The sequence below is a fragment of the Rutilus rutilus genome, assembly GCF_951802725.1.
Source record: "Rutilus rutilus genome assembly, chromosome: 10".
In the NCBI taxonomy this organism is placed as follows: domain Eukaryota; kingdom Metazoa; phylum Chordata; class Actinopteri; order Cypriniformes; family Leuciscidae; genus Rutilus; species Rutilus rutilus.
Window position 1 is genome coordinate 37748338 of NC_140215.1, and position 72089 is coordinate 37820426.

Genomic DNA, 72089 nt, shown 5'->3' on the forward strand with positions numbered 1-72089 from the left:
GGTGGTGGCGCTAGAGGGAATGACTTAGACACACCAAAATTGGTGTATTTAATGTTGGGACTGTCCTCTATCAGAATGTCAAACCAAAACAACTTTCCCGCATTCGGTTCTATGGGCTGCCATAGACTCCCAGTTGGAAGAAGGAAGAATAATAATAAATATAGCTGCAAGCAGCAATTATCGGGGCCAAGCGCAAGCAGATGACAGGATATGCCAACATGGCTGAAGGTGTCAGACCAACTGCAACAATGAGCAATTAAAGACATTTAGAGAGGAGTTTAGGCGAAATGGCTGAAAAATCATATAAAAAGTCATTCAGAATATGATTTAATGGATTATCACTTTCGACCAATAGGTGGAGCAGTTACAAAAATGATGTGATGTGGTCAGAGTGAAGTGACAATGACACATACAAAGTTTGTTGTCAATATTTCAAGGGATTGCAGAGATAAAGCCTGAATAGTGCTTTTGGCATCATGCCTCAACTTTGCTGCTGCGCTATACGAAAACGGTTTCGTCTATCAACACGAAATCCATAACTTTTAGTTGGCACAGTCTGGAGATGATACGATTCGATTTTGGTGAAAATCGGACAAACAGTCTAGGAGGAGTTCGAAAAAGTAGGTTTGAATGTAAATCAAGATGGCGGACAGGAAGTTTGGCCAAATAAGGAAAACTTGGTTTCTATGTTCTCGGCTTGACCCAGGGAATCTATTAAGACCAGTGGTATTTCAATAGCCAGATTTATTCAAAAGTTATTAGCCTTTTTGGAAATTTTGTTATAACTTTTGACCACTAGGTGGCGCTGTCTCGAAATATTTTGGGTACCTTTAGGGAATGGTGCTGATGGCACATTTTGAGTTTCGTAATATTACACCAATGCATTTGTTTAGTATAGCATTTTATTTCACAAAACTGTATTGAAGTCAATGGGAATTTCATGTTTTGTTCTGTTATAGCGCCACCAAGAGGCTCAGTCACACCATTTTTTTAATGTGTTTTAAGAGTGAGCCCATGCATATTTGTGTCAATTTTGGTGAAAATATCTCAATTCGCTTCGGAGTTATAGACATTTATATGAAAAAACTGCTATCAAGTATTTTCTTTTAGTGGCAACTTATGTGATTTTATTGCAAATGTATTTAGCTTTATTGCAAGGATAAGATATTTCAAAAGACCTCAAACCAGAACAACAAAAAATTCTAAACTTTGTCAAAATGCTGATTTAATGTTTTTTAAAAATTTTAAATATATAATTCATAAAAAAGCTGTTATAAGTGCAATAAGTCACATCCAGAAAAATGAATGGATCTCTATGGGGTCTTTGTTGGAAGTATATGGTAATTACATTTTGTGGCTAAAAGTATATTATCTACAAAAAAATCATGTAACCACCAGATGGCAGAATTCTGCATCTAACATAATCATCAACATCCAGAAACAAGTCATATTTAAATTTGATCATCATGTGTTTTTTCATAAAAATGTTACATTTTATATGTATGCTAGTAGTTGAGGAATTTTGCAGTAAGTAGGTAAAAAAGTACTTTATATCCCCCAAAACATAGCATTGAAATATAGATGAGAAGTAAACGGAAAAAATGATATTGAATTTGTATTATTAAAATGTATGTTTTTTTGTAGAAAAGCTCATTTTTGGGGTCATATATAGCTAATGAAAATAGGCATATTTTTTGAAGGTTTTTCTTTTTTTTTATTAATCCGTAAAAGTTGTGTGGTGGATGACGTGTTGAATTTATATTGAACTTGTGATGATGTGTTATATTATATTATTCTTATTTATTTAAATTATTTACAAAGGCAGGGTGTCTTCAGTTACTGAATGATATAGTAATTTATTAATTGTGCTAAGGTTTTTTGGGGGTGCAGCATTTTGACAAAACACTAATAGGATTGAAAGTGGCCTTGAGGCCTCAAAAATGTATATAAAAGAATTACCAATTAAATCAATATTTTCATGAAGATTGATTATTTGTTAAAAATATGAAATATTTAATTTATAATAGTCGGTATTTTATTGTGAAAGTTAGTGTTGAATTATTGAGTCATTTCAAGTGTCATGATTTAATACTGTTTGTCAGCTTGTGAGCATAAGGCATAAGTTAAGACGAGAATGATTTAAATTATGAAGAATTATATAAAGACATCAGGACTTAAGTAACTCAGATAAATGAAGTTGCTTGGACGTTATGATGTTTTTGTTGTACCAGTTCGAATCCCGTAACGACGAGTATTTTTTAGACGTTTATTTATTAAATGTAGTGGTGCTGTTAAAAGTTATGAAAGCACGTATTTCTTTACTTTTTAACCATATTAGCATTACATTTTGAGAACGTGTAATTGTAACGTTTAGATGTACGTTGCTATATTGACGAATCTGTGGTTGATATTTTCACAGCTGGGGTATATGGGTCTTTATAAAGCACAATAATCCACCATTATAGATAGGCTACCAGTTATATCATAAGACCGTTTTCAGCTTTTATTTGTAGAGAGCATTTGAGTTAGTTTATCCATGTCTGTCATATAAGAGTGAGGAGTCGTTTTAATGTGTTCCAGGTTTTATGCCTTGTATTAAGATAGGTATAGCCTTGTCTATATTTTCTACGTGTCTCGTAGTCTGATGTTTAGTTTGCTGTGTGTGAGTTGTTGGTTTTGGAATTGCATGTACTGTTAACGGAATGAAAAATAAATGTTTTGATTTAGCCTAGATTTCCAGAAATTTTGGCATATAGTTTGAAGGTGCGTCGTTATTTTATCCACTAGGGGACGTGTGACATGTTCGAGCAGCGTCGTGGTTGTTGGATGCCATTTGGTAAAGCGTGACGTCTCTGGTAAGAAAGTTTTTTTGTTGTTGTCTGATTGATGTGAATAAATTGTATTTTTCGTTGGTTATTTATAAGATTTGTTGTGCAGTGTAAATATTTTCTTGTTAGGTGATGTTTGGAAAAAGTATGTTTTGTGGTGTATGGCAGTATGCATTTTGTTTCAGTAGTAAATCCATGAAGCTTAAAGAAGTTTAGTAAAAGTGATGGGAATTAGTTGATTAAAGTATGACGTTATTGCTTAATGTTTTATTTGGCGAACATTGCCATGTGAAAGATCGATTTCCTTTCTCAAAACGAACGCGGCTATGACATATGGAAATGCATATTTGGAATGTGTTCGGTGTAAATGCTGTAGGCTATTTCTTATGTTTTTTTACATGTTTAAATATTAGGTTATTGAATTGAGTAATAGCCTATGTGCGCTTTGAGATGCTGGGGTTGTGTGTTATGTACACGGACCGATGTGTAGTAATGTTTTTGCACTGGCAGCGCCGGCGACATTATCTTCATTGTTTGTTTGCACAGATATCTTGTAGTTGTAGTGTCATATAAGTGAGGTCTTGATTTAATGCGGGGCATTTTTTTATGTAGTTGAAGGAATAGTTTTTGATTGGTTATATTAATAAATAGTTTGTTATTATTTTTTTTTTTATGTTTAATATATTTGTCGTGTGTCTTATGTACGACTCTTGCTGACAGTGTAACGTTAGAGAAGTTTTTTGAAGTGCAGGAGGTATGAAAAATGAATCCAGTTAGTTGGGTTTTTTGATAGTATTGTTTTGTACTAGTTATAAGGAAATGTTCTTGTTATTATGTTTATTTTATTTGTAAAGTTATGGTGATTTATTTTACCACTAGGGGACGGGGGACGTGTGACGTGTTCGAAGGCAGCATCGTGGTCGGACGCCATTTTGTACAAAGCGACGGTAAGAGACAGTTCTTGTTGTGTAAAGAGTCTGAATAATTTATATTGGTTATTCATAAATTATCTAATGTGTGAAACGTTTGCATGTTAGATGTTAGTATGGGTATTTGTCGTTTGGTTTGGTGGAGTGTAATGGTTACGAAGTGTTAGTTACGTTGTTTTCGAAGATGTATGCAGCATCTAATAAAGCTGTTTTTTAAAATGATAGAAAATATTTTTATGAGTTGTTTTGTACTTAAACTGTCGTGTTGGGATTTTGTTTAGTTGATAGAGTAGCCTAATTTAGTATCTGAGATGTTCAAAAATTAGTTTATGCTTTAGTGTAAAGTTTAGTTATGATGGAATGTGTTTGTCGAAAAGTAATTCGCCAATTCCACGTCACTTTTGATTAACGTTATTTTAGCTTTTTTATAGTATGGGGTTATGGTCGTGTGTTTATAGATACTGGGTTTATGTATTTGTTGTAATGATGTACGTGGGTACGATGTCCAACGTTAGATGGCAAATGTGTGTTTTGTACGGGCGGCGCCTGCGCCTTCCTTGTTTCTTTGTTTTGTAGTGTAGAGAGGATTTCAATTCGTATAACGTTAGGCTACATATGTGCCGTATTGTTTTAATATGTAACGTAAGAGAAATTAGTTTTAATAATGGCTGGAGTTTTAAAATTTAAACTAGTTATTTGGGCTTTGATATGATCTGGTTTGGTTTCTAATAGTTAGGCTATAAGGAAATGTTTATTTTGTCATGTTAAATTTATTTGTAAGGAGTCATGTTTAATTATTTTACCATAGGGTACGTGTGGGCGTCTTTGAAGGGAGCATCGTGGTTGGACGCCATTTTGCACAAAGTGACGGTAAGAAATAGTTTTTGTGTGTGTTGTCTGAATCAGAATAATCTACAGGCCTATTGGTTAATGAATTCTCTGATGTTGGGTGAAATATTTGTATGTTATTCAATATTTGTATGGGAATGTGTCGTTAGTTTGGTGTTGTTTAATGGTAATAATGTTGAAGTTAATGTAGGTCTGGGCGATATGGCAAAAAAAAAAATCACGATAATTTATTTATATTAGTTGATATCGATAATTATCACGTTAAATGTAAAATCTTTATTTTTTTCAAGTTTAAAGGCAGATTGTTGTTCTTAGGAGAAAGTTGTAGAAACCATCAGAGTGGTTGTTGTGCTTTTAAAGTACTCTTTATTGGCAGAACATATCATGAAACATTTGTTAAACAGGTGAACATTTCACAAACCTGAGGTAGAATATTCAAACATTTGTCATTTTTACTTAATAAAATTTATATTTTTATTGGACAATAAAATTAACATTACTATATAGGCTAACGAACAACACGTGTATGCATCATATTAGATTTATATTTCCCATTAAAAAATTACCACTTTATTGATGTTAACTTAGTTCTCCATATAACATCATCAAAAAACCATAAGGACTATACATAACCTACTTATTTTATGTGAAAAACACATGCATCAACCATAAGACAATAAAAAAGTCATTCATAACAAATTTGCTTTTCCAACTTCATCCAAATAACAAATTGATTACCTAAATACCAATACTAAGTACAAACATGACAACAATAAAAAATTTGTTACTACATAACTATGTTAACATATAGCGATAAGAACAACTATTATATATATCCTACATCAAATCCTAATTGCATATAAATCCAAAATATCCATTTAATGTGTAAAGCACTTACAATATTTTTTTACAAAGTATACTTCCTCATCTACAACCAATTACACATTCAATCAATAATAAAACTCTTTAAAATTTGTACAATTTAAAATGTAAGTTTGGATATTCCACTAATATACATTTCTTGAAATAAAACAACTCCACAATGTACAATTTGCTTAAGTGTGGAAATATATTTGTTGTGGTTTATTAATGTACTTTTGTCTTTTGATTATTTAGAACAGTAATGAGCAATATGGCAAAGAGAGGGAAAGTTGAAGTTGAGGGATTTCTCCACGATGTTTCGGAGATGATCCAGAGTGGAGATCGCTACAAATATTTTACAGCTGTGTTGCAGGAGGCACAAAGAAACTGTAGAGTGGTCATATTTGACCATATGAAACACAATACATTTCGCAGTGCTGAAATAGACAGGTATGTATTACAGATTTATAATGGGTAATGTTTAATAGACGTGGGGGATGACTTTAAAATGTAATGGGGTCATTTATTGTTAATGTTGATATGTTATATCTTGGTAAGTGATATATTATTTTTATCCTAATGTTGGTGTGAATCAATTGGACATATGTGGCAACTGTTAACTTGCAGGTTAAATGCTGTTAGTAATCAGTAATTGGATTGTTATTAGGCAGGGTTTTTCCTGGCTCAAATTGAGGCGGAGGTGGTAAAATTGTAATAATATGATTAAATTTGTATTTTTTTTGTAGATCAGCATATAGCCTAATGTGTTTCCTATGTTATTTTTGTGGGTGGAGCTTGGTACCTCTAGGGGGGTCCGGGGGCATGCTCCTTCGGAAGAAAGTTTTGTACATTTAAAGATAAATTCATTAATCTGGTGCAGTTTAAGTCCATTGAATCCACTGTTAAAAATAAATAATCTATGTGCAAACTGCTCATATTGTTTGATTTGGATATCTGCATCTGATTATCACAGTACAATTACTCAAATTCTTAGTGTTAAGCATGATAATATGGTAACATATCACACTGAAGTAGGCTGATTTAAAATGAACATTTATTTAAAAATAAAAGTTCTTCTTTTGCCTAAACAGAAGCTGTAGTCCCTTCAAACTTAAATTGTCAGTGTTTCATTACATCACTGTTTGAAAACACAATTTTTTGTACTTTTTATAAAGGGCCTTTTTTTTCCTAATTTTATTAAATGTGCTCCATCTTTTATTTCAAATTCAATAATTTGATCAATATATTAAATTAAATAATAAGACACTAGGTTGTTACCAATCAAATTAAATAATTTACATAGAAAAATTATGACTGTATTAAATTAGATTATTTTAAATATTTTTGAATATACAAATAAGGAATGTTGAAAAGAATGATACTTTATGAAACTAAACCGCCAATAGGAGGTGGCAGGCGACCATGTTAATGAGCAAGTCATTCTTTGAAACAATTCGTTCAAATGGCTGATTTATTCAGAATGAGGCAGTTTATGAATGGGTTATTGAATGTTTGACTCAACCGATTCGTTCAAAGTGCTGAATTAATCAGTAATGCAACAAGTGTTGTTGTGAGATTTGCTATGGTTCTGCTGTGATCTTTGTTTGGAACTATTTTCGCTGTTGAAATGGAACAAAAAGAGATTGTGTCTAAAATATAAGTGATTTCATTTTAATTAGGCCTATTTGTTTAATGAACTGTTATGAAATCAGTCTCGGTTCCCTGACATGCGTTAGGTTACTTGAGCCCTGATATGGTTTCCTTGATGGGTTTTCCCTGGAGAGAATTACGTTGTTGAAAACGAAAGTAAAAGAGTCACACACGTTCATTGCGTTTTATCGTGATGAGAGTTCCGTGTCTTTATTAAACTCAACACATGATTATAATGATTTATTTGTCATCCACTCTCGATTAATTGGAATGGAATGTTTGTATTAGGCTACTTGGCCCGCCTGACCCACGGATTATCTGTGATCTGCGCAGTACTATACAGTTTGAGGATGGACACAAGCGGTAACAGCAACAGAACCGTTACGGTGGTATCTGACTATGTGACTGTTTGTCTGAGTTTTGTCGAGAGCCGGAGGCGGCAAGAAATTTGACGGAGGCGGCTGTGTCATAATTTTCTATGCAGGAAAAACCCTGTTACTAGGGTTGTAACGATATGGTCATGTCTTGATTTGATACACATCTTGATACTGAAGTGATGATTAGGGTGTTGCGACAACTGCAAAATTGTAAAACTGCGTTACCAAGAAGCCAACTGCAGAGGAATGCAAGCAAGTGTAGCAACCGTGATATTCGCATGTTTTTTTTTCATAAGGCTATAGCCTACCTTTCTTGTTTTGAACTTTGTGCATGTGTATTGAATGTTAAAGAAGTTAGTAATGACATGATTTTTTATTATGGTGTTTTGTACAGAGGCTTCATTGATTTGCACTTAACAGACAGTGAATGTGACCGATTGAGTGAGTGTGTGCAATTATTTGAGTCTGTCTTTGAAGTTAAGTTACATGCGTGAAAAGCTTTATGTGTCAAAGGAAAGTGAAATATTTGTAGTGTCATCCTCTTAATGTTTAAGGGGATTTACCAAGAATGCAATCAGTGTTGATCAGCATTCCACAGCACGAGGAAGCCGTGGGAATCAAAAAGCAGCGCGTAATGCATTGAATTAGGGATGTCAATTTGAACAAATTCCCATGATTGATCGTCATTAAATTAAAGATTGATTAATTGTTAGCCGTAACACTGCTTTGAGTCTGCTGTAGTCGCATATGGCCAACAGCATGACAGGGTGTGCAATTTAAATAATGTGTCACCAACGCCTCAAATGTTTGCTTGGAATATGTGACACTTGTGGACGTGCTCTTCCTGGAATAATGCGCTGTAAATGCCAACTAACCCAATAAAATCACAATGATCTAATAAAACAGTGTCTCATGTTATGTAATATGACAGTTGTAATCCTAGTTATTATTAATCGTGATTGCTGTTTGAGCTGCGCGCTGAATTAATACCGTTAAACTGGAGCACTTTGCTAGTGTGTTATTTAACTCAAAGAAACGCATCCTAAATGAGATTAATGAGATAAACATATTATAAATGATACCTGCACAAAATGATGCGAATGCACAAGTGAATTTGAACTAAGTTACGTGCCATTCAGAATGACTCGTGTTGTGGATGCATTTCTGGAGCAATGCGACTATGGCAACTAAACCCGAATAATTCTCAATATTTTATAAAAATATTGTTCGCTTTATAATGTTATGTAATATGACAGTCCAATAGTCATTATTAGTCGTGCATTGCCGTTTGAGCTGCGTGCGCTGAAACTGAAGTGGATCACCATAAGTTTTACTACATTAATTCTTAACCAAATGTATCCTATATGAGAGAAATCGGATATAGATAGGCATACATAAAATATCATTACAATTATATTTGCACAAAACAAAAGGCAAAATGTAAATTTATAGTCATGATGAAGGTGTAAAATGGTCCCAAATATAAGTCCGGCGCGCTCGCTATTCATTTTTAGCGGTTGAGCAGCACGTATGCACATGAACCTGCTTAACCGATGATCAAAGTTTTATCAATTAAATGTAGTATCGACAATTAATTGATTGTCGATTAATTGTTAACATCCCTACACTGAAGCAATGCTATTTAAGCGTTAGTTTCAGTGTTACCCATGCGACGCATTGTTGGCCAGTTCAGTCTTGAAAAATGGTGTTTAACAAGTTGTTTCATTACTATCTTTTAAAGAATCAGCATTTTTGAATGTGTTTGTTGAATGAATGGTTTAATGATTCTCTCAAAGACAGTCCATTTCTGTAACAATGTATTGCGTGCTGATTGACATCTTTTCAGTGCATGTTTAGTTTTGGTTTGATTGGTTACTGAAAATGTTTTCTACTCGGTTTTGTGCATGTTGACCACATGGTAAAACCTATTCATATAGCAACAAATAAATAGAAATATATCTCAATAAATTAATGGTGATAATATTGCATAATGTGCTATTGAGTCACTCAAAATTACTGCAAGGGAAATTCATTCACTGCGACAGACCTAGTGATGATACATTATTATTGTAATACTCCAAGACATATAATAAAAAATTAACAAACAATGACCTGTTGTTTAAAATGCTAAATTTGATATTACATTATGTGTGTAAATGAATAGTGTTTTGGACTTGGTGCTGAAATGCAAAGTACAGGACAATAGTTTAATTAGAATAATAATATTAGTTTTTTAGACGAATATGCTTTCGCTTTGTTATTGACTGGATATATTTAAAGTGTAGGCCACTTTTTCCTGGTAATATCAGTCTTTTGGCATTATCAGAACACACAAATGTTCCTTATTTTATTATAATACATTATATTTACCATTATATTTAGTAGTTTATTGTAGTATTTACATTAAAATTAGTCATTTTCCTTACAGTAATTTTTATTTTGGGTGAATCATCAACGATACATATAATCACTATTTATGATACATATTGATGCATTTTTTTTTATTGCAATATATTGTAAGTATTTTAAATTTCAAAAAGGCAAATGGAAAAGACTTTTATATGTAATGTATGTTAGAAATTATTGCCTAAATGAAAGTTTAATGGTTGGTGTATTTAAGGGGACTGGAACATAAGATTGGAGTTTATTAAAGAAAAAAAATTTTGTTAACCATGTATAACCTATGCGATATAGGTCTTAATGTGATGCATGTTTTATATCAATGGTAAAAGTTTAGTATTTTCTTTATTTGGTCTATTTTTGTGTATAGTCATTTTTGTGATAGACTTGTATCTGAGTTGTGTATGGCAATTTTTATTGGCGTAAACAATATTTTATACAAGAAAATGTATAGGCCTAGATGTAGTGTAGAAATGTAATGTTTTGTAGGTGAACCATTTGTTAGGTTTATATGGTAAAATTTAGTGTAAAAATGTCCTGTAATGTTGTTGTTTTTTCTTCAGAACTCCAGTTAAGCTGTGTGATGTTGCATTTTCTCCTTCACGGCAAAAAAAAGGTGAGTGTGTGTAGGAGTTCAGGGCTGCAGATTGGAGTGCAATGTTACCAAGCAATGAATGGGAAAGAAAATGAAAGCGTTATGAAACTGTTAGTCGTTTGTTGTTCATGGACTGTTTATTATTTTGGTTCATTATTAGATAGGGCAGCACCATGAGCTACTTGTCAGATGCGGAGTGATCTTGATTATGTGACATTACTACGTATGCCAGGTAATTCAGTGAAGAATTCTATGGAATTTACCAGAGAATTAATAATAGTGCTGTATTATCTAGTGAGAAATGTTAATTTTTGATCCAGAGCTGTGTTATAAACTATAGATATCAGATTGAACGGTGTTGGCTTTGAAAACAAGGGAAAACATGTTGTTGTAAATGGACAAGTTATAGAAAGATTCAAGTACACAAATGTCCAACACTGATAATGGATTTAATGCAGTAACATTAACCGTAAGTACAATTTTTTTTTTCTAAAAGTTCAAAATAATTACTTAAAAAGGATTAAATTTATCACAATTACGTAAGTATGTGGAAATTTGCAGCGGGGCGTGGGCTTTGATAACCTCTGTTTTTTGACCATACATGTGTTTGCATCCCTGCTGGTGCTATGGCATTTCTGCACTGTGTCGGAGATGTTAGCGCGTCTCTAATTAGATCAGTCACAAACATGATCCTTGCACGATCAATCTATAGTGTCTTAAGTCACTGTCATCCACTGTCTGCAACACATTTCTTCTCCCTCTTCGTCTTTCTGCTATTTTCTCCTCTGCTAAAGAAACTCTTAAGCCTCTTAAAAGTCCATGTCCATGGTCTTAATAATTTTGACCTTAAGACCTCTTCTAAGGGTTAAGATGCTTTCTGAATAACTTTTTTTTTTTTCTATTTTTTTTTTACAAGGGGTTTTTCTTTAATTTTAAGAGTAAACGGCCACATTTCTAAGAATTTTCTTAGAATTTTGTAACTAGGAAACTAGGAACTCTTTACATTAAGATTGTTTATGAATACGAGCCGTGAAGTTTGTATAGTTTACAGCAGTGGTTCCGAATTGTAGTCCTCGTGACCCACTGCTCTGCACATTTTGTATGTCTCACTTATTTAACACACCTGAACCAGATCATCTGCTTGTTAGGAGAGACTCCATGAACTGAACTGAGTGTGTCAGATAAGAGAGACCTACAAAATGTGCAGAGCAGTGGGTCACTAGGACTGGAATTGGGAACCACTGGTTTACAGTATATGTAAGTAAGATGTATTAAAAGAAGTTGTCTGCTTGTGATGAAAAACACCTATCATTATAGAGATTGTATATTGTTGACGAAGATGTGGGTGAATATTAATTTTGAATATTAAAACTTGATGTTTAGTTATGTAGGTACAGGTCATTTCATATAAAAAAAAAGGTTTTAAAATGATTGTCAATGAATGTATTTGTTATTATGAGACTATTGATGATTATTTAATATAGCTGATTAATTTGATTATGCAGGTGTATTGTTAATCAAAAATGGGGATAAGTAATTAAAAAATCATGTTATGTAGTAGGGCTGTACAATAAGTTGTAAAATCTCATTTGCAATTTTTAATTAAAGACTAACTAGACTAAAAATATAAATTTATTGTTTAGATTTTGTATTCCTGTTGTACTGAATTGTCTTCAAAACGGAGTTTTGTATTGGATTGTTAGTTTTGTGTATTGTCACATCAATAGTTAATATATAATTTGGATGTGAAAGTACGAAACATAGAGAAGCTGAAGGTGTGTATTAAATTTAAGTTCCAATTGTTTTGCTTATGATTAAACGTAGCAGATAAATGCTGTTTGATTTAATGGTTGTATAAACCAATGACATGGTAATGACACAGTAGAGTCCATTGAGTTTAGGGCTTGACAAGGGAATATTTATTAAATTAGTTGTGAGTGATTGGTAGTGATTATTGCTATGAAAGTCTTCTGTATCAAATTATTGCATTGTTCCTTAATTATGTGAATGGTTTCCATTTACCAAGTACTACAAGTAAATTAATGTAGCCTCTAAAAATATAGTATAGTAAAAGTGTGGTAGAGGAACGAATGTATACAATAATGTATGAATATTTTATAAAAGTTTAAAGGCACAACATTTTTTAAAGAAATGTATATAAATAAATAATTTTATGAATTGATATAATATATTTTTAAATAATTACAACATAGTAATCATTTTAAAAGTTTGTTTGTATTGTTCAGAGAATGGAGATTGTTTTAATTTTCATGCACAATGTGTTTTATACATTAAATATATTTAATGTTATTTTTAATTAATATTAGATAGAATTGGTAATTGTATGTGATTTTATGTATTTGTTTTATTGTATCAGTCAATAATAATTTTATTGTGAAAAATTGAAATGTTAAATACAAAGTGAAATTAGGTGTAATGTGAAATATTTGTTCATGTAGAAATGTAATATATTGTTTGTTGCTTATTATTAGGAGAGATGGACATTATGGTGAATTCATCTTCCTCGATAAGGTGTGTTCGACAGTTGGAGTTTGTCTTCGATGAGACGCTGCATGAAGTTGTCGAAGATGTGAAAGTTGATTCCATTTTGAAGGATCCACGGGAATATCAAAGGGTAAGATATTTATGTTTGGATAACATAAATAGTGTTAAATGCACTGGCAAAAGTTATGTTTTGTGTTATTAGCGTGTTATTAGGTACCTGGCCAAATTTGAATGATAAAAAAAGCCGGCAAGTACATAAAATAAGCTATTAAAATCTTGAAAAAATGAGCAGTAGTCTCTGCTCTCAAACGCTGGGGGCGTGTCCGCTGGCTGCGCTGAACCACGCCCACTCGCGGGAAAGCTCACTGCTGTTGCCACACTCAACTGTCACCGCTACAGCTGGAATGGATGCTCCTAGCATCTTAATTTGTTTTACAAAGCCATACATATTTGAGCCTGGACTAACTACTATAATTATGACATAAGCACACCAGGCAACTTACACTCATTGGTGGGCTCGCAGTGCTCACGATGACATCAGTTGTTGGCGTGATGGGACGATGAAGGACGAGGCGGGAGATAGTCGGTTTGACCCCTTCACCAGTAACAGCGGATTATCAGTGAATCACAGTTGTGTTTGACGAAAGTTTATAAAACTATCCCGTGTAAAATTATCACTACAGAGGTGGGTTTTGGTGGTGATACTCAGCTCTCCATCAAGGTGGCTCTGCACAAAATTATTCTACCTCTTGTTGATATGATAGTTTTTCGGAAATTTAAATATCAATTTGTTTTATACGTGATTGCATCCAGGCAATACGCATTTTCGTGATGAAGGTATAGCTAGCTAGCAAACTGTAGGATGTAGTAACTAATAGTACTGACGGAAACTCGCGATTGAGTTGCAAACTGATGTGAATGGGCTTCAGTGCGTCATCAAGTAGGGGCGTGTCCAGGAGCTCAGGGGCTTCAGTGTGTCATCGAGCCCCCGTTTTAGCCCCGCCCAAAAAATCCAGATCACATCAATGGTGAAAAACTGTTTAACGATCTAACTCCACAATTCAGTACTTCACAGTTCACAGTCTTTGTAATATGATTTAGCAATACATTTCTAACATTTATAATGTGTTTAGAATTTTTTTTTTTTTTAATTGCATTTACAGGGACTTTAAAAAGTAACTGACTTAATGAACATGCAAAATCCTTGACAAAAGACAACTGCTCTGGGGACTGTAAATTTGTTGTACGTTATTGCGTTGTTATATCATTGATATCACGAATTTTTTTTTTTTTTTTTTACGTAACATGCGTGTTATTGCTGATAGTATGATATGGTACATACTTAGTGAATAGCATTGTTTGCTACATTTGTAAGAAATGTCATGGTGTGTATAAAATATTACAACAGACGGCAAAGGTTAATGTATTAATACCACTTAAACAATTTTTTCATAGTGCGTTTGATTATTGTTTAGGTTGACAAACAGAACTGCATTTTATCGAGGTATTTATGTATTATAGGGATTTTTTTACTCCAAATTGAAAATTTGCCCATAATGTACTCTGTTCTGTCAGCCTATATGAATATGACTATCTTGTTTTAGATGAATACAATGAGTTATTTTAAAAAATGTCCTGACTCTTCCAAACTTGAAAATGGTAGTGAATAACTTGTTTCTGTTGTGAAGTCAATAAGTGCATCTAACCAGCATAAAAGTGCTGCATATAAACCTATGAATAGTGATTAGTTTTTTTGTTTAATATCCATATTTAAAACTATAAAGTAAAATAACTAGGTTTTGTCCACAGAAACAGATGGACTCCACTTTAGTCTTAGTGCAATTTATGCGTGTAATGTATTGCTGATAGTATGCTACGCTATGATGCATTATGGTACTCTTGACATTGTGGTGTGCAATATTCAGGGTTTCCGCGGAGTCATAAAAAGTCATAAAATGTCTTAAATTTAATAATTAGAATTTTAGGCCATAAAAAGTCATAAAAATGTCCGGATTTTCCATACAAGGTAGGCTAATAAATTTAATTTAGCCACATCTTAAATTGATATGCTCGTTCATTCGTTGGTTCTACCATTGCCTTTTCCCCCTGAAAATGCGCTGGCGGCATAATGTTAAATGCGCCAAAAGCGGAACGCTCATTTGAACCGCACGCCACACAGGCTATTTATCCGCTCGGCTCCAAGTCCAAACGGCAGCGCAGCGCGAGCTCAGTAGAACTGTTGCGTTTACTGTGACCGGTGTTGGTCGCAAGGTCCAGTGAGAAGTGCCTGAATTCACCGAAGAATACACTGTCTCAGTGATTTAAACCAGTTTAAAGGCAGATTAAACAGCGCTGACCAACAGGAGAAACTCTGCTCAACGATACAGTCAGAAGGCTTTTCCGTCTACAATCTCCCATCATTTACCATGGATTTACTGTAACATTAGCCTAGTAATATTAACTGCACCATGTGGGATATACATATTGAATTTTATTATATTATTAGTGCTGATAATGTATTAAAGGACTGATGGAATAATTACAGTATTTAATAATGTATTTAGGTTACTGTTTTTCATACATTTCTTGAAGATACGTGCCATCAAAGTTAGGCAACACAAACCTGTTTCAAGACTTGACCCCTATTAGCACATGCTGGAACTAAGTAATAATTTTCCCAATAAAGATATTTATTTTGTTAAGGACAAATGACAAATATTTGAATGTTCTACCTTAGATTTGTGAAATGTTTACCTGTTTTAGCAAGTGTTTGTCATTATATTTTCTGACAATAAAGAGTAAAGTTCACGCTCTGGTTTCTAAAACATTTTTACTTACAACAGTCTGCCTTTAAAGTCTGGTGTGTTTAATAGTTGGCTCAAGCCTGTTGCAAATAATCAGTATCATGAATATTGTTGTCTATTAATATATTCAAAGCTGTCTTTAGGCATTTAAATAATACATCTTGTTACTTTCAATGAAAGTCAATTAAAAAAAAAAACTTTTGAAAGGAATTTGAATGAATTTTTCGTAATTCGTGTAGGTCATAAATTTCAATCATAATGGTCTTAAAAAGTCTTAAATTTGACTGACCAAACCGTGTAGAAACCCTGAATATTACGATTTTTGATTGTGGATAATTAAAATGTCTGTATGATTTACAGTGTTTCCCACAGATTATAAATCAATTTGTTGTGGTGGGGGGGTGTTAATAATATCTGTTAATAATCTGTTAAACAGAACTTTATTATATTAAATATTAATCAAAAATGATTCACACTTTCACAAAATTCAAATATTTAGTGTAAGAGTAAAAAATGACCTAACATTATTTATAGTAAGTTTATTTTATTCACATGTTATTTAGACTTTTGATCGCGATAACCCAACTGCATTTACCGCAAACAGTCTAAACTAAAAGATTGTTTTGGTTGAATTGGTTCAAAGGAGTCGTTAGTTGACGAATCGGATGTGTTATAAGTGGACTTGTATGCGTTGTGTGATTATTCCGGTAGTTAGGACATTGCACAAAATATGTCAACACAGGAAACATTTCATCATAGTTTTGTCTTTTTTATGGAAAGTGTTTTTCATGTCAGCTGAATGGGCGGAATGCTTTTCAGAGAAGATAAGGCAACGTAATTTTTTTTTTTTAGCACAACTCCCAGCAGTAGCCTAATTCAGGGAAAAAAATATCCGAATGCTGCACGTGAAACTTTGGTTTTCCGATCTTTTAACATAGTGTCAATTTTCAATTGATTTTGATTAATATGTGCAAGGGAGCAAGAGAGAGCAAGACAATTTGAAGATGGTGAGGGCGCGTGCGTGCGACTGGGCCTCTCTCTATTGTTCATTTGGTAATATGCGCCCTATTCCAAGTGCAGCAGTGATCTAACTTGCTTTACTCACTGATCAATTAAGGCTTTGGCGCTTATTAAAAATCGCTTGTGAGAGAGACGGCGAGAGAGCAAGGAAAGGAAATGCAGCTGAATGAATACGCTGCGTGTTTTAAATAGTATAAAAAAAATAAAAAAAAAATTATAACGAAACGCAATTTGTGGTGGTTGGTGTTGATTCTGTGGTTCATCGTCACAAATTAGTCTATGTGTGGGAAACAGTGATGTACTTTTGAATAAATATCGTATCATGTTACAGTGCGTTATCAGTTCAGTGCTGTTGTCTCTTAACATACTACTATATTTTTGAAAAAATAATCAATATGGTATTTTGACTAATTAAAGTAAAATAATTTATTGATTTATGGACAAAATAATTGTTAAATTTAAACTATTTTAAATGGATATATGTAGTAAATGTATTTTCTTTTTGTAGTTCTTGTTTTGTTTGAAAAGGTTATATTGTGGAAAAACTAAAAATATTACATTTGTTTATAAGTTGATACAGGTTTTTAAATATTATTGTATAGAGGGACAAGATTTTAATTAAAGTTTGTAACTGATTAAAACATACTTTAAGTCTATTTTTATTCCCCAGAAAATGAGTAGGTAGTACTTAAAATCTGGCAATAGATATAGAACTGATATGTATTAAGAAATATATAGTTCTTACTTTTCTGACAGTTAATTGTGATATGTAAACACAAAAAAAATCAAAAATGACATTGTTTACAAATAGCTAGTAATTAAGTAAATATAATTATATATATCATAAAGTAGGTTGTCTATGTCCTATACAAATTAATGACTAGTTTTTTACAAAATGAGTTATGGTATTTTGCTTTTGCTTGTTAGTAAAAATGTATTTTATGTTTGAGTGTGTTGTCATATGGAATTAAGTATTTTGTTGTTTGTTTTGGAATATTTAGGTTAATGTCTCGGTGAAGATTATTGAACTAACTGAAGACCAAATGTGTGTGACAAGATCACATCAAAAGATGAAAAAAAGAACCTATGATGTGGCAGATGAAACGCATGGGATCGGTTTGTGTGTGTGGGGCGGTGACATTTTGCAAACTGGAAACTGCTACAATTTGACAAATGTGTCTGTCAGACAGTTTGGTGGAGAAACCTCCATTTCGACCACAGCACAGTCAAAAATCAGTCTGCTACATGTTGATATGGAAGTACATGACATCGTAAGTAATCTGAAGGTCTATGAAGGACAACTCGTCACCGCAGAAGTGAAAGTTGAGTACATGTGTCCTAAGCGACATGTTTTGGCAAATATCAATCATGACACTGCTATAACAAGATGTCAACAGTGTGCTGCATTCTGCAAAACTGCAGCTGTTGTTGGAGTTTTGCGTGCCAAAGTGACCATTGAAGATTTAACTGGCAAAATGACTGAGTTTCTTATTGATGACTATGTGCTGCGCCAGCTTTTAAATGTTGGATCTGAAAGGTTCTTCGACACGGATGTTCTTGTTTCCAAGCTGCTTATGGAGGACAGTATCCAGTTAAAAGGCAGAGGAAACCACATCACTGCTGCAGCGTTTTTGCGTCCATGTAACACGTCTACTAACGAGATGGATCAAGCAACAGAGTCAGGTCCGACTGCAAGTTGCAGCAGTGCAGCCTTGCCTCCATGTTCTCAGTCTACTAATGTGATGGATGAAGCAACTGATTCAAGCCCGACTGCCAGTTGCAGCATCGCAGGTTTGCCTCCATGTTCTCAGTCTACTAATGTGATGGATCAATCAACAGATTCATGCCTGACTGGACGTCGTAGCACCCCTCAGGAGTGTGTAGAGGATCTCATGCTTGAGGAGTTTTTCAAAAGTGAAACTGTTGAACAATTGGCTAATGTGAATGAAAAGGTCACCGAGAAGTTTGAAGCGGATGGAAAGGGTAATAAGAGTGATTGTAAGAGAACAGAAGAATCTGTTGAAGAAACCGTGGAAAAAGTGGTGGAAGCATCAACCCGTCGAAAGAACGCCAAATGTGACCGAAGTTTGAAATTTCCAGGGAAGATTGGGAAGAAGTGATAAATTGTGTAAAAATGACAATTACAATATTAACCACATAATTTTCCTTTTTTATACGTTATTTGTTGTTTAAAGTTTGTAATGGTAGTAAATATTTAAGAAAATTGAGATTTAGGAAAATGTTATTTAGTGACAGTGTTGTACAAAAATAAAGTTAAAGTTTGTTAAAGATGGGTAGTAGTTTAGGGTTAAAAATAGTCTAAAAGTTTAATATGTAGGAACTTGTGGAAGTTTTATATAATGTGATGTTAACTTAAGTTTTTATAATTAATCGTATTAGATAAAAATTATTGCAGTTAATTGTGAACTTTTTGTTGTTTTTGTTTTACTGTTTAAATGGTTGTTAATTTATAATTGGTACATTTAAGGATCGTCAATAGTTTGATTTGATATTTAAATATATTATTTACATATAAATATGTATAATTTTTTGTTTGGTTTCTGTGTATTTTAAATTTGCAAAGTATTGATCGTTATTTTTGAAAATAAAAGTTTCAACTTTTGCTGTTTTGTGTTTTGTCCAAATGACTGTAAGTTAAGCTACTAGTTGTAGTATTTGTATATTAAACAATAATGCAACATTAAAGATTAAGTGGATAGTAGAAGGGGAAAGTTTGGCCTTTATTTGTATTTTAGGGTAGTTGAAATAATGAATTAAATAATTGATGACAAAAATAACTATAGGATTTAATTTAAAATGTATGAGTTTTTAATTTGCATATAACAAGTCATAATCATCATATTTGACTAATTGTACACCTTTGTACAGCAGCAATTCTGCATGTTAAAAAGGCTATACAAATTTTAACTCAATATAAAATAATTTTTCATAAGTGCATAAATTAAATGTATCAGTATTTATTGGTATAGGGTTTTGTTGTTGGATTATTAATGGTTTAATCAAATATGGTATAAGTATGAAGTTTATATGTAATTGTAGGTTCAGCTTTTTAAATGGCTATGGTCAACTAACTATGTGGTTGATAAAATGTATTATGAAATCACATTTAAGTCTTTTAAAATTTAATAGATCTAATTTTTTTTCAAATTATGTTAAACAATATGTATTTTGACATTTTATTTATATAAAATTAGCATTTTAGATGCAGCAGTACTGTTATGTAGTTGGTGTGAAGTTAGTAGTTGTGTAAAAGTCCACTATAATATTGACATTGACATGTTTTGTGTTTTACCATGGAGCAATAAAAATAAGAAATATAGGTTTTGTTTTTGTATGTAAATTTATAGTAGTAAAATATACAATAACCATTGATTTGCGGTTGTAATAGTATAAGTATAGGAAGTGTCCTGGTGAATAAATGGTCAGTTATGTTAATCTAATAAAGTAAAAGTTATGCTATATATGCAAGGAGGGTAAATGTTTATTCATTCCCAACCACTGGGGGAGCTGCGACTGTTGTCAGACAGCACATTTCCGGTTGGTAGGAAGGCATTTTGTTCCCATTTCTCTAACGGTAAGAACGTGCGATCTTGTTTCGTCTATATAATCTTATTAATCTGTACTTTATTTCTGCTTATTCATAATATATCTAATATAGTTTGAAGTATTTGTATATTAGTTGACGTGTATATGTTTATTTTTAAGAAATAAGTGTTAGGTGATGTTTTAATGTAATGATAATGTAGGCCTGCTCACCGTGGTGTTGTAAAGCTAACCTTAACAAAATAGCATGCAAAAGTATTTTAAAATAATCATATATGATGTGTGTTGTATAGATTAGGTTTTTTGAAGGTATATGATTCATTTGAAAATATGTTATTCTCGAATTCTGTGGTCGTTGAAGAGAGCATTAACGTTAATTCAGTACGTGTAGGAAATGTGAGTATTTGTACCATTTTCAGATATCATGATTCATAAAAAACAACACGAAATGCGACAGAGTAAAGTGCATATTCTTCTGTGAGGTAAATGTCATTTGTCGTGGGATCACGTTTAGCGTTCATGTAAACAATATATTCAAAGACATAAATCGGAATTAATTCAGATTGTACGAGTTTTGTTCGTAGATGATTAAAATACATTCACGATGTACTTTTGAAGAAATGCACACATTTTATCAGTTCACTTCTGGCGCCTTCGTCTTAATATACTTTACAACGTGACGTGCATTGACATCATAATGTTAATGTAGAGGTAAGTTAGAGTTACACTCACGAGACATTGCAATTCACTAAAGTGCATTATTTGTATTTGCACAGTTAAATATTTCATTCGCGTGCTGATGCGCTTTTGTAACATGCGTGTTTCTGAGTGCATTAAACCCGAAGCGTATGTTAGGCAATTAAAGGCTGTTAAACAGCGCCTTGGTTAATGGACTAAGTTATCTTTGTGTCTTATTAAGCCAGTAGTTGGCAATAAAAGATTTACGTAAACACAGTTGGTTTATGACTAAAGTGAAAGCAAGCAAACATTTAAGAGAAAATTGGTTACGACTTGAATCATGCGTGTATATTAGACGCGTCGCGTGCAGGTCTTAAAGTGACAGACCAGCCTTATATATAAACATAAAACATTACATATAAACATTAAATAAACATGTTTCGGCTTATCATTAAAATAACACTTTCAAAGATATTTTGAATCTATGTGTCTATCCATAAAGTTGCTGACCTCCATTGAATTGCATAGTAGGGAAAAGTATACTAAGGAAGTCAATGGGGACTAGGGGAAAATAACTCTTTGCTGTTGATTGAGAACTTTAATAGTAGCTTTAATACGAATCAATCTATAAATACAGTAAAGTCAATTTAGTGTTTTATTTTTATATATATATTTTAATGTTACACACCTACTGTAGGTGAAAAGTAAGAATAATATGTAAAGCATTGTTTATTTGAATATTTTGTTGTGTATATGTAATGTGTATCTTTGTTTGTAATTTTTATTAACAAAGAAAATATTGACAAAGATTTTTATGTTTGCCACTTTGGCCTAAATGCCTGCAATTATTTTTTTTTGTTACATTTTGTTACCTTGTAATGTTTTGTTTTCAAAATAGGGAGATTAGTTTGGCTGTAATGCTCAGTCACTTGCAAAATGGTAAAACCAACAAAAAAAAGAACTTTGATAAAATCGTTAATTGTGATTTTTTTTTTTTTTTTTTATGTTTTTATAATCGTTATATGATATTTTTGCTACATTGGCCACTTTTACGAGTATGTATGTATTGTATACTGTTTTGTTATTTTTTTTAATTTATGTGTTCATTAGGATCCTGACATTTATATTGATGTGTTTTGTTTCATTACTGCAAGGAAACAGCTTGTTTACAGAATATTATTTGTAATTATTTCTCTACTTCGTTCTACAATTAATTCTACACACACTATATAGTGTAACAGATACATATGTGTTAGCGCTGAACAATTAATTGCATTTGCGCTATGATGAAATGCAATTTTTTTTAAGTGCAAAGCTGCAATTACAGTCTGGTCCCGTGATGTGCGAGAGTAAACCAGTTTGTATTGCAGATGAAGCATCAGCTTGGCAAGCTACGCATATAGACCTTATGCACCAGAGAAACAAGGGCGCTGCCATCTTTGGAATATTGTCTTTTAAGTTCCGTTTTGCGGTCGCTCTGTATATTTATATGGCATTTCTGTCCTGGAGTAATTAGCTTTTTAAGTGGATTTACTTAATGTAAAGTTAACGAATGTTATCATGAGGACTGTAATGTTTAAAGCAGATGACTTAACAAATGTAAATCGACCGGGAAGATTTTAAAACGAGCCGTTCATTAATAAACACGCAAAACGATGTGAAAATACAGACCGGAAGTCAAAAGACAATGAGCGCAGCGCTGAAAAGGGGCGGAGCTACATAAGGTCTATAGCAAATAACAGTTTGTTTAATTTATGTGATATTGTGTTATCGATTTTTCTACTGCGATTCTGTCTTTATTAAGATAATTTCAGATTTATGTCTGAGCTTAGTTTTAAACAGATACATGATGATGTGTGTGCTTTACAAACAACCATATTTTGCTTATTTCTAATTCCTCTCTCTCACACACAAACACACGACACCACTCGATCCTTACGAGAAATAATCTTTAATGAAGTTTGACGGTCTGCATGATGGCATGCGTAGAAACACGTCTGTGCAAATAAAAGTGTATATGCATAGTGTTGCCTCTGTGCTACTTTACGTATTCTAATTATGTAGGCCAGCACTCTTAAATATTATAAATATATGCATTGAGTATCCATTCTGCTCCTATCCTCAATTAAATAAATATTTAAAATTTACTCCATTGGTTTCACATCCAAGGCTTAAGCTAGTCCAAGGGTAAAATGCATGTTTGAGTAATTTTAGACATATCTTAGAATATATATAATTTAATATCATTGTTTTGTCTCAAGATGCACACTAGTAATGTTTTTTTTTAGGGCATGTTTATAAAACTTAATTAAATATCATAATTTAACTAAGGCCTAATCCTGGTTTAGGTTAAATCCTGTCTTTGAAATGATGCCACTGAGATTAATTTGCTTCTAATTTGGAGAATAACTGTGAAATGATTACAATATAAAATCATTAAAAGGTGAAATATTTTTAATAGTGATTATTTGGTAAATATGTAATGTAGTAGGCTACTTTTTTAATAGATTGAGAAGACTAAGTATATCATTTTTTTAAATGAATTTTATGAGTTTTTCTTTTTAATGAAACAAATACTGATAATCATTGAAACTGATTATTATAATTAGTGACTAATTGTCTATTATTGTTGTGTGAACTGAATTTGAGCTTTTTCCTTGTGTTTCAGAAGACTTTCAGAAGTCATCTAAGGTAAGGCCTGGTAAACTCTTTTTTTATCTATGTGAAAATATTGGTAATACAAGGCATTGTGTAGAAGTTAAATACATGCTTTATTTTACAGTTTGTAAGTTAATTGAAAGCATATCAATTGGTAGTTGGTAATTTAGTTATCATTAAAAACTATTTTTGTATCCGTGTATTTTTGTGAATGTAAACACATTTGTAATGTGTTCAGGAGAACGTTTTTGTCAAAAAGGGATGTACAAATTAAGGGCACAAATAAATATTTATTTTTATAATGTTTTGCTTATGAAATTATGATGAATGTTGTGTATTAAACATTTTAGGCTAGTGTATACTGTGTACTAAACTTGTTTCTGTCTGTGTGTTTTCATGTAATTGCAGATGCCACGTGGAAAGGGTTTCCGTCGGTCCCGGGCGGCAAAGAGGAGGAATGCTGAGCGCGTTCTGCTCACTTCCTCCATGGACTCGGCTGAGGTTATGCCTCCTCTTGAGAAAAAGGCATCGTCCTCTGGTTCTACTGTCGAGAGCCTGGATTTCCAAAACTTTCCGGCAATTGCCAAAAACTTCCAAATACCTTCCAAAAACCTTCCAATGACTTCCAATAACCTTTCAATGGCTTCCAATAATTTTTCAATGGTTTACAATAACCCTTCAATGGCTTGCAATAACCCCTCAATGGCTTACAATAACCCCTCAATGGATTCCAATAACCTTCCAATGTGTTCATCTCTTGATGTCGATAACTCTGATTATTTTCCACAGAGAGTCTTACAGGGTTCCTTCCATCAGGGTGATTCCAGATTTGGTTTCAACCGTGGCAGACAGTGTGCAGCAAACAGCATCACAGCAGTCTTGATGAGTGTGCTGAAGGATGTGCTGACGTGGACAAGAGATGACCTGGATGCTGTTCTGTTGCATGGAGATGACCTGTATACATCCATGGACTTGCAGGGGAAGATCAATGATTCAGCATGGCGTGGTTATGTTGCTGTTCCAGAATTGCCAACTGTGCATACACTCTTCAACACAACATTCTCAATAAAGATGTCAGATTCTCTGAGTGGTGTTTTTGGTAATGATGTGTATGATGGAGCATTGAGAGGTGTGTGCATGTCTATAGAAGATGCACTTCAGAGGGCCTTGTTTCAGTCTGATGCATGTTTGTTGAACATTTATGGCTACATTTGTGCAGTTATAAAGGTGGGCTCAACATTTGCTGTGGTCGATTCTCATTCACGTGATAATAAAGGTATGGTTAAATCTAATGCAGGCACAAGCGTAGTAGTTTATTGTGACGACATTTACATGTTGTTTTATCATGTTGATAACCTTGCCACATCATTGAAAGGTCAGGGAGAATCATTCGAAGTTACAGGTGTAACAGCAACAGTAATCGGTAAGGCCACAAGTGCTGAGACAAGTTCATGTAGGTCTGGTCAACAAGGCAACGTCACAGAAGTTTCACCTACGAGAGCAGCAGAGCAGAGTAAGCGTGTCGGAGACCGTGGTAAACAAACACGTGCAGAGAAATCAGGAAATATGTGTAAATCTGTTAAGACGTGTGTGGATTCAAGTAAGAAAGATAAACGTGTGCAAACCAAGGCGAAAGTTTCACATGTAAGCAAGTTGCATAATGTATTAATGGATGATGTCATTGTTGGACCTATTAATGCCGAGTTCAGTTCCAAACCTTTAACTGCTAGTTCAAATAAGTCTGTTAAAGAAAGCGTCACACAAGTTTCATTTACGAGAGTAACAAAGCAGAGTAAGTGTGTTGCAGACCCTGGTAAACAAACATGTGTAGACAAACCAGCAATGTGCAAATTGGTTGAGACAAGCAGTGTGGATTCAAGTATGAAAAATAGACGTGTACAGACCAAGTCAAAAATTTCACATATGAGCAAGTTACATGATGATTTATTAATGGATGATGATGTCATTATTGGCCCTACAGTAAATACTGAGTTCAGTTTCAAACCTTTAAGGTATGCAGACCAGAATTCTTTGTGTGCACACTTACAGCTGGTTAATGAAAGCGCTGTTGTTCAAGCCACTAATGTGTGTTCTTTAGGAGTACCATGCAAAACAAAAAGCATTAAAGGAGACGGTAACTGCTTGTTTAGATCAATAGCACATGCAGTTTGCGGCAATCAAGAGAAACACCTGAAAATCAGGCGTGCAGTTGTTAAACATCTGGAAAATAACAGTTCTAAATTTGTGAGATACTTAAGAGAAGAGGACAGATCAATGAAAGATTATTTGGCACAGTCTAAAATGAACTTTTCAGGAACGTGGGGAAGTCATGTGGAATTATTTGGTCTAGCTGACTTTTTTCAAATAAATATAATGACCTTTAACGATGACAGATGGAATGCACACGCCCCTACCGAACAGTCATTTACAGATAATGCAATCTATTTGAAACATTGCAATGGAAATCACTATGAACTTGTTACATGTGTTAAACATAGAAATCAAGAAAATGTTTGTGCACAAGTTTGTAACATTGAAGTGGATGATCAGAGCATAAATCCCTGTTTGCGAAAAAGGAAATTGAATGACACAGATGAGAATTCTAAACGCAAAAGAGCACGTGAGCGATACCACAGCAACGCCGAATTCAGGCAGAAAAAGATTGACAGTGTTAAAAAAAAGTACCATGAAGACAAATATTATAAGCAGAAAAAGATTGATAACTGTAAAAAGAAATACTGTAAAGACAGTAATTATAAGGAGAAGAAACTTGAACATCTTCGAAATAAATATAAGAACAATATTAATGTACAGCAGTCAAAACGTGAAAATTCAAAGATTAAGTATTCCAGAAATATTCGTTTTCAAAAATTTGTTCGGTATTATTCTCAGAACAAGTATAAAGGCAATAAAGCCTTTAGAAAAAGTGTGTCTGAATATTCAAAGAATAAATATCGTAAAAACACTGCATTTAAAGCAGGTGTATGTGAATACTCAAAGAGAAAATATCTCAGAAACCTCGCATTTAAAACAAGTGTTTGTGAATACTCAAAGAGAAAATATCGCAGAAACCTCGCATTTAAAGCAAGTGTTTGTGAATACTCTAAAAAGAAATACCATGATGATGAAAACTTTCGTATGCGTAAAAAACAAAAAAGAGTTGAAATTTCTGCTAAACAGAGGGAGAGACAGAAAGACATTGATTTCACTATTAATCAGTTTAATCAAGAAGTCAGTTCAGGTCCAGAATTTGTTTGCTCTGTTTGTCATCGTTTATTGTTCAGAAAACAGGTCATTGAATGTAAAAGAGATTGCTATGAAACCAGAGGGCAACAAATTAATGATTTGGCTGAAAGATGCATCACACTGAAGTATTTACATGAATGCAATACTGAATGTGAGAATACATGCCATTTATCAGCTAATCCGGCTTGTAAATTGTGGATTTGCTATACATGCCATCGTAAAATCCTTGGTGGGAAACTTCCTGAAGAGAGTGTTGCCAACAACATGCATTTGGTGGACGTTCCAAAAGAACTAAAAGGTCTGAACTCGTTGGAAGAACATCTTATTGCACGCAATATTCCTTTTATGAAGTTGCTTTGTCTTCCCCGTGGAAAACAGAATGGCTGTCATGGACCTGTAGTGTGTGTTCCCGTTAATACCACAGATGTCTCAAATATTCTCCCACGTAATGAATGTGATGACCACATGATAAGAATAAAACTGAAACGGAAATTAACATATAAAGGCCATTATGAATACAAATATGTTAACACTGATCGTGTCAGACATGCACTGTCTTATTTGATGAGACATAATAAGTGTTATAATGATGTTGAGTTTAATGAGCAGTGGGTAAACTCTTTGAATGAAACTGATGAATCAGACAAGGATGCTGATGATTTTGAAATGGAAGAACAAAATGTTACAGATAAAAATGAAGATAATAATGGAGTTGGAGATGATCCAGAGGAAGATATAACATATATTAAAGAACAAAATGGTCTTTTGTCAGACACATCACTACAACCTGTTGATTTGGGTTCAGAAATAATTGATCAACATTTTCATGATGTACTAAATGTGGCTCCAGGTGAAGGTAACAGTCCTGTTAGGCTGCTAACTGATAAAGACAATGAGGCAAAGTGTTTCCCTGTTCTCTATCCTACTGGTGCTCCAACATTTCATGACGAAAAACAGGAAAAAATCACATTGTCACGATACCTAAATGCAAGAATACTAAATGCAGATGGACGTTTTGCACACAGCACAGACTTCATTTTTTATGCACAGTATATATCAGAAGTTGATCAAATTGTGTCTAATGTATCAATTGCACTAAGAAAAGGCTCTGAAAAAAATTGCTTAAAGGTAACACAAGATATGCTAACGAACTCTGATTCATTGCAAAGAATACTAAATTATGATGAAGGATATAAGTTCTTAAGACCTGTAAGAGGAACTCCTCCGTATTGGATGTCTACGCAAAAAGATATATTTGCCCTGATAAGACAACTAGGCATACCGACTTTCTTTGCATCTTTTAGTTCTGCTGACCTGAGATGGCCTGAAATGATGAACACTATTCTTAAGCAAGAGGGGAAACAAATAAATGTTGATGAGCTTGACTGGTCTGAAAAATGCGGACTCATAAGACGAAATCCTGTCACTGCAGCAAGAATGTTTGATCACAGATGGCATTGTTTTCTGAAAAATGTCATAATGTCACCAGCACAGCCTATTGGCAAGATAAAAGACTACTTTTATCGTGTTGAATTTCAACAGCGTGGTTCTCCTCATGTTCACTGCCTGTTTTGGGTGGAAGATGCTCCGAAGCTCAATGATAATGACGCAGACAATGATCCTCTGGTTGCTGAGTTCATTGACACTTACATCACATGTGAGATACCACCAGAAAATGATACTGTACTTTACGAAACAGTGAACAGTGTTCAGAAGCACAGTACAAGACATTCAAAAACATGTCGGAAGAAAAATACAGTTTGTAGATTTAATTTTCCACGACCACCATCCAGTCGTACATTTATTACAAGACCAAGTAATGCAGATGAGTTGAAAGGTAAAGATGGCGATGACACAGCAAGTGCAATTATAAAGAAAGTCAAAACTGCTTTAAATTCTGATGTCAACTTTGATTCGGTTGATGCCTTTTTTTCATCTATTGGGATTAATCAAACTATGTTTGAAAAAGCATACAACAGGTGTACTAAAAAGAAAAGTGTTGTCTTGAAAAGAAATCCAAAAGACGTTTGGGTAAATCAGTATAACAGAGATTTACTGCGTGCGTGGCAAGGGAATATGGATATTCAGTATGTCACAGATGCTTTTTCTGTAGTGGTCTATATAATCAGTTACATCACAAAAGCAGAACAAGAGATGGGTCTGTTGCTTCAGCGTACTCAGAGCGAAGCTATGAACGGAAATCTTGATGCTAAAGAGTCATTAAAACAGTTGGGAAGTGTCTATCTGCACAATAGAGAAATCTCTGCTCAAGAGGCTGTGTACAGACTAACAGGAATGCATTTGAAGGAATGTTCTCGTAAAGTACAATTTATACCAGTAGGACAAAATCCTGTAAAGATGAGTTTGCCTTTGAATATGCTCCGAAACAAAGTGGAAAATGACCAGTCTGATGATGAAAGCAGTTTTTGGATGAAAAGTCTCACTGACAGGTACAAAAACAGACCAGAGAAAGAGCCACTAGAAAATATATGTCTTGCCAGTTTTTGTTCTGAGTACAGAGTTCTGACAAAATCAGAGGTTTCTTCACATAACAAAACAGCTCAAAATGAAATAATTCAACTCAATAATAACAACGGCCATGTCAAACGAAGGACACGAACTGAACCTGCAGTAGTGAGGTATCCAAGGTTTTCACCCACTAAAGATCCAGAGAAATATTATCATTCATTGCTGCAGCTTTTCTTACCATATTACGATGACTGTGATCTGAAACCGAGCAACTATAACACATATGAGGAGTTCTACAACACTGGTGTCATAAAAAGTGGTTGTGATGTGAAACAAGTGAAATCCATTGTTGATGGCAACAGAGAATTGTTTGAAAAGGAAAGTGACAAAATAGACCGAGCTAAACAGCTTTTAGAGCAAGATATGGATTTAGAAGATGCTTGGGCCCAGATATGTCCTGAAACAGAAAAACAGCGTGATGAATGCATAGACCTGATGAAGGATAAACTATTGCCTGATGAAAATGACACTCAAGAACTTATTCCAGATCTTACAGGAAATCCTCAAACTGAGTGTACAATTGAGACAAACCACACTACAATGCCAAGAGATGATGCACTGCATTTACTGAGGTCACTAAATGAGGAACAATCTGCTGTCTTCTACAAAGTGCAAAAGTGGTGTCTACAGAAAATACTTGGACAAAACCCTGAACCATTTCGATTATTTCTTACTGGTGGAGCAGGCACAGGAAAAAGTCATCTTATTAAGGCAATACAGTATGAGTCTTCCAGACTGTTATCTCAGCTGTCTGAGAATCCTGATGACGTTACTGTACTTTTGAGCGCATCTACAGGAGTCGCCGCATATAGCATCGGAGCTTCCACTTTACATCATACATTTGCAATTGGTGCAAACGTCAGACTGCCATATCAGCCTCTTGGTGATGACAAAATAAACTCTTTACGGACAAAATTGGGTAGTTTGCAAATTTTGATTATAGATGAAGTGTCTATGGTTGACCATCGTCTTTTGTCATATATTCACGGAAGGTTGCGACAAATCAAACAAACTGGTGACTACTCTCTCTTTGGAAAAGTGAGCATTCTTGCAGTAGGAGATTATTTTCAGCTTCCGCCTGTTAAAGGAACTGCTCTCTATGCTGATGCAAAAGGAGTGAACCTATGGGAGAATAACTTTGAACTTGCTGAATTAACTAAAGTTGTTCGACAACAAGATTCAAGTTTTGCTGAAATGTTAAATCGACTCAGAGTACATAAAAAAAATGAACCTCTTGACAGTACTGATATTGCTATGTTGAAAACCTGTGAAACAGGGGAGAATTGTAATGATCTTCACATATTCGCTACAAATGCCGAAGTTGATAAATACAACATTGAAAGACTTCATGAATGTTGTCCAGAGGCAATCAGTATACATGCTCAAGATTATGTGAAAAATTCAAAAACTGGACGAATGGAACGTAAAGTTGGATTTCATACGAAAATTTACAATTCATGTTTGTCTGCATGCGTTTCCCTGGGTATCGGAGCAAAAGTCATGTTAAAAAAAAATATTGATGTTGCAGACGGTCTCGTCAATGGAGCTTTTGGTACAGTGGTTCACATCAGTGAAAGTCGAAACAGTGATGATGATTTCCCATCAGCTATTCATGTGGAGTTTAATAATCCAAATGTTGGTAAAATTCAGAGATCTAAAACGCGCCAGAGATTTTCACAAAATTCAACAGTAATTGAAGTACAAGAAGACCAAGTCACAAATGATGGTGGTATAAGGCGTCAGTTTCCTCTCAGATTAGCATGGGCATGTACAGTTCACAAAGTGCAAGGACTCACAGTAGATAAAGCTGTTGTATCACTAAAGAAAATCTTTACAGCAGGGCAAGCATATGTTGCATTGAGCCGTGTAAGATCTCTCAGTGGGCTAATAATTGAGGACTTTAAAGAGTCGGCTATATTTTGTAATGACAAAATTGAGTTGGCCATGAAAGATATGCCAAAATTCCCATTGGAAGACAACAGTTACACTAAATCACTTGGTACATTCAGAATAGCGCTGATTAATGTACAAAGTCTGAAAGCTCACTTTCAGGATGTTCTTGCACATAAAGCTCTAATGAATGCTGATTGTATTTGTTTGACAGAAACGTGGCTAAATGCTGAGGACAAAGGAAAAGAACCACAAATACCAGAATTTGTGTTCAAGCACAACCCAAGAGCTAAGTGTTATGACAACAGCACTGCAGTTTTTACTGATCTAAAACATCAGAGAGGCGGTGGAGTTGGAATATATTGTTCTGACAAAATTGAGTGTAACATCTTTACTCCTGAGAACTGGAACTTAGAATGGTTATACTTTACAGTTCCACATGTCAATTTGACTGCTGCGCTTTTGTATAGGCCCAGTTCATATAAAACTGACATGTTTCGACAAAAGGTATTACAGGTTATTGAAGAGACAGAAAGGCATCCAGGAAAGAAAGTAATCATGGGAGACTTTAATGAAGACATCTTTACTTCATCTTTCGTTGTGAAATTAATGGAAACTCATGGATACAGTCAACAGGTACACAATCCAACCACAGAAAAAGGTACATTAATAGATCACGTTTATACGAAAGATATGGAAGGTATAAGTGTTGAGGTTGTGCAAACGTACTATAGTTTTCATCAGGCAATACTCATTTCACTGCTATGATCAAATTTGTGGTAAACATTCCGCCTGCAATTGGGGGAGGGGGTGGGTAGGGAGGCAATAGACAAGGCGGCTCCCTAGGGGAGGGAAAAATGGAGACCGGGTTGGCTGGCACAGGGGTTGATTGGCATAGGGTTTATTTTTAAATCTTTTTAAAATTGCATCAAACTATTGAATGTCTTTTTAATTATGAGTATACCAAACTGGTTTATTTTATTACTTTCTCTTTCAGCCACCAATGGATCATTTGTGCACCTTTTTCGATAGATACAAAATAGCCATTTCTCACCCTTCTCCAAAATAGAAATCATGATTCACCCTTACCATGGTCATCATGGTGTGTAAATTACCACTCAAAGTTTATAGGGCAGACATTTGAAAATGTCATTGCCACTGTTGAGGACGTTGTTGACTTGAGGTTATCTAATTCACCAATGCATTTGGACCAAGGAGTGAGGCACGAGATCACTCCAAAATTGTTTAAGTTATATTATTTTTTATATATTGTTTTATAGTTTAAAATTGTACCAATCAACCCCATTGTGCATAGTGGATTTTAAGTAGGGTATGCTAAAGGAATTGGGAGATAAAATCATGTTAGTAACAACAAATTATGTTTATTTATAGACATACATATACACTCTAAAACTTAAAAACACTGATCAAAACTGCATAACAGCTGTATTAAAATGCTAATGACTTATTGTCCATGTAACAATTTTTATTTCATTGAGACATTTTTTTTGCAAAATCAGTACAATGGGTAATTTTTATATTTTATATATATTTCTTTAAAAAAAATATATAAAATTGTGTCAGCCAACCCAGTTTTTCTCTTTTTTTTTCTGCTCACTACATTTTTATTAAGCTTGAATCAGCAACTTTGGGCTATTATGCAAAACCACACCCATTAGAGTTGTCAGTTTATAGCATGGTTTTTAGTTTGATATTTGGACTATGGAGCCAGACTGTCATATTAGGTAGGCCTATTCAGGTTTCTAGGATTCAAATGACATATTTACTTGACATTGTTAAATAACAGGCATGAAAATATTTTGTGCATCAGTTTTGAACAGAGATTCACAATGACTTCTTCACAAGCTATGTCCATGGTGTAAAGTAGTTGCATTTGATAAATATTTTGTCAGTTTGTAAGTAGAACAAATAATTTTCAGTTTAGCAAGTGGTCATTTTCTAAAATGTTTTAAAATAAACTGGCATGTTAGATACATTTACATAAAAATCAAATACATCAGGGACATATAATGTGATTTTCCTGAACTAGCTAAGATGTTTTTCATCAATATCGTCATTATACAGCAAATTTTATGCTAAATTGAAGCTATGTAGTTCTACTTACAGCACTGTTTTCATTCCTTATGATGTACTCTTATACATTTTGTATACAGGGAAATTTATTTATTCATTTAAGTAAATTATGATTTTTTATTTATTTTAATTTATTTATTTATTTTTATGTAAGATGGCAACAAATTTTGTTTTACTTTCACATTCCCAAGCAGAAATCTTTCTCAAACAATAGACAATCTGGAGCTTATGGACAACTGTAGTTTTCAATCTGTGCTCAAATATTTTAACATCCCATTCTTCATCTGAAGAAAACAAGTGATCTCCTGTTAAAAAAGGACATTTCATCTCTTACCATCTACAACAACACAGGCAATAAAAAAAAGATAAGCAGGCTTTCTTGTTGAACAAAGCATCATCTTCACAGAGATGTGAGTATATTTATTATTCATACATTTTGATATGTTACATAAAACTACTGTACATTAAACAACACCATTTTGTTTTACTATTTTGTAGGACTATGAGGACACTACAAGTCATCCGTCACCTTCTAGTTCAAAACAACTGACTAATATTTTCAATATTAATATTTCTCTGTGTTTACTACCTGTTTTCTGAGTTGCTTATGTTTGTAGTGTGTTCTTATTTGTTTCCTTGGTTACCCATTATTCTTACTTGTGTCTATTTTAGTTCATGATTATCTCTTATGTATTCAAAGCTTTCTGTTTATTCAGTTTATTGCAAGAGATTTTCTCAGTTTGTTAAGCTGTTTGATTTTGATCTCTGTTGCCTTGGCTCCACCTTGGCTTCTTACTCCATTGGCTCTACTATGGCCTATTGTCCCTCTGCTTCAATGGGATCCCTCATCAATCAGACTCTGACCTGCTTTGTGATCCTACTGGTTCCACAACAGACTTCCAGGCCTACCGCTATACCTGCACTGTCCAATTCAGCTTCACCAGGGACCTTCAATTCCTCCAGCTTCACCAGCCAGCTTCACCTTGACCTGCACATCTTCCATCTCTACTTGGTTGTGGAAAAACATCTTTAAAATGAATTTAATGTGAGTATATTTAATATCTAGAATTGGTGTTTTGCATATATTTGTCACTTGCATACTATTTGTTAATCTACTTAACATTGTATAAACTGCAATAAACAACCACAAAATGTTTATTGTGTTGTAGGACTATGTGGACACTGCACAGCATCTGTAACATTCTAGTTAAAACAACCGACTCTGCCTGAATCACTCCAAAACACTGTAGTCCATCCTCCAGCTCCACCACCTTCTTCCACCAGCTGTACCTCAATCTGCAGATCTTCTACCTCCACCTTGGCCCTCCAGTGCAGTGGTATCACCCTGGTTCTCCAGCCTTCCACACTTCGCCTTGGTCTTCCATCTGATCTGCATTGGTCTGCACCATCTCCACAATGAGCCTCCATTCCTTCAACTTCATCAAAGCATCCCACTATGCCATTTCTGCCATGGTAAGCTCCATTGATTTTACTTTGGTTTCTTTCTCCACTGCACACCCATTGGCTCTTCCTCCACTGAGTGTCTTCCTCACTCTGCTCCACCTTAGTGTTTGTGCCCACCATCACAGGGACTGTTGTGATATTGTATTTAGGCATGAAGAGCTGCCTTTCGGAACTGCAGGAAGTGTCATGCTTTGTTTCTGTTCTGGGACTGGTGTTATAATTAAAAATAATTCAATTGTTTCTGAGATTATACTTATGTTTATTTCCTGTTTTCTGAGATGCCTATATTTCTTGTGTGTTCTCATTTGTTCAGACTCATCATTCAGAATCTGCGATGGTCTGTGATTCGCCTGGTTCTACAGAAGACTTCCAGGCCTACTGCTATGTCTGCACTCTCCAATAATTCAGCTTCACCAGGAACCTTCAATCCCTCCAGCTTCACCATCATCCTCATTCCCACTGGCTTCACCTTGACCTGCACATTTTCCATCTCCACTTGGTCGTCTGGTCCACTGGTATCAAAGTGATTCTCCAACTCTCTGAGTGCATCAACACATTCCATTCAGTCTTTCTTACTGAACAAAAACATCTTTAAAATGAATTTAATGTGAGTATATTCAATATTTTTTATATTTAATATTGATTTTCTGCATATATTTGTCAATTGCATACTATTTGTTAATCTGCTTAACAATGTATAAAACTGCAATAAACAACAACATTTTGTTGTATTGTGTTGTAGGACTATGTGGACACTGTACATCATCTGTCACCTCCTAGTTAAAACAACTAACTCTGCCTGCACCCTCCAAAACACTGTAGTCCATTCTTCCAGCTCCACCACTTTTGTTACTTCCACCAGCTGTTCCTCAATCTGCAGATCTTCTACCTCCACCTTGGCCCTCCAGTGCAGTGGTATCACCCTGGTTCTCCAGCCTTCCACAATTCGCCTTGGTCTTCCAAGGCATCCCAGTATGCCATTTCTGCCATGGAAATCTCCACTGATTTTACTTTGGTCTCTTTGTCCACTGGGTGTCTTCCTCGCTCTGCTCCACCTTAGTCTTTCAGCCCACCACCACAGTGGCTGTTGTGATGTTGTATTTAGGCATGAAGAGCTGCCTTTCAGAACTGCAGGAAGTGTCATGCGTCATTTTTGTTCTAGTACTGGTGTTTTGATTAAATATAATTCAATAGTTTCTGAGTTTATTTTTATGTTTATTTCTTGTTTTCTGAGGTGCCTATGTTTCTAGAGTGTTCAAATTTTTTTCATCATTTGCCCAGTATGCTCACCTGTGTATGGATACAACAGTTTTGTATTTGAAATAGTTTATTATTAAATGATTTTACTTTAAAACATAAATTGGCGGTCTAGTTACAATTTGCATATTTAAAAATGTACAAAAATAGTTATAAAGTTTTTAGAGACGCATTGTACTTAAAAATGTAATGCCTCTTCAGATTGACAATAGATATGTATGTATTTTCATTATCATATTGATTTAATTAATTAAATACAAAAATGCTAATACATACTAAAAATTCTGTCATTATTTTTAGTATAATTTATGAAAAGTTTGTTTTCCCTTTGAACTTTTTGTAATCTTGAATGTTTTGTACGAATGCAGACGTGAATCCAGTGACTATCTAAAAATGTGTGTTTGCCTGTGCTTCTATAAAGGCAACACATTAAATTAGAACATCAATTAAACTGAGGGTACCTACATTAAATGAAGTTTTATTTAACAAAGTTCGGGAGGAGCATGTTCAGGTAATCATCCAATCAGCACAAGAAGAAGCCAGTATAAATAAAGGCCCTTACCTCCTGTCTCATGACAAATTTCTCAGCATCCCACCACCACCCCATCACCTCACTATCAGATGGGTCTGCTCATAGATACCATGGTCTATACATTCATAGGGGAGTACTCTGGTGATGGGTCGAATTTCGAGCTCGGAGCTCTCCCCCCGGACAGCAAGCCAAATACGCATTATAATATTACATCAGATTTCATTAACATGTGAACTCGTGAAACTGTTTAAAACATGCATTGCTATTTGCATCAAATCATTATCGTCTCCACATGTAATCTAGACTATGTTCTTGCCATTCATTTATTTTTACTACACCTTATGACATTACAGTTTTTCTCGATTGCTTAAACGCTATAACCAGGCTTTTGAACTAAAATTTCAAAACCATAATGCCATTTATCAAAAAGCACACCCATTTCACTAAACTATAAACACTATTCCCTGTTTAGACACATGAGTCAGACTTGTTGAACTGTCACTGCAAAACTCTACACACAAATCCCTTAATTTCTCATTGCCTAGACCATGTTGTCATTTAGAAAGCACTAGCATTCAATATTGTTCACTCAAGTCAGCACAGCTTCAGCTCTGTTAGCACACAATTACCCAGGTGGAAACACTAAGAGTCAAAATTGAACACACATCAATCATATTCTTCAATATATAGATAAAAGGGCCCAAATCAGTTTATTGAGTTTTGGAACAATGGATCCAGAAAGACATGAAGGAAGAGATCAAGGAGGAGGAGGAAGGGCAAGAAGACAAGCAGTCTCAGATGAAATTCAAGCCACTCTAGTTGCCCATGTCTTTATCAATGGTATGACTATGAGGGAGGCTGGGCTACGAGTAAGGCCAAATTTGAGTCACTTCACCGTCGCCTTGAGAACCTTCAGGGAGGAGTGGTGGCAAACAAAATTCTATCACTGAATAAAAGACAAACATTTCCAATAGTCTTTGATAAGGTGTATTTTCTTGCAAGAAAAGGCCAGCAGTCGTACAGTCACACAGAGAGGCACAGAGTGTGACAGTGAAGGGAGGGAATCCTTTCTCCTGTATAGTCTTGACTCCCAGAATTTTATCTCTCTAGACAAATGATGGTATTTCAACCATATGTGGAACATTCTTAGACGTGTGCATCATATTGTCTCCATGAGTGGAGGCCCTCCTGTCACATTCCAACACTCTTTACCATTCCAATACAATTCCATTTTAGAATAAGGTTTGTGTGTGCTCAAGCAACCACAAGCAACATAACTATGAAGGTAAAATAGTAGCAAAATTCGAGAGCACGTAAATGTGAATTTGAGAAGTTGTACAATAAATATGCGTACTTGTACATGAACATTTACACTCACAGCTCCAATGTGAAAACCTGTAAAATAAAAATCTGAAGTTGAATGTTGAAATTTGCACTCGCATAAAATAGTCACAAACCTGTATTCTGAATCTGAAGCTGCAGACAAGTAGACACAAATGTTTAAAACGCCATTCACAAAAATACAACGACAGACACAGACTTGTAATATATATTTTGCGTTTAATCTTACGTTCACATTTGCAGTACAGCCTCAAATTGGCACTTGCAACTTCTCAAATCTGTCACTGCAATTTCAAATTTTGCGCCTTGACTTTTGCTACTCTTTTCGCGATATATCAGGTGCAAAACTAACTTGTGCACATGAAACTCAGAGGCGGCGAGAGAGAAAGGGGGACGGGAGTGGGGGGTTCAAAGGAGCCGTTTTATTGGTTGGCAGCTAGCTATGTTAGCGTTTCAGTGCATGCGGGTTTCGTGACATCATCAAAGTCCTATTTCATTAGCTAGCTGCCAACCAATAAAATGGCTCCTTTGAACCCCCCCTCCCGCCCCCCTTTCTCTCTCGCCGCCTCTGAGTTTCAAGTGCACAAGTTAGTTTTGCACCTGATATATCGCGAAAAGAGTTGAAAAACCAAACTTTGCCCTCAGCCAAAACACACAATCCCACAAAATCACACACACTACAACATAGTCTAACACACTGGTCCAATAAATTCAAAACAACATTTCCAAAACTGGTAAGTTATGTATGAAGGTAAAATAGTAGCAAAACTCGAGAGCACGTAAATGTGAATTTGAGAACTTGTACAATAAATATTCGTACTTGTACATGAACATTTACACTCACAGCTCCAATGTGAAAACCGGCTCGACTCGGCTGAGGGCAGAGTGAATGGTTTTGAGTGTAGAGCTTCATTTTGACCTAAAAATAGGATGTTTGGGAAATTGGGTGAGACGTTATGGATTTGTGTTTACTGTTTTGAGAATATGAGGCATAGTTTCAAGAAATGTGTTTAAGCAATCGATAAAAACTGTAACACCAACTATGTATTTCTAACAGGCAAAATGACATAATATATGACATCCAATCAAATTTAGTTTCCAAAATTTAGTTTGTTTTAGAATCCACAACCACGTACGCAAGCAGTACAGTATTGAACCATTTTGTAACATAAAAAGTTTCAATGAAAGCCACAGCAGGACTGCAGTCAAATCAGTGTTTCCTGACCGTATATACAGCTTTGATCAAATACTGGAGTTAATGATTTAATAAACAATTCATACATACAGGCATTTGCTTCATAAGCTTAGTAAATTAATGACTGACTCAATCATAAAGACAGTGATTTACGGCTCCCTACTGTTTCAAATTTAATACTTAAATCATACATTGCATATTTCTCTACTGAACAGTCGGCATGAAATCAGAATTGACCCTATTTACTTTGTTAGCGCATATTACTAGTCTTGTGGTGAACAATTAATCCGTGCAAGTTAAAACACTGAAACATTTTTTTTGGCTTCATAATCTTGAATCCAAATCTGAAAATGCCCCTCCCCTCTGCCTTGGAGGACCTTCTCTGATGAACTAGGTTTGACAGCTTGGTTTTGGGGATGGATCATTACCTAACCCTGCTAAAAAATAATCTATTGGTGGTATAACACTCTAAAACTATTGGAACCACTGGACTATGGTATAAACAAAGTAAAATAAAATCCGTACAAACTATAATTCTGAGAGTTATAACAATCAACTCCTCTTACACTCATGTCCTCACCACCATGACGTACCCTTCTTTTTGATAATATTTTAATTGTAACATAGTCGTAAAAGTCTTTAATATGAACAATCAGTAGGCTAAATTGCAGGGATACATGGGTGATATGTGAACGGGGCCAAGCAGAATAAGACGACAAGTCATGCCAACATTGCTGAAAGTGTCAGATCAACTGCAACAATCAGCAATTAAAGACATTTAAAGAAGATTTTAGGCGAAATGCCTGAAAAATCATATAAACAGTAATTAAAAATATGATTTAATGGATTATCACTTTTGACCAATAGGTGGCGCAGTCAGAAAACTGATGTGATGTGGTCAAAGTGAAGTGACAATAAGACATTCAATATTGCTGTCAATATGTCAAGGCATTGCAGAGATAAAGCCTGAATAGTCCTTTTGGCATCATGCCTCATATTTTCTGCTGCGGTATACAAAAACAAATTCGTCAATCGACACGAAATCCATAACTTTTAGTCGGCACAGTCTGGAGATGATACGATTCGATTTTGGTGAAAATCGGACAAACGGTCTAGGAGGAGTTCGAAAAAGTAGGTTTTGAATGATAATCAAGATGCCAGACAGGAAGTTCGGCCAAATAAGGTAAATTTGGTATCTATGTTCTCGGTTTGACCCAAGGAATCTATTAGTTGTATTATACAATACCAGTTGTATTACAATAAGCCAATTTATTCAAAAGTTATTATTAGTTTTGTAAATTTTGTTATAACTTTTGACCAATAGGTGGCGCTGTCTCGAAATATTTTGAGTACTTTCAGGGGATGGTGCTGATGGCACCTTCTGAGTTTCGTAATATTACACTAATGCATTTGTTTAGTATAGCATTTTATTACACAAAACTGTATTGAAGTCAATGGGAATTTCATGTTTTGTTCTATTATAGCGCCACCAAGAGGCTCAGTCCCACCATTTTTTTTACGTGTCCTCAGAGTGAGCCCATACATATGTGTGTCGATTTTGGTGAAAATACCTCAATTCGCTTCGGAGTTATAGACATTTATATGAAAAAACACGTAAAAAATGACTGACACATGACTTTGATTGGAATTTACTACCCCTAAACATCAATATTTTCGCATTTGGGCATTGGCGTATAGCTATCGACCTATGTTTCCAAACTTCTGACGGTGGTTTCATCTCGATTGGACAAGCGGTTTCGAAGATATAGCCAAATGTTTTTTAAGCGCTAAATCACAACGCTACACAAACCGTAAAACGAAACCTAGCATATTTGGTATCGTAGGACTCTGCAAGGTTTCAGGAGTCAAATTTGATGAGTCTCGTGAAAATAAGTCGACCACACCCAAAGTTATAAGCATTTGGAAAAAAAAATTAACCACTAGGTGGCGCTGTTCCGAAACTTCTCAGGCTCCTTCAGGACATCGTGCTGATGACCCATACCAAGTTTCATAAGAATCCGTTCATGCGTTCTTAAAATACAGCATTTTAGCACAAAATTCAAAATGGCCGACAGCCAAAATGGCCGATATGGTAAAATTGGATATCAGTCGACTCAGCATGTTGCCCTGAATCTAACAAGACCAATTTTATGATTTTGGGACAAACTGTTCAGAAGTTATAAGCAAAAATAGCCATTTTTCATATCTCCGGACCAGTAGGTGGCGCTGCGCCGAAACGCAGCATGTAGCCTCAGGTCATGCTTGTGATGACATATACCAATTTTGGTCTGAATCCGATAAAGCGTTGCAGAGATACAGCCCTACGACTGTTTTCGCAAGCTCTACGTAAAATTTGTTCGAGCGTTATTCGAAAACGGTTTGACGAATCAATTTGAATTCCATAACTTTTTGTCAACCCTACCTGAAGATGATCTGGTTCAATTTTCGTGCAAATCGGACAAACCGTCTAGGACGAGTTCGAAAAAGTAGCTTTTTCAGCACATTCAAAATGGCGGCCATATTTATATGCTGGAAAATGACGCCATATGGTGCAATCGAATCGGCATGAGCTCAGGAATCAGAGAAAAAAAGATTTTTGTTGATTGGCCTTACGCTTCAAAAGTTATTAGCAAAATAAAAGTGAAAGTTTGGACAGGTGGTGGCGCTAGAGGGAATGACTTAGAAACACCAAAATTGGTGTATTTAATGGTGGGACTGTCCTCTATCAGAATGTCAAACCAAAACAACTTTCCCGCAATCGGTTCTATGGGCTGCCATAGACTCCCAGTTGGAAGAAGGAAGAATAATAATAAATATAGCTGCAAGCAGCAATTATCGGGGCCAAGCGCAAGCAGATGACAGGATATGCCAACATGGCTGAAGGTGTCAGACCAACTGGAACAATGAGCAGTTAAATACATTTAAAGAGGATTTTAGATGAAATGGCTGAAAAATCATATAAAAAGTCATTTAAAATATGATTTAATGGATTATCACTTTCGACCAATAGGTGGCGCAGTTACAAAAGTGATGTGATGTGGTCAGAGTGAAGTGACAATGACACATACAAAGTTTGGTGTCAATATGTCAAGGCATTGCAGAGATAAAGCCTGAATAGTGCTTTTAGCATCATGCCTCAACTTTGCTGCTACGCTATACGAAAACGGTTTCGTCTATTGACACGAAATCCATAACTTTTATTCAGCATAGTCTGGAGATGATACGATTCGATTTTGGTGAAAATTGGACAAACGGTCTAGGAGGAGTTCGAAAAAGTAGGTTTTGACTGAAAATCAAGATGGCGGACAGGAAGTTTGGCCAAATAAGGAAAACTTGGTATCTATGTTCTCGGCTTGACCGAAGGAATCTATTAAGACCAGTGGCATTTCAAAAGCCAGATTTATTCAAAATTTATTAGCCTTTTTGGAAATTTTGTCATAACATTTGATCACTAGGTGGCGCTCTCTCGAAATATTTTGGGTACCTTCAGGGGATGGTGCTGATGGCACATTCTGAATTTAATAATATTACACCAATGCATTTGTTTACTATAGCATTTTAATTCACAAAACTGTATTGAAGTCAAAGGGAATTTCATGTTTTGTTCTGTTATAGCGCCACCAAGAGGCTCAGTCGCACCATTTTTTTTGTGTGTCCTCAGAGTGAGCCCATACATATGTGTGTCAATTTTGGTGAAGATATCTCAATTCGCTTCGGAGTTATAGACATTTATATGAAAAAACACGTAAAAAATGACTGACACATGACTTTGATTGGAATTTACTACCCCTAAACATCAATATTTTTGCATTTGGGCATTGGTGTATAGCTATCGACCTATGTTTCCAAACTTCTGACGGTGGTTTCGTCTCGATCGGACTAGCGGTTTCGAAGATATAGCCAAATGTTTTTTAAGCGCTAAATCACAACGCTACACAAACCGTAAGACGAAACCTAGAATGTTTGGTATCGTGGGACTCGGCAACGATTCAGGACTCTAATGAGATGAGTCTCGTGAAAATAAGTCGACCACACCCAAAGTTATAAGCATTTGGGAAAAAAAATTCACCACTAGGTGGCGCTGTTTCGAAACTTCTCAGGTTCCTTCAGGACATCGTGATGATGACCAATACCAAGTTTCGTAACAATTCGTTCATGCGTTCATAAAATACAGCATTTTAGCACAAAATTCAAAATGGCTGACAGTCAAAATGGCCGATATGGTCAAATTGGATATCAGTCGAATCGGCATGTTGCCCTGAATCTAACGAGACCAATTTTATGATTTTTGGACAAACTGTTCAAAAGCTATAAGCAAAAATAGCCATTTTCCATATCTCCGGACCAGTAGGTGGCGCTATGCCGAAACACAGCATGTAGCCTCAGGTCATGCCTGTGATGACATGTACCAAGTTTGGTCTGAATACGATAAACTGTTGCGGAGATAGAGCCCTACGACTGTTTTTGCAGGCGCTACGTAAAATTAGTTTGAGTGTTTTTCGAAAACGGTTTAACGAATCAATTTGAATTCCATAACTTTTGGTCAGCACTGCCTGAAGATGATCTGGTTCAATTTTCGTGCAAATCGGACAAACCATCTAGGACGAGTTCGAAAAAGTAGCTTTTAAGGACAATTCAAAATGGCGGCCATATTGTAATGACGAAAATGACGTCATAGGGTGCAATCGAATTGGCATGAGCTCAGGAATAAGAGAAAAAAAGAATTTTGTTGATTGGACTTACGGTTCAAAAGTTATTAGCAAAATAAAAGTGAAACTTTGGACAGGTGGTGGCGCTAGAGGGAATGACTTAGACACACCAAAATTGGTGTATTTAATGTTGGGACTGTCCTCTATCAGAATGTCAAACCATTACAACTTTCCCGCAATCGGTTCTATGGGCTGCCATAGACTCCCAGTCGGAAGAAACGGAAGAATAATAATAATAATAGGAACGGGAACAGATACAATAGGTGCCTACGCACCTTCGGTGCTTGGCCCCTAATAATAATAATAATAAATATAGCTGCAAGCAGCAATTATCGGGGCCAAGCGCAAGCAGATGACAGGATATGCCAACATGGCTGAAGGTGTCAGACCATCTGCAACAATGAGCAATTAAATACATTTAAAGAGGATTTTAGGCGAAATGGCTGAAAAATCATATAAAAAGTCATTCAAAATATGATTTGATGGATTATCACTTTCGACCAATAGGTGGCGCAGTTACAAATGTGATGTGATGTGGTCAGAGTGAAGTGACAATGACACATACAAAGATTGGTGTCAATATATCAAGGCATTGCAGAGATAAAGCCTTAATTATTGCTATTAGCATCATGCCTCAACTTTGCTGCTGCGCTATACGAAAATGGTTTCGTCTATCGACACGAAATCCATAACTTTTAGTCGGCACGGTCTGGAGATGATACGATTCGATTTTGGTGAAAATCGGACAAACGGTCTAGGAGGAGTTCGAAAAAGTAGGTTTTGACTGAAAATCAAGATGGTGGACAGGAAGTTTGGCCAAATAAGGAAAACTTGGTATCTATGTTCTCGGCTTGACCCAGGGAATCTATTAAGACCAGTGGCATTTCAATAGCCAGATTTATTCAAAAGTTATTAGCCTTTTTGGAAATTTTGTTATAACTTTTGACCACTAGGTGGCGCTGTCTCTAAATATTTTGGGTACCTTCAGGGGATGGAACTGATGGCACATTCTGAGTTTCGTAATATTACACCAATGCATTTGTTTAGTATAGCATTTTATTTCACAAAACTGTATTGAAGTCAATGGGAATTTCATGTTTTGTTCTGTTATAGCGCCACCAAGAGGCTCAGTCACACCATTTTTTTTATGTGCCCTCAGAGTGAGCCCATACATATGTGTGTCAATTTTGGTGAAGATATCTCAATTCGCTTCGGAGTTATAGACATTCATATGAAAAAACACGTAAAAAATGACTGACACATGACTTTGATTGGAATTTACTACCCCTAAACATCAATATTTTTGCATTTGGGCATTGGCGTATAGCTATCGACCTATGTTTCCAAACTTCTGACGGTGGTTTCGTCTCGATCGGACTAGCGGTTTCGAAGATATAGCCAAATGTTTTTTAAGCGCTAAATCACAACGCTACACAAACCGTAAGACGAAACCTAGCATGTTTGGTATCGTGGGACTCGGCAACGATTCAGGACTCTAATGAGATGAGTCTCGTGAAAATAAGTCGACCACACCCAAAGTTATAAGCATTTGGGAAAAAAAATTCACCACTAGGTGGCGCTGTTTCGAAACTTCTCAGGTTCCTTCAGGACATCGTGATGATGACCAATACCAAGTTTCGTAACAATTCGTTCATGCGTTCATAAAATACAGCATTTTAGCACAAAATTCAAAATGGCTGACAGTCAAAATGGCCGATATGGTCAAATTGGATATCAGTCGAATCGGCATGTTGCCCTGAATCTAACGAGACCAATTTTATGATTTTTGGACAAACTGTTCAAAAGCTATAAGCAAAAATAGCCATTTTCCATATCTCCGGACCAGTAGGTGGCGCTACGCCGAAACACAGCATGTAGCCTCAGGTCATGCCTGTGATGACATGTACCAAGTTTGGTCTGAATACGATAAACTGTTGCGGAGATAGAGCCCTACGACTGTTTTTGCAGGCGCTACGTAAAATTAGTTTGAGTGTTTTTCGAAAACGGTTTAACGAATCAATTTGAATTCCATAACTTTTGGTCAGCACTGCCTGAAGATGATCTGGTTCAATTTTCGTGCAAATCGGACAAACCATCTAGGACGAGTTCGAAAAAGTAGCTTTTAAGGACAATTCAAAATGGCGGCCATATTGTAATGAGGAAAATGACGTCATAGGGTGCAATCGAATTGGCATGAGCTCAGGAATAAGAGAAAAAAAGAATTTTGTTGATTGGACTTACGGTTCAAAAGTTATTAGCAAAATAAAAGTGAAACTTTGGACAGGTGGTGGCGCTAGAGGGAATGACTTAGACACACCAAAATTGGTGTATTTAATGTTGGGACTGTCCTCTATCAGAATGTCAAACCATTACAACTTTCCCGCAATCGGTTCTATGGGCTGCCATAGACTCCCAGTCGGAAGAAACGGAAGAATAATAATAATAATAGGAACGGGAACAGATACAATAGGTGCCTACGCACCTTCGGTGCTTGGCCCCTAATAATAGGAACGGGAACGGATACAATAGGTGCCTACGCACCTTCGGTGCTTGGCCCCTAATAATAATAATAATAAGAACGCGAACGAAAACAATAGGTGCCTCCGCACCTTCGGTGCTTGGCCCCTAAATATAGCTGCAAGCAGCAATTATCGGGGCCAAGCGCAAGCAGATGACAGGATATGCCAACATGGCTGAAGGTGTCAGACCAACTGGAACAATGAGCAATTAAATACATTTAAAGAGGATTTTAGATGAAATGGCTGAAAAATCATATAAAAAGTCATTTAAAATATGATTTAATGGATTATCACTTTCGACCAATAGGTGGCGCAGTTACAAAAGTAATGTGATGTGGTCAGAGTGAAGTGACAATGACACATACAAAGTTTGGTGTCAATATGTCAAGGCATTGCAGAGATAAAGCCTGAATTGTGCTTTTAGCATCATGCCTCAACTTTGCTGCTACGCTATATGAAAACGGTTTCGTCTATTGACACGAAATCCATAACTTTTATACAGCATAGTCTGGAGATGATACGATTCGATTTTGGTGAAAATCGGACAAACGGTCTAGGAGGAGTTCGAAAAAGTAGGTTTTGACTGAAAATCAAGATGGCGGACAGGAAGCTAGGCCAAATAAGGAAAACTTGGTATCTATGTTCTCGGCTTGACCCAATGAATCTATTAAGACCAGTTGCATTACAATAGGCCAACTTATTCAAAAGTTATTAGCAGTTTTGTAAATTTTGTTAGAACTTTTGACCACTAGGTGGCACTGTCTCGAAATATTTTGGATACCTTCAGGGGATGGTGCTGATGGCACATTATGAGTTTCCTAATATTACACCAATGCATTTGTTTAGTATAGCATTTTATTTCACAAAACTGTATTGAAGTCAATGGGAATTTCATGTTTTGTTCTATTATAGCGCCACCAAGAGGCTGAGTCCCACCATTTTTTTTACATGTCCTCAGAGTGAGCTCATACATATGTTTGTCGATTTTGGTGAAAATATCTCAATTCGCTTCGGAGTTATAGACATTTATATGAAAAAACACGTAAAAAATGACTGACACATGACTTTGATTGGAATTTACTACCCCTAAACATCAATATTTTCGCATTTGGGCATTGGCGTATAGCTATCGACCTATGTTTCCAAACTTCTGGCGGTGGTTTCGTCTCGATCGGACTAGCGGTTTCGAAGATATAGCCAAATGTTTTTTAAGCGCTAAATCACAACGCTACACAAACCGTAAGGCGAAACCTAGCATGTTTGGTATCGTGGGACTCGGCAACGATTCAGGACTCTAATGAGATGAGTCTCGTGAAAATAAGTCAACCACACCCAAAGTTATAAGCATTTGGAAGCATTTGGGAAAAAAAATTCACCACTAGGTGGCACTGTTTCGAAACTTCTCAGGCTCCTTCAGGGCATCGTGCTGATGATCCATTCCGAGTTTTGTAACGATACGTTCACGCGTTCATAAAATACAGCATTTTAGCACATAATTCAAAATGGCCGACAGCCAAAATGGCTGATCGGGGAAAATTGGATATCAGTCGACTCAGCATGATGCCCTGAATCTAACGAGACCACTTTTATGATTTTTGGACAAACCATTCAGAAGTTATAAGCAAAAATAGCCATTTTTCATATCTCCGGACCAGTAGGTGGCACTGTGCCGAAACGCAGCATGTTGCCTCAGGTCATGCTTGTGATGAGATATACCAAGTTTGGTCTTAATATGATAAAGTGTTGAGGAGATACTGGCTTGTGTCTGTTTTCGCAAGCGCTACGTAAAATTTGTTTGCGCGGTATTCGAGAACGGTTTGATGAATCAACACGAATTCCATAACTTTTTGTCGGCATGGTCTGAAGATGATCTGATTAAATTTTCGTGGAAATTGGAGCAACGGCCTAGGAGGAGTTTGAAAAAGTAGGTTTTTCGGAAAATTCAAAATGGCGGAAAAATTATTATGACGAAAAATGACGTCATAGGGTGCAATCGAATCGCCCTGAGCTCAGAAATCAGAGGAAAAAAGAATTTTGTTTCTAGCCCTTGTGGTTCAAAAGTTATTAGCATAAACATGAGTGAAACTTTGGACAGTTGGTGGCGCTAGAGGGAATGACTTAGACACACCAAAATTGGTGTATTTAATGTTGGGACTGTCCTCTATCAGAATGTCAAACCATTACAACTTTCCCACGATCGGTTCTATGGGCTGCCATAGACTCCCAGTCGGAAGAAGGAAGAATAATAATAATAATAAATATAGCTGCAAGCAGCAATTACCGGGGCCAAGCAGAATAAGACGACAAGACATTTCGACATGTTTGAAAGTGTCAGACCAACTGCAACAATGAGCAATTAAAGACATTTAAAGAGGATTTTAGGCAAAATGGCTGAAAAATCATAGAAACAATAATTAAAAATAATTTGTAATGGATTATCACTTTCAACCAATAGGTGGTGCAGTTTCAAAACTGATGTGATGTGGTCAGAGTGAAGTGACAATGACACATGCAAAGTTTGGTGTCAATATGTCAAGGCATTGCAGACATAAAGCCTGAATAATGCTTTTAGCATCATGCCTCAAATTTGCTGCTGCGCTATACGAAAACGGTTTCGTCAATTGACACGAAATCCATAACTTTTAGTCGGCACAGTCTGGAGATGATACAATTCGATTTTGGTGAAAATCGGACAAACGGTGTGGGAGGAGTTCGAAAAAGTAGATTTTGAATGAAAATAGCATTTTATATCACAAAACTGTATTGAAGTCAATGGGAATTTCATGTTTTGTTCTATTATAGCGCCACCAAGAGGCTCAGTCCCACAATTTTTTTTACGTGTCCTCAGAGTGAGCCCATACATATGTGTGTCAGTTTTGGTGAAAATATCTCAATTTGCTTTAGAGTTATAGACATTTATATGAAAAAACACGTAAAAAATGACTGACACAAGACTTTGTTTGAATTTTACTACCCCTAAACATCAATATTTTCGCATTTGGGCATTGGCGTATAGCTATCGACCTATGTTTCCAAACTTCTGACGGAGGTTTCGTCTCGATCGGACAATCGGTTTCGAAGATATAGCCAAATGTTTTTTAAGCGCTAAATCACAACGCTACACAAACCGTAAGGCGAAACCTAGCATGTTTGGTATCGTAGGACTCGGCAAGGTTTCAGGATACTAATTAGATGAGTCTCGTGAAAATAAGTCGACCACACCCAAAGTTATAAGCGTTTGAAAAAAAAAATTCACCACTAGGTGGCGCTGTTTCGAAACTTCTCAGGCTCATTCAGGGCATTGTGCTGATGACCCATACCACGTTTCGTAACAATCTGTTCATGCGTTCATAAAATACAGAATTTTAGCACAAAATTCAAAATGGCCGACAGCCAAAATGACCGATATGGTCAAATTGGATATCAGTCGACTCGGCATGTTGCCCTGAATCTAACGAGACCAATTGTATGATTTTTGGACAAACTGTTCAGAAGTTATAAGCAAAAATAGCCATTTTTCATAACTCCGGACCAGTAGGTGGCGCTGCGCCGAAACACAGCATGTAGCCTCAGGTCATGCTTGTGAGTACAAGTACCAAGTTTGGTCTGAATACGATAAACCGTTGCGGAGATACGGCCTTACGACTGTTTTTGCTAGCGCTACGTAAAATGTATTTGTGCGTTTATTGAAAACGGTTTGACGAATCCATTTGAATTCCATAACTTTTTGTCAGCACTACCTGAAGATGATCTGGTTCAATTTTCGTGCAAATCGGACAAACCGTCTAGGACGAGTTCGAAAAAGTAGCTTTTTTTGAAAATTCAAGATGGCGGCCATATTTTTATGACGTCAAATGACGTCATAGGGTGCAATCGAATCGCCATGAGCTCAGGAATCAGAGGAAAAAAGAATTTCGCTGATTGGCCTTACGGTTCAAAAGTTATTAGCAAAATAAAAGTGAAACTTTGGACAGGTGGTGGCGCTAGAGGGAATGACTTAGAAACACCAAAATTGGTGTATTTAATGTTGAGACGGTCCTCTATCAGAATGTCAAACCAAAACAACTTTCCCGCAATCGGTTCTATGGGCTGCCATAGACTCCCATGGCGGAAGAATAATAATAATAAATATAGCTGCAAGCAGCAATTATCGGGGCCAAGCGCAAGCAGACGACAGGATATGCCAACATGGCTGAAGGTGTCAGACCAACTGCGACAATGAGCAATTAAATACATTTAAAGAGGATTTTAGGCGAAATGGCTGAAAAATCATATAAAAAGTCATTCAAAATATGATTTAATGTATTATCACTTTCAACCAATAGGTGGAGCAGTTACAAAACTGATGTGATGTGGTCAGAGTGAAGTGACAATGACACATACAAAGTTTGGTGTCAATATGTCAAGGCATTGCAGAGATAAAGCCTGAATAATGCTTTTAGCATCATGCCTCAAATTTGCTGCTGCGCTATACGAAAACGGTTTCGTCAATCGACACGAAATCCATAACTTTCAGTCGGCACAGTCTGGAGATGATATGATTCGATTTTGGTGAAAATCGGACAAACGGTGTAGGAGGAGTTAGAAAAAGTAGGTTTTGAATGAAAATAGCATTTTATTTCACAAAACTGTATTGAAGTCAATGGGAATTTCATGTTTTGTTCTATTATAGCGCCACCAAGAGGCTGAGTCCCACCATTTTTTTTACGTGTCCTCAGAGTGAGCCCATACATATGTGTGTCAGTTTTGGTGAAAATATCTCAATTCGCTTCAGAGTTATAGGCATTTATATGAAAAAACACGTAAAAAATGACTGACACATGACTTTGTTTGGAATTTACTACCCCTAAACATCAATATTTTCACATTTGGGCATTGGCGTATAGCTATCGACCTATGTTTCCAAACTTCTGACGGTGGTTTCGTCTCGATCGGACTAGCGGTTTCGAAGATATAGCCAAATGTTTTTTAAGCGCTAAATCACAACGCTACACAAACCGTAAGGCGAAACCTAGCATGTTTGGTATCATAGGACTCGGCAACGATTCAGGAGTCTAAAAAGATGAGTTTCGTGAAAATAAGTCGACCACACCCAAAGTTATAAGCATTTGAAAAAAAAAATTCACCACTAGGTGGCGCTGTTTCGAAACTTCTCAGGCTCATTCAGGGCATTGTGCTGATGACCCATACCACGTTTCGTAACAATCCGTTCATGCGTTCTTAAAATACAGCATTTTAGCACATAATTCAAAATGGCCGACAGCCAAAATGGCCGATATGGTAAAATTTGATATCAGTCGACTCGGCATGTTGCCCTGAATCTAACAAGACCAATTTTATGATTTTTGGACAAACTGTTCAGAATTTATAAGCAAAAATAGCCATTTTTCATATCTCCGGACCAGTAGGTGGCGCTGCGCCGAAACGCAGCATGTAGCCTCAGGTCATGCTTGTGATGACATGTACCAATTTTGGTCTGAATCCGATAAAGCATTGCGGAGATACAGCCCTACGACTGTTTTCGCAAGCGCTACGTAAAATTTGTTTGAGCGTTATTCGAAAACGGTTTGACGAATCAATTTGAATTCCATAACTTTTTGTCAGCACTACCTGAAGATGATCTGGTTCAATTTTCGTGCAAATCGGACAAACCGTCTAGGACGAGTTCGAAAAAGTAGCTTTTTCAGCACATTCAAAATGGCGGCCATATTTATATGCCGGAAAATGACGTCATACGGTGCAATCGAATTGGCATGAGCTCAGGAATCAGAGAAAAAAAGATTTTTGTTGATTGGCCTTACGCTTCAAAAGTTATTAGCAAAATAAAAGTGAAAGTTTGGACAGGTGGTGGCGCTAGAGGGAATGACTTAGAAACACCAAAATTGGTGTATTTAATGTTGGGACTGTCCTCTATCAGAATGTCAAACCAAAACAACTTTCCCGCAATCGGTTCTATGGGCTGCCATAGACTCCCAGTTGGAAGAAGGAAGAATAATAATAATAATAGGAACGGGAACGGATACAATAGGTGCCTACGCACCTTCGGTGCTTGGCCCCTAAATAATAAGAACGGGAACGAAAACAATAGGTGCCTCCGCACCTTCGGTGCTTGGCCCCTAATAATAATAATAATAATAAGAAACGGAACAGATACAATAGGTGCCTCCGCACCTTCGGTGCTTGGCCCCTAATAATAAGAACCGGAACAAACACAATAGGTGCCTCCGCACCTTCGGTGCTTGGCCCCTAAATATAGCTGCAAGCAGCCATTACCGGGGCCAAGCACAACCAGACGACAAGACATGCCAACATGTCTGAAAGTGTCAGACCAACTGCAACAATGAGCAATTAAAGACATTTAAAGAGGATTTTAGACGAAATGGCTGAAAAATCATAAAAACAGTCAATAAAAATATGATTTAATGCATTATCACTTTCGACCAATAGGTGGCGCAGTTACAAAACTGATGTGATGTGGTCAGAGTGAAGTGACAATGACACATACAAAGTTTGGTGTCAATATTTCAAGGGATTGCAGAGATAAAGCCTGAATAGTGCTATTAGCATCATGCCTCAACTTTGCTGCTGCGCTATACGAAAACGGTTTGGTCTATCCACACGAAATCCATAACTTTTAGTCGGCACGGTCTGGAGATGATACGATTCGATTTTGGTGAAAATCGGACAAACGGTCTAGGAGGAGTTTGAAAAAGTAGGTTTTGAATGAAAATCAAGATGGCGGACAGGAAGTTTGGCCAAATAAGGTAAACTTGGTATCTATGTTCTCGGCTTGACCCAAGGAATCTATTAAGACCAGTGGCATTTCAGTAGCCAGATTTATTCAAAAGTTATTAGCCTTTTTGGAAATGTCGTTATAACTTTTGACCACTAGGGGGCGCTGTTTCGAAACTTCTCACGCTCCTTCAGAACATCGTGCTGATGACCCATACCAAGTTTCGTAACAATCCGTTCATGCGTTCTTAAAATACAGCATTTTAGCACAAAATTCAAAATGGCCGACAGTCAAAATGGCCGATATGGTAAAATTTGATATCAGTCGACTCGGCATGTTGCCCTGAATCTAACGAGACCAATTTTATGATTTTTGGACAAATTGTTCAGAAGTTATAAGCAAAAATAGCCATTTTTCATATCTCCGGACCAGTAGGTGGCGCTGCGCCGAAACGCAGCATGTAGCCTCAGATCATGCTTGTGATGACATGTACCAATTTTGGTCTGAATCCGATAAAGCGTTGCGGAGATACAGCCCTACGACTGTTTTCGCAAGCGCTACGTAAAATTTATTCGAGCGTTATTCGAAAACGGTTTGACGAATCAATTTGAATTCCATAACTTTTTGTCAGCACTGCCTGAAGATGATCTGGTTCAATTTTCGTGCAAATCGGACAAACCGTCTAGGACGAGTTCGAAAAAGTAGCTTTTTCAGCACATTCAAAATGGCGGCCATATTTATAAGCTGGAAAATGACGTCATAGGGTGCAATCGAATCGGCATGAGCTCAGGAATCAGAGGAAAAAAGAATTTTGTTGATTGGCCTTACGGTTCAAAAGTTATTAGTAAAATAAAAGTGAAATTTTGGACAGGTGGTGGCGCTAGAGAGATTGGTTTTAAAACACCAAATTTGGTATGGTGACTTTTTGGACTGTCCTCTATCAGTGTGCCAAATTTCATAACTTTCCCGCAATCGGTTCTATGGGCTGCCATAGACTCCAAGAGCGGAAGAAGAAGAAGAAGAAGAAGAATAATAATAATAAGAACGGGAACAGATACAATAGGTGCCTCCGCACCTTCGGTGCTTGGCCCCTAATAAGAACGGGAACAGATACAATAGGTGCCTCCGCACCTTCGGTGCTTGGCCCCTAATAAGAACCGGAACAAACACAATAGGTGCCTCCGCACCTTCGGTGCTTGGCCCCTAATAATAAGAACGCGAACGGATACAATAGGTGCCTCCGCACCTTCGGTGCTTGGCCCCTAAATATAGCTGCAAGCAGCCATTACCGGGGCCAAGCAGAATAAGACGACAAGACATGCCAACATGTCTGAAAGTGTCAGACCAACTGCAACAATGAGCAATTAAAGACATTTAAAGAGGATTTTAGGCAAAATGCCTGAAAAATCATAGAAACAATAATTAAAAATATGATTTGATGGATTATCACTTTCGACCAATAGGTGGCGCAGTTACAAAACTGATGTGATGTGGTCAGAGTGAAGTGACAATGACACATACAAAGATTGGTGTCAATATATCAAGGCATTGCAGAGATAAAGCCTTAATTATTGCTATTAGCATCATGCCTCAACTTTGCTGCTGCGCTATACGAAAACGGTTTCGTCTATCGACACAAAATCCATAACTTTTAGTCGGCACGGTCTGGAGATGATACGATTCGATTTTGGTGAAAATCGGACAAACGGTCTAGGAGGAGTTCGAAAAAGTAGGTTTTGACTGAAAATCAAGATGGCGGACAGGAAGTTTGGCCAAATAAGGAAAACTTGGTATCTATGTTCTCGGCTTGACCCAAGGAATCTATTAAGACCCGTGGCATTTCAATAGCCAGATTTATTCAAAAGTTATTAGCCTTTTTGGAAATTTTGTTATAACTTTTGACCACTAGGTGGCGCTGTCTTGAAATATTTTGGTTGCCTTCAGGGGATGGTGCTGATGACACAATCTGAGTTTCGTAATATTACACCAATGCATTTGTTTAGTATAGCATTTTATTTCACAAAACTGTATTGAAGTCAATGGGAATTTCATATTTTGTTCAATTATAGCGCCACCAAGAGGCTCAGTCCCACAATTTTTTTTACATGTCCTCAGAGTGAGCCCATACATATGTGTGTCAATTTTGGTGAAAATATCTCAATTCACTTCGGAGTTATAGACATTTATATGAAAAAACACGAAAAAAATGACTGACACATGACTTTGATTGGAAATTAGTACCCCTAAACATCAATATTTTCGCATTTGGGCATTGGTGTATAGCTATCGACCTATGTTTCCAAACTTCTGACGGTGGTTTCGTCTCGATCGGACTAGCGGTTTCAAAGATATAGCCAAATGTTTTTTAAGCGCTAAATCACAACGCTACACAAACCGTAAGGCGAAACCTAGCATGTTTGGTATCGTAGGACTCGGCAACGATTCAGGAGTCTAAAAAGATGAGTTTCGTGAAAATAAGTTGACCACACCCAAAGTTATAAGCATTTGAAAAAAAAAATTCACCACTAGGTGGCGCTGTTTCGAAACTTCTCAGGCTCATTCAAGGCATTGTGCTGATGACCCATACCACGTTTCGTAACAATCCGTTCATGCGGTCATAAAATACAGAATTTTAGCACAAAATTCAAAATGGCCGACAGCCAAAATGACCGATATGGTCAAATTGGACATCAGTCGACTCGGCATGTTGCCCTGAATCTAACGAGACCAATTTTATGATTTTTGGACAAACTGTTCAGAAGTTATAAGCAAAAATAGCCATTTTTCATATCTCCGGACCAGTAGGTGGCGCTGCGCCGAAACGCAGCATGTAGCCTCAGGTCATGCTTGTGAGTACATGTACCAAGTTTGGTCTGAATACGATAAACCTTTGCGGAGATACAGCCTTACGACTGTTTTTGCTAGCGCTACGTAAAATGTATTCGTGCGTTTATCGAAAACGGTTTGACGAATCAATTTGAATTCCATAACTTTTGGTCAACACTGCCTGAAGATGATCTGGTTCAATTTTCGTGCAAATCGGACAAACCGTCTAGGACGAGTTCGAAAAAGTAGCTTTTTCAGAAAATTAAAAATGGCGGCCATATTTATATGACGGAAAATGACGTCATAGGGTGCAATCGAATCGGCATGAGCTCAGAAATAAGAGGAAAAAAGAATTTTGTTGATTGGCCTTACGGTTCAAAAGTTATTAGCAAAATAAAAGTGAAACTTTGGACAGGTGGTGGCGCTAGAGGGAATGACTTAGAAACACAAAAATTGGTGTATTTAATGTTGGGACTGTCCTCTATCAGAATGTCAAACCAAAACAACTTTCCCGCAATCGGTTCTATGGGCTGCCATAGACGCCCAGTCGGAAGAAGAATAATAATAAATATAGCTGCAAGCAGCCATTACCGGGGCCAAGCAGAATAAGACGACAAGACATGCCAACATGTCTGAAAGTGTCAGACCAACTGCAACAATGAGCAATTAAAGACATTTAAAGAGGATTTTAGGCAAAATGCCTGAAAAATCATAGAAACAATAATTAAAAATATGATTTGATGGATTATCACTTTCGACCAATAGGTGGCGCAGTTACAAAACTGATGTGATGTGGTCAGAGTGAAGTGACAATGACACATACAAAGATTGGTGTCAATATATCAAGGCATTGCAGAGATAAAGACTTAATTATTGCTATTAGCATCATGCCTCAACTTTGCTGTTGCGCTATACGAAAACGGTTTCGTCTATCGACACGAAATCCATAACTTTTAGTCGGCACGTTCTGGAGATGATACGATTCGATTTTGGTGAAAATCGGACAAACGGTCTAGGAGGAGTTCGAAAAAGTAGGTTTTGACTGAAAATCAAGATGGCGGATAGGAAGTTTGGCCAAATAAGGAAAACTTGGTATCTATGTTCTCGGCTTGACCCAAGGAATCTATTAAGACCCGTGGCATTTCAATAGCCAGATTTATTCAAAAGTTATTAGCCTTTTTGGAAATTTTGTTATAACTTTTGACCACTAGGTGGCGCTGTCTTGAAATATTTTGGTTGCCTTCAGGGGATGGTGCTGATGACACAATCTGAGTTTCGTAATATTACACCAATGCATTTGTTTAGTATAGCATTTTATTTCACAAAACTGTATTGAAGTCAATGGGAATTTCATATTTTGTTCAATTATAGCGCCACCAAGAGGCTCAGTCCCACAATTTTTTTTACGTGTCCTCAGAGTGAGCCCATACATATGTGTGTCAATTTTGGTGAAAATATCTCAATTCACTTCGGAGTTATAGACATTTATATGAAAAAACACGAAAAAAATGACTGACACATGACTTTGATTGGAAATTAGTACCCCTAAACATCAATATTTTCGCATTTGGGCATTGGCGTATAGCTATCGACCTATGTTTCCAAACTTCTGACGGTGGTTTCGTCTCGATCGGACTAGCGGTTTCAAAGATATAGCCAAATGTTTTTTAAGCGCTAAATCACAACGCTACACAAACCGTAAGGCGAAACCTAGCATGTTTGGTATCGTAGGACTCGGCAACGATTCAGGAGTCTAAAAAGATGAGTTTCGTGAAAATAAGTTGACCACACCCAAAGTTATAAGCATTTGAAAAAAAAAATTCACCACTAGGTGGCGCTGTTTCGAAACTTCTCAGGCTCATTCAGGGCATTGTGCTGATGACCCATACCACGTTTCGTAACAATCCGTTCATGCGGTCATAAAATACAGAATTTTAGCACAAAATTCAAAATGGCCGACAGCCAAAATGACCGATATGGTCAAATTGGACATCAGTCGACTCGGCATGTTGCCCTGAATCTAACGAGACCAATTTTATGATTTTTGGACAAATTGTTCAGAAGATATATACAAAAATAGCCATTTTTCATATCTCCGGACCAGTAGGTGGCGCTGCGCCGAAACACAGCATGTAGCCTCAGGTCATGCTTGTGAGTACAAGTACCAAGTTTGGTCTGAATACGATAAACCGTTGCGGAGATATGGCCTTACGACTGTTTTTGCTAGCGCTATGGAAAATGTATTCGTGCGTTTATCGAAAACGGTTTGACGAATCAATTTGAATTCCATAACTTTTTGTCAGCACTACCTGAAGATGATCTGGTTCAATTTTCGTGCAAATCGGACAAACCGTCTAGGACGAGTTCGAAAAAGTAGCTTTTTTTGAAAATTCAAGATGGCGGCCATATTTTTATGACGGAAAATGACGTCATAGGATGCAATCGAATCGCCATGAGCTCAGGAATCAGAGGAAAAAAGAATTTCGCTGATTGGCCTTACGGTTCAAAAGTTATTAGCAAAATAAAAGTGAAACTTTGGACAGGTGGTGGCGCTAGAGGGAATGACTTAGAAACACCAAAATTGGTGTATTTAATGTTGAGACGGTCCTCTATCAGAATGTCAAACCAAAACAACTTTCCCGCAATCGGTTCTATGGGCTGCCATAGACTCCCAGTTGGAAGAAGGAAGAATAATAATAATAATAGGAACGGGAACGGATACAATAGGTGCCTACGCACCTTCGGTGCTTGGCCCCTAATAATAATAATAAGAACGCGAACGAAAACAATAGGTGCCTCCGCACCTTCGGTGCTTGGCCCCTAATAATAATAAGAACGGGAACGAAAACAATAGGTGCCTCCGCACCTTCGGTGCTTGGCCCCTAATAATAAGAACGGGAACGAAAACAATAGGTGCCTCCGCACCTTCGGTGCTTGGCCCCTAATAAGAAGAACGGGAACAAAAACAATAGGTGCCTCCGCACCTTCGGTGCTTGGCCCCTAATAATAAGAACGGGAACAGATACAATAGGTGCCTCCGCACCTTCGGTGCTTGGCCCCTAAATATAGCTGCAAGCAGCAATTACCGGGGCCAAGCAGAATAAGACGACAAGACGTGTCAGACGAACTGCAACAATGAGCAATTAAAGCTGCAAGCTGCATTTATCGGGGTTCAAGCAGTTAAGGCCTTTAAGCACACAAGCATCAAAAGACATTAAGTTTTATTTAGCAAGCATTTAACAACTGCCATCATAGATGAAAAAGTCAATTTACAGCCAATACAGGCAGTTTACCATAGGAAATATATGGTTTTAAAGCGTTTTTACAGTTATAGCACCTTTTGCCTAGTCTTCTTATAGTCTTGCCTGATCTCCACCACTTTTATTGGTAGTACTCAAAGTGTGCCCATATATATGTGTCAGATTTGTTGTAAATATTTAATTTTGATAAGGAGTTTAGACAATTATATCCAGTGGCGTAACGAGCCAACACCGGGCCCTTAAGTAGGATTATCAAGGCGGGCCCCTTGATGACGCAATTGATAACATTGATGACGCAATGTCCGCGAGTAGGCTACCATGAATAGGGCAGGATATGATCATACACAGCATATAAGAGATGAGATGACTAACAAAATCAGGAGTAGCCTACGCTCACCAAAAACAAAACAAAAAAACAATGGGGACAGCGCACCATAAAACATTGTTAGGCTTAAGTCCAAATACATGAAAAAGATGCTTTCTTACATTATAGCGGGATTTTCCCGGGCTTTCCTATGTGCAACTAGCCTGGGTTTCCCCATGCTGCCTTGAGCGCAGCGTGATTTTATTCACGCTGCTAGGCAGCCTGGATACCATGGACCAGATTTTCGCCTCAGCTAGGGAACCAATCACAGAACGGGGAGGGAGCAGCAAGACGATGACGACATAACCGCACGCGCGATCTGCTTGCAGTCGTCGAGATGGATGCTGTGGAGTTGAAGAAAATAATAGCTAGTGGAGATTGTAAAGTTGTCGACAATACGTCATCAAAAATCAAGTCCAGTGTGTGGGAGAAATTTGGAGTTATATGAAGAAAATATTGTGAAAGGCTTTGCTGCAAACATTTTCGTGTTGGATAGCCGCAAATGTGGAACTTCATCCCTGAGGAAGCACGCAGAAACTGTGGTAACAAAGCAGTTCTATCGAACGGTATTTTTCATATTTAACACTGTTAAGTATGTGTGGTGTGCAGGGCGTGTTTGAGGCCAAAATGGTCAGATGTAGGCTAGACGAAATTGCGTGGCATATAGTGTTGTAGCCGCATCTGTTCGATTGGTAAAATGTTATAAGGCTACTCAGTTTTGTGGTAACGTTAGCCTTGTTCTTCATGTATCGGCCTTTTGACAGCTTCGGCTGAAGTTGTCTTTGTGTTAATTGTCGTGTAATAACTTCTGTATGACCTGGCAATAAACATTTTTGTAAGTGTGTCTATAATGTGATAGTCTAAACTGATTTTATTTCGGGTGCGGGTCGGGTGTCAGTTCTATTTTAAGCGGGTCGGGTGCAAATTTTAATTAGAGCTGCTGTTGGGAAACGGGTCGGACTGCGGGTACGGGCGGGTGCGGATTTACAAAATCGGACCCGTGCAGGACTCTGGTGTACACATAAATCTCTGACCCATCGTCGTCTTCTTCGTTGAATATCTGTCGCTCTACATACATCATCTGGTATAATTGAAACGATTGGCTATGAGCTACGTACAGGCGCATTTGATAAACATTTGTAGCGCCCAATAAACGGCTCTGGGCATTCGTAAACCACGCCTCAAATACGAGAAAATGAACATGTGGTTCCCAGACCACGTCTCAAAGAGAAAGAGGTCTGACGTTAGCCAGGCTAATGTGCAACTGCAAAGTTGTTGATTAGATCAGGATTGTGCGCACAGGCATTCTCAATTGACCCCTCTCAGGGAGTTTGATTGACAGGCGATCTGACTAATCATAATCTGCCATTTTGTCCAACAAAGCAGTCAGGAGAGTTAGTAGATTAACATAGGAGGATTTAAATTTGAAAAACAAAGTGTACTGACGTCTTAGCACTTTAAAACAACATTCCTTTTATGTTCATTCTTGTTTATTTTAATGCTATAAATTAACTAGAAGGAAGAGATGATCGGTTCACAAGCAGCTTTAACTGAGCCTCGAGTCTACAGCTATCTGTCAGACAATTTAAAGAGTCACAAAATGGTATTTATTGTTTAAATGTCTCTAAAAAATGACTACATTTGAAAGGTGAGACTTGTTTCATATCAAAAGTACTTGTCTGTCAGCGCACAGTCTTTTTTCTGATCCGCAATGTATTTTTCACTGCGTGAGAACTTGGTGTGGTGTGAGAGTGGCGTCGCTTGTCAGACATAGCAACAGTAACTAAAGTGGGAGGGTCTTTGCGACCGGTCATTGACAGTATGGACGGGGATTCGCCAGTCCCAATTCAAAACAAATTTCATCACAATCCATCATTGTTCGTTTCAAACATGTGAGAGCATCAAAATGATCCATGGGTGAAATTGATTGGATTTAATTAATTTTTTTGTCAGTTCCTATCATAATTTTAACATTTTGGCATTATTGTTTAGCTATTTACCTATGGTTTCAAATTTCCTTTGTTTTGTTGTTGTTGTCTAGATCAGACTAACGGCTTTGAAGATAACCACACTTTTTTAAAGCTCTAAATGATACTTACAAAAACCATAAGGCGAAACCTGGCATGTTTGGTATTGTTGGACTCGGCAAGGATTCTTAGGAGGTCACTCCTGTGAAAAAAACACGGGCTTCCTTGAAATTTCTAAGGCTCCTTCAAGGCTTTGTGCCAATGACGTATACGTATACGAGTTTTTTGAGATACACCAATGTTCTCATAGACTATCATGGCACCTTGGACAAAGACACTGTGTGCCTTTTTTCACTGTTATAGCACCACCAAGTGGCCAATTGTCATGATTTTTTTCATGTCAACTCAAATTGAGCTTATGAACATGTGTCCCAAGTTTAGTGAAAATATCTCATTCCGTTCACAAGTTATAACCATTTTACAGCGCCATCAAGTGGCCAATTGACATGATTTTTTTTTCACGTGACCTCAGAATGAGCTCATGAACATGTGTCACAAGTTTTGCGAAAATATCTCTTTCCGTTCACAAGTTATAACCGTTTTATAGTGCCACCTAGTGGCCAATTGTTACGATTTTTTTCAAGTGATCTCAGATTGAGCTCAGGAAGATGTGTCCCAAGTTTAGCAAAAAAATCTCTTTCCGTTCACAATTTATAACCATTTTAGTAAAAGTGGCTCTGGTGCCATCAAAGATTTTGGTTCCCCTTATCAACCGTTAATTGAAATTTTGAATTTTTTGGATGATTATTGATTGTCAGACTCCAGAGAATATTCTTGCAGTGGTTTGGTTCCGATCGGGCGAAAAACCAAGGAGAAGTTCGCAAAAATAGGTTTTTCAAAAAAAAGCAATTTACTCAAAATTGGTGCCTGAAGGGCGAGCAAATCGGAGATAGCCATTTTGTCCGCCTTGAGCCAAGGATTCCAACGATATAAGACACTTGATCCTGGGACAAACGGTCTAAGAGTTATGAGCAATTTTGAACTTTTGGTTGCTGTAGCGCCACCTATGGGCCATTCGGGGTCATACTCTGATAGGTTGTCCCCAAATTGAGGCCTACCATCTGGCCAGGTTTCACGTCTCTAGGCCTTACGGTTTGGCCTGCACGATGCGTTTTACGAATCCTTACAATTACAATAGGGTTTCAGCATTTCATGCTTGAACCCCTAATAAGAATGAAGGCTTTAGCCAGTTATAGCGCCACCTATGGTCCGATCTCCATGAAACTCTGCATGCTTCCTCACCATGTTCTGACACATATGCTCATCAATTTTGGTGAAGTTCTGAGTTTTCAATTGGGATTTATAGGCTTTTTAGTGTATTTTGCCACGCCCCTTTTCTAAATGACCCTGTTACAGCCACCCAAATGCAAAAGTTCAACTTTTTTTCGATAATTATTGATCTAGAGAGTCCAGAGAAATGTCCTAGACTGGTTTGGTTCCGATCTGGCGAAAAACCTAGGACTAGTTCGCAAAAGTAGGTTTCGGACAAAATTCGACATAGCAGACATTTTTTCTGGCCGACATTGAAATTGGAGATAGCCATTTTGTCCGCCTTGAGCCAGGGATCACAGTGGTGTAAGACACTTGAGTCTAGGGGCAAATGGTCTGGGAGTTATGGGCGATTTAGTACTTTTGCACTAAATCTGTAGCTGTGGCACAACGTAAAATTTGTTTGCGCGGTATTCGAGAACGGTTTGACGAATCAACACGAATTCCATAACTTTTTGTCGGTACAGTGTGGAGATGATACGATTCGATTTTGGTGAAAATCGGACAAACGGTCTAGGAGGAGTTCGAAAAAGTAGGTTTTGGTTGAAAATCAAGATGGCGGACAGGAAGTTCGGCCAAATATGGCAAACTTGGTATCTATGTTCTCAGCGTGACCCAGGGAATCTATTAAGACCAGTGGCATTTCAATAGGCAGATGTATTCAAAGGTTATTAGCCTTTTTGGAAATGTTGTTATAACTTTTGACCACAAGGTGGCGCTGTTTTGAAACTTCTCACGCTCCTTCAGGGCACCGTGCTGATGAGCCACACCATGTTTCGTAACAATCCATTCATGCGTTCTTAAAATACAGCATTTTAGCACAAAATTCAAAATGGCCGACAGCCAAAATGGCCGATATGGTAAAATTGGATATCAGTCGACTCAGCATGTTGGCCTGAATCTAACGAGACCAATTTGATGATTTTTGGGCAAACTATTCAGAAGTTATAAGCAAAAATAGCCATTTTTCATATCTCCGGACCAGTAGGTGGCGCTGCGCCGAAACGCAGCATGTAGCCTCAGGTCATGCTTGTGATGACATGTGCCAAGTTTGGTCTGAATCCGATAAAGCGTTGCGGAGATACAGCCTTACGTCTGGTTTCGCAAGCGCTACGTAAAATTTGTTTGTGGGTTTTTTCAAAAATTGCTAAGCGAATCAACTTGAATTCCATAACTTTTTGTCGGCATGGTCTGTAGATGATCTGGGTCAATTTTCGTGAAAATCGGAGCAACGGCCTAGGAGGAGTTCGAAAAAGTAGATTTTTCGAAAAATTCAAAATGGCGGACAAATTTCCATGACGGAAAATGACATCATAGGGTGCGATCGAATCGTCTTGAGCTAGGGAATCAGAAGAAATGGGAATTTTGTTTCTAGCCCTTGTGGTTCAAAAGTTATTAGCATAAACATGAGTGCAAATTTGGACAGCTGGTGGCGCTAGAGGGAATGAGTTGGAGACTCCAAATTTGCTATGGTGACTGTTCAGTCTGCCCTCTATCAGTGTGCCAAATTTCATAACTTTCCCGCAAGCGGTTCTATGGGCTGCCATAGACTCCCAGAGCGGAAGAAAAAGAAGAATTATTTTTGGTACGCCAACAGATACAATAGGTGCCTACGCACATTCTGTGCTTGGCCCCTAATAAGAACCGGAACAAACACAATAGGTGCCTCCGCACCTTCGGTGCTTGGCCCCTAAATATAGCTGCAAGCAGCAATTATCGGGGCCAAGCGCAAGCAGATGACAGGATATGCCAACATGGCTGAAGGTGTCAGACCAACTGGAACAATGAGCAGTTAAATACATTTAAAGAGGATTTTAGATGAAATGGCTGAAAAATCATATAAAAAGTCATTTAAAATATGATTTAATGGATTATCACTTTCGACCAATAGGTGGCGCAGTTACAAAAGTGATGTGATGTGGTCAGAGTGAAGTGACAATGACACATACAAAGTTTGGTGTCAATATGTCAAGGCATTGCAGAGATAAAGCCTGAATAGTGCTTTTAGCATCATGCCTCAACTTTGCTGCTACGCTATACGAAAACGGTTTCGTCTATTGACACGAAATCCATAACTTTTATTCAGCATAGTCTGGAGATGATACGATTCGATTTTGGTGAAAATTGGACAAACGGTCTAGGAGGAGTTCGAAAAAGTAGGTTTTGACTGAAAATCAAGATGGCGGACAGGAAGTTTGGCCAAATAAGGAAAACTTGGTATCTATGTTCTCGGCTTGACCGAAGGAATCTATTAAGACCAGTGGCATTTCAAAAGCCAGATTTATTCAAAATTTATTAGCCTTTTTGGAAATTTTGTCATAACATTTGATCACTAGGTGGCGCTCTCTCGAAATATTTTGGGTACCTTCAGGGGATGGTGCTGATGGCACATTCTGAATTTAATAATATTACACCAATGCATTTGTTTACTATAGCATTTTAATTCACAAAACTGTATTGAAGTCAAAGGGAATTTCATGTTTTGTTCTGTTATAGCGCCACCAAGAGGCTCAGTCGCACCATTTTTTTTGTGTGTCCTCAGAGTGAGCCCATACATATGTGTGTCAATTTTGGTGAAGATATCTCAATTCGCTTCGGAGTTATAGACATTTATATGAAAAAACACGTAAAAAATGACTGACACATGACTTTGATTGGAATTTACTACCCCTAAACATCAATATTTTTGCATTTGGGCATTGGCGTATAGCTATCGACCTATGTTTCCAAACTTCTGACGGTGGTTTCGTCTCGATCGGACTAGCGGTTTCGAAGATATAGCCAAATGTTTTTTAAGCGCTAAATCACAACGCTACACAAACCGTAAGACGAAACCTAGAATGTTTGGTATCGTGGGACTCGGCAACGATTCAGGACTCTAATGAGATGAGTCTCGTGAAAATAAGTCGACCACACCCAAAGTTATAAGCATTTGGGAAAAAAAATTCACCACTAGGTGGCGCTGTTTCGAAACTTCTCAGGTTCCTTCAGGACATCGTGATGATGACCAATACCAAGTTTCGTAACAATTCGTTCATGCGTTCATAAAATACAGCATTTTAGCACAAAATTCAAAATGGCTGACAGTCAAAATGGCCGATATGGTCAAATTGGATATCAGTCGAATCGGCATGTTGCCCTGAATCTAACGAGACCAATTTTATGATTTTTGGACAAACTGTTCAAAAGCTATAAGCAAAAATAGCCATTTTCCATATCTCCGGACCAGTAGGTGGCGCTATGCCGAAACACAGCATGTAGCCTCAGGTCATGCCTGTGATGACATGTACCAAGTTTGGTCTGAATACGATAAACTGTTGCGGAGATAGAGCCCTACGACTGTTTTTGCAGGCGCTACGTAAAATTAGTTTGAGTGTTTTTCGAAAACGGTTTAACGAATCAATTTGAATTCCATAACTTTTGGTCAGCACTGCCTGAAGATGATCTGGTTCAATTTTCGTGCAAATCGGACAAACCATCTAGGACGAGTTCGAAAAAGTAGCTTTTAAGGACAATTCAAAATGGCGGCCATATTGTAATGACGAAAATGACGTCATAGGGTGCAATCGAATTGGCATGAGCTCAGGAATAAGAGAAAAAAAGAATTTTGTTGATTGGACTTACGGTTCAAAAGTTATTAGCAAAATAAAAGTGAAACTTTGGACAGGTGGTGGCGCTAGAGGGAATGACTTAGACACACCAAAATTGGTGTATTTAATGTTGGGACTGTCCTCTATCAGAATGTCAAACCATTACAACTTTCCCGCAATCGGTTCTATGGGCTGCCATAGACTCCCAGTCGGAAGAAACGGAAGAATAATAATAATAATAGGAACGGGAACAGATACAATAGGTGCCTACGCACCTTCGGTGCTTGGCCCCTAATAATAATAATAATAATAAGAAACGGAACAGATACAATAGGTGCCTCCGCACCTTCGGTGCTTGGCCCCTAATAATAATAAGAACGGGAACGAAAACAATAGGTGCCTCCGCACCTTCGGTGCTTGGCCCCTAAATAATAATAAGAACGGGAACAAAAACAATAGGTGCCTCCGCACCTTCGGTGCTTGGCCCCTAATAATAGGAACGGGAACAGATACAATAGGTGCCTACGCACCTTCGGTGCTTGGCCCCTAATAAGAACGCGAACGGATACAATAGGTGCCTCCGCACCTTCGGTGCTTGGCCCCTAAATATAGCTGCAAGCAGCAATTATCGGGGCCAAGCGCAAGCAGATGACAGGATATGCCAACATGGCTGAAGGTGTCAGACCAACTGCAACAATGAGCAATTAAAGACATTCAAAGAGGATTTTAGGCGAAATGGCTGAAAAATCATATAAACAGTCATTCAAAATATGATTTAATGGATTATCACTTTCACCAATAGGTGGCGCAGTTACAAAACTGATGTGATGTGGTCAGAGTGAAGTGACAATGACACATACAAAGTTTGGTGTCAATATGTCAAGGCATTGCAGAGATAAAGCCTGAATAGTGCTTTTAGCATCATGCCTCATATTTGCTGCTACGCTATACGAAAACGGTTTCGTCTATAGACACGAAATCCATAACTTTTAGTCAGCACAGTCTGGAGATGATACGATTCGATTTTGGTGAAAATCGGACAAACGGTCTAGGAGGAGTTCGAAAAAGTAGGTTTTGTCTGAAAATCAAGATGGCGGACAGGAAGCTAGGCCAAATAAGGAAACCTTGGTATCTATGTTCTCGGCTTGACCCAAGGAATCTATTAAGACCCGTGGCATTTCAATAGCCAGATTTATTCAAAAGTTATTAGCCTTTTTGGAAATTTTGTTATAACTTTTGACCACTAGGTGGCGCTGTCTTGAAATATTTTGGTTGCCTTCAGGGGATGGTGCTGATGACACAATCTGAGTTTCGTAATATTACACCAATGCATTTGTTTAGTATAGCATTTTATTTCACAAAACTGTATTGAAGTCAATGGGAATTTCATATTTTGTTCAATTATAGCGCCACCAAGAGGCTAAGTCCCACAATTTTTTTTACGTGTACTCAGAGTGAGCCCATACATATGTGTGTCAATTTTGGTGAAAATATCTCAATTCGCTTCGGAGTTATAGACATTTATATGAAAAAACACGAAAAAAATGACTGACACATGACTTTGATTGGAAATTAGTACCCCTAAACATCAATATTTTCGCATTTGGGCATTGGCGTATAGCTATCGACCTATGTTTCCAAACTTCTGACGGTGGTTTCGTCTCGATCGGACTAGCGGTTTCAAAGATATAGCCAAATGTTTTTTAAGCGCTAAATCACAACGCTACACAAACCGTAAGGCGAAACCTAGCATGTTTGGTATCGTAGGACTCGGCACCGATTCAGGAGTCTAAAAAGATGAGTTTCGTGAAAATAAGTCGACCACACCCAAAGTTATAAGCATTTGAAAAAAAAAAATTCACCACTAGGTGGCGCTGTTTCGAAACTTCTCAGGCTCATTCAGGGCATTGTGCTGATGACCCATACCACGTTTCGTAACAATCCGTTCATGCGTTCATAAAATACAGAATTTTAGCACAAAATTCAAAATGGCCGACAGCCAAAATGACCGATATGGTCAAATTGGATATCATTCGACTCGGCATGTTGCCCTGAATCTAACGAGACCAATTTTATGATTTTTGGACAAACTGTTCAGAAGTTATAAGCAAAAATAGCCATTTTTCATATCTCCGGACCAGTAGGTGGCGCTGCGCCGAAACACAGCATGTAGCCTCAGGTCATGCTTGTAAGTACAAGTACCAAGTTTGGTCTGAATACGATAAACCGTTGCGGAGATACGGCCTTACGACTGTTTTTGCTAGCGCTACGTAAAATGTATTCGTGCGTTTATCGAAAACGGTTTGACGAATCAATTTGAATTCCATAACTTTTTGTCAGCACTACCTGAAGATGATCTGGTTCAATTTTCGTGCAAATCGGACAAACCGTCTAGGACGAGTTCGAAAAAGTAGCTTTTTTTGAAAATTCAAAATGGCGGCCATATTTTTATGACGGAAAATGACGTCATAGGGTGCAATCGAATCGCCATGAGCTCAGGAATCAGAGGAAAAAATAATTTTGTTGATTGGCCTTACGGTTCAAAAGTTATTAGCAAAGTAATAGTGAAACTTTGGACAGGTGGTGGCGCTAGAGGGAATGACTTAGAAACACCAAAATTGGTGTATTTAATGTTGGGACTGTCCTCTATCAGAATGTCAAACCAAAACAACTTTCCCGCAATCGGTTCTATGGGCTGCCATAGACTCCCAGTCGGAAGAAGGAAGAATAATAATAAGAACGGGAACAGATACAATAGGTGCCTCCGCACCTTCGGTGCTTGGCCCCTAACTATGAAGAAACATAGTTATTTCAACAAAAATACATCAAATGTGAAGTGTACATTAAATGTACCATTAGATCTATCACAGTTGTTTACCGTATATAGTAAGGAAACTTTCTCTTAACCAATTAACAGTTTTTCACTGTAGCATTTTTACAGTCTTTGACCGTTAAAAAATCCCGATAATTTTTTACAGAATTAAATGCTAAAGATACACTGTTGTGTCATGTGATAATGTATTTCATCAATGACTGTAAGAAAAAGAGTTGTTGTTTTAGGGAACGTTTCAGCCATGCTAATATGTTTAGATGACATTGTATGTCTTGCTGAACAAGATGAAAGCTGCAGATGAATATGATCCTGTCTTGCACTGCCCCCTTTTGGTGTATAGCTGTCAGGCGAACAGTGTATAGTTGATGAGGAGCCAAGTGGCCTAATTATGCTTCAGCAAATTAGCTAATAGACTGAAACATAATGTGCACGTCCTGGACTGTGAGGTCAGCTCTCTGGTCTTCTGAAAGGTTTTGCATTAATTGATTATGACTATTATGTAATAGGGGAAAGTGTGATAGTAAGGCAGTAGAAGAGGGTATAATGGTGACAAGGAAGAAGAGATGAGGAAAACGTTCATAACCAAATGTAAGAATGTAGGCTTGTTAACGTCAATCATTTATGTGCTTATTTATAAATCACTGCCCTACTGAAGGTAAGCTGGCTAGTTTTGTCCAAAACGGCAGCTATGGGGCAAAGTGAGTCAGATGCTGTGGGGTAAATTGAGCCAGTGTTTTAACTTACCCCACCATAAGGCACTATATATCTGAAGTATAAACTGGTATAATTTCAGTGTAATATTATGCAACTGTTTTAATCATCATTGATTTTTTGACAAGTTGACAAGTACACCAAATCCTTTTCTGATAAGAACCAGAAGACGCTCAATCATATATATATTTCCACCGGGAATCACTTAAGGCCTAACATGTTCAACACTGCAGAAAAACGACCATGCCAAGAACCTTTTTGTCACCACTGTGTTCATGGACTTTTCAGTTAGTTGTCCTTCTTCTTCTTCTTCTTCTTGAATTTTATTGGCGGTTGACAAACAACAAAATGGTGTATTTCCGCCACCAACTGGTATGGAGTGTGGATCAAGACGACTTCTTTCTTTTTTTTTTTTTTATTCTCTCCCACAAATTAGATTCCTCAAGAAACTGAAGAATAAAAATATAACACTCATTTCTCGAGTTATTTTGAAGAATATACTTTGGTATAAATTGCATTTTTATTTTTTTTAAATTATGAATTAACAACCTTCTTTCATTCTCATATTTCTGACAATGCATTAAAACATGTTCTACTGTTTCCTCTTGCCCACAATAATCACATCTTCCCGTATGTTAGTTGTCCTTTGTCACATGTTCCTTTGTTCAGTTTCCCGCCACTAGTCTGTCTCCCTGGTTACCATCATCAGTTCATCTGTATCACCTGTGTCCTATTAATTACCATCATCTGTGTTTTGCTATTTAGTTCCTCCTGTTCACTCTGGGTGTTTCTCAATATGCGTTCTTCAGCGATCTTGCGTCCTTGTGTTCTCGTTTTACGTCATCATTAACCGTCGAAGTTCAGACCCAATTCTCAAGAACGCAAGTACAGAGGACGCATGAAAGAACCCGGATGTGTTCTTGATACCGAGGATGCATCGAATGTAGACTTGAGCTAGTACTCGCCTGGTGTCCCAGAAGTCATTGCGGCCGGTTCCGAGTTCGTTCTTCCAAGGAAGCTTGGCAAGACCGGTCTCCACGAGAACACAAGTCCGTTCTCTGTGTTCTTGGAATTGAGAAACAGCATCTGTCTTTGTCCAATCTCTGTTATGTATGGTTGTGTTAATCCTGCCTTTCTGCCTGCTAGGAGAACTTTCATTAAAATAGATGTATATTGATCTTAATCTGCTTGTCTTCGTCTTCCTATCTAAGCTAACCGTGACACTTTTGACTAAATGTTTATTAGTTTCAGTGACATTAATTCATTCTAATTCGGTTTTTATTTAATGTCATCAAACTCTCTGTTTGGTCTCTTTTTGGGAGGGTTACAACTTTGGTGTTCAACATTGTTTTAGAAATTCAAACAATTAAAGATATTGAAATTACAACTTAATTTGGTTTTATGTTGGAGTTGGCTTTAAGAAAAGAAATGTGACTACTTGTAAAAGGAAAATTGATTCTTAAATTAGTTTTAAAAAGAGGTAAATTCTTTAAAATTTTGATTTAGTTAGATGGTCAGTTTACACCCAGATGGTGCAACCACTTACTCGGATCAACTTACCCCTAACCTGGGGTAAATTGAGCCACATTAACTTTTTTTTTTTTTAATAAAGAAAAATAACAAGGAAAAATAAGAAATAGTCCTCAGATGCCATGTCTGTAATTTATATCAAAACATATAGCATTAATTCGATCTCAAACAGCGTTACGTAACGTGGTTGAACGACCAATTTGCGAAAATATGGTTTCGGGAAACAGCATACACAGTAAAAGAAAAGCAAAATAAGCAAGCTGGCATTCATCAGTACAACCTGTGTCTTTTCTTTTAGTTTTTTTTTTTGTCTTTTAGTTTGTCACTTGTGAGTTTGCCTACTATGTAAGAACGAGCCTATGATTTAATCTGGAAATAAAGCAAAATAACTGAGAAAAATGAGAAATAGTCCTCAGATAGCCTATCCCCAGCAAACATTGGTCCAACTGCAA

The 72089-nt window shown here is 36.9% G+C and overlaps 2 protein-coding genes across 4 annotated transcripts; both read left to right on the forward strand.

The window, feature by feature from the left end:
• Positions 1 to 249: 249 nt before the first annotated feature.
• On the forward strand, positions 250 to 19291 carry LOC311297855 (uncharacterized protein). Of its 3 annotated transcripts, none has more exons than XM_084420328.1 (7): positions 250 to 2855; positions 3708 to 3775; positions 4566 to 4627; positions 5723 to 5917; positions 10458 to 10510; positions 12982 to 13124; positions 17820 to 19291. In XM_084420328.1, the coding sequence occupies exons 4-7, from the start codon at positions 5730 to 5732 to the stop codon at positions 18936 to 18938; spliced, it is 1503 nt and encodes a 500-aa protein (XP_084276454.1). In that variant the 5' UTR covers positions 250 to 2855; positions 3708 to 3775; positions 4566 to 4627; positions 5723 to 5729; the 3' UTR covers positions 18939 to 19291. The 3 variants fall into 3 exon arrangements, with proteins under 3 accessions (XP_084276454.1, XP_084276455.1, XP_084276456.1); XM_084420329.1 differs by having other exon boundaries at positions 250 to 620; XM_084420330.1 differs by lacking the exons at positions 250 to 2855; positions 3708 to 3775; positions 4566 to 4627; positions 5723 to 5917 and adding an exon at positions 7001 to 7480.
• Positions 19292 to 20387: 1096 nt separating this feature from the next.
• On the forward strand, positions 20388 to 34510 carry LOC311297887 (uncharacterized protein; the record flags this gene model as incomplete). Its single annotated transcript, XM_084420362.1, has 4 exons — positions 20388 to 20413; positions 23729 to 23751; positions 24127 to 24847; positions 34194 to 34510. The coding sequence occupies exons 3-4, from the start codon at positions 24127 to 24129 to the stop codon at positions 34508 to 34510; spliced, it is 1038 nt and encodes a 345-aa protein (XP_084276488.1). The 5' UTR covers positions 20388 to 20413; positions 23729 to 23751.
• Between the last annotated feature and the right edge of the window lie 37579 nt (positions 34511 to 72089).

Coding starts and splice junctions, on each gene's coding strand:
- LOC311297855 (XM_084420328.1), top strand. CDS start 5,730: ATGAGCAATATGGCAAAGAGAGGGAAAGTTGAAGTTGAGGGATTTCTC. Junction 5,918..10,457: donor CGCAGTGCTGAAATAGACAG/GTATGTATTACA, acceptor TTTTTTCTTCAG/AACTCCAGTTAAGCTGTGTG. Junction 10,511..12,981: donor TCCTTCACGGCAAAAAAAAG/GTGAGTGTGTGT, acceptor GCTTATTATTAG/GAGAGATGGACATTATGGTG.